Source organism: Hibiscus syriacus, unplaced genomic scaffold (assembly GCF_006381635.1).
Source record: "Hibiscus syriacus cultivar Baekdansim isolate YM2019G1 unplaced genomic scaffold, ASM638163v2 tig00117012_pilon, whole genome shotgun sequence".
NCBI lineage: Eukaryota > Viridiplantae > Streptophyta > Magnoliopsida > Malvales > Malvaceae > Hibiscus > Hibiscus syriacus.
In genome coordinates, this window is record NW_024063524.1 from 1766961 (window position 1) to 1839049 (window position 72089).

Below are 72089 nucleotides of genomic sequence, written 5' to 3' on the forward strand. Positions count from 1 at the left end.
CTTGTTTTTCTATCTATGTTTAAATGTTTGTAAATCACTTGACTTTTGAACATTTTAATAAAATGCTTCATTCTTAGGAAATGAACAATGAGCAAATTTAAATCTTGAAATTCTTTGGATATCTTTTTAATTATAAGATTTTAAATATTTGAGGTTGTAAATCTATGACAAATGATAAGGTTAAACCCTAAAAAACAAATACCCCTTGATCCTAATCTATAAACACATCAGAGTGCATACCCTTCCCTTGAAGGAATCAAGATAACTCTTTCCTCTCATGTACAACCAATCATCTTGGCATTCAGGTATGTGTTAGAAGTGGACCAAATGGGGCAACTAACACATGAAATTGCAAAACTAATTGGCACTTTTGTTAGTGACGTTCAATGATGATCATAATCTTCTTAGATGGAATGGTCAAGTAGGCAAATCTAGTTTAGGTAAGTTGCTTGGAAAATGAACTCTAACGATGAGATTTTTTGACCTTCAACAAACACCGGGACTATAACAAGTTTTCCTCAGCGAGCTTAAGAAATGAAATCCGTATACACAAAATATTATATATATATGTATGTATACAATAAGGCTGAGCTATTCCGCTAAAACAATTACTTATAGAGGAAACTCGAAAGCCCTGACTTTATGAATAGATTTAATTCAAACCATGACATTAATCGGTTACTTGGCAATTCGGTGTTTGCTCTATTTTGGTTGTTAAGTCGAAGACTTTGTGACGACATGAATTCTTCAACTAGCCAAACAAAGGCATTTATAAGATATATGTACAATAAAGCTGAATTCAGTTGGCCAAACAATGGAAAATTAAATCAAATTTACTAACTAAGGATTTTCGATGAATATGGACTAAGGGAGTTGAGGAACACTTGTTATAGTCGACTTCACACGAGCACTCAGAAATCTTATTTTTAGACCGATATTTCTGCACTACCTTGACTAGAGGAGTTTATGAAGCTTGAACAAATGGAAAATTTTAGAGAACTGAAACAAAAGTGTTCTAAAGAGTCTAGCAATTGACCATGCTAGTAGCGACATTTTGTCCGCTTTGGATCAAAATGCCAAACCAAGAAAGAGGGGCATGTTATGATCTTCACGATGGCCAAATTGAGGAAATAAATCTTAGAGTTTAGGTAGTTAACCTCGAAACCAACCTTTTAATCTTGATATTTGCCAAAGATTTACATCTATCAAAGATTAAAAAAGTAGTTGATTATTTTGATATCCAATGAACTCCTGTTTATGATTTGTTTCAATTGTGAAACTTAGAAATTGAAACTTAGAAGGATGCAATATTTTTTCAAAACTCTTTTGATATTTTTCAAAAATTTGAAAATCCAAAGGAAGAAAAACATTTTCAAACAAGATAAGTTCTCCAGAAGTATCTTGGAATTCAACGAATATCTCTCCGAAGCTCAAGATAGAAGCTGGGGCAAGGGAAGTAAATTTTTGGAACAAAATTTGATGGGGCAAGGAAACAACTTGTCTCAGATCGAGGTTTGCAAGAGTACACTCTGGTGAAAAATGAAGACTGTGCAACTATTGAATAAGAGAAGGCATCGCACAACCCGAATGAGATCATGAGAGCTGGGAGTCAGAGAACAATTCCAATAAATGAGTACAGAAGATATTACATCATATCAGTGAATATAAAATAAATGAGAATACCAATCCATTGACCAAAAATAACAACTTGAGAATTTTTTATCCTTTCCTTACTTAGCCATACCTCAATGATAGCATTAACTTTGACACTTGTCAAATAGTTATAATTTATTGAAGGATTAAAAGTGTAATTAATTCTTTGATATCCAATGAACCCTTGTTTTATAATTTGTCTCAATTATGAAACCTAGAATGGGGCAATATTTTCAAATCTTTGATTAAACATTTTTTAAAACCTTTTCGAATTTATATTTACAGACTTTTTTGAAAATACAAGAAGAAGAAAAACATTTTTCAAACAAGACAATCTCTCTGGAGTGGATCTTGGTAGTTGGCATATGACTCTCAGACACAAAGGTCATGTTTAGAATCAGTGCTGAAGTAAAAAACAATGAATGATAGGGCATCTTTGGAGATAAAACATCGAATATTAGAGCATCTTCGGGGATTCAACATTCTGATGCGAACGATTAGATCTTCTGAATGTCTTTCCTCTACCAGCAGGAACAAACAGATTATCAGTATCCTTTTAGTTGTTTCTCTATAAACAAAATTTTGTCTCTCGAGACAGTTTCTTTAAAAAAAAGTCTTTGAGTCTGTTTCTCTGGAAACAAAATTTTGTCTCTATTGAGACAATTTCTTTTGAGAAAAATCTTTGAGTTTGTTTCCTTTGAAACAAAATTTTGTCTCTCGAGACAGTTTATTTTGAAAACACCTATCTTTGAGATTGTTTTCCTTGAAACAAAACAAACCCTCTTTTAAGTTATTTCCTTTAAAATAAAATTTTGTCTCTCTTGAGACAGCTTCTCTTGAAGTATCATCTGTAACACCCCAATTTAGGGGCTAAATTTTAGGAATTATAAAGTATTGGATTTAATTGGTATTTTGAAAGAAAAAGTGGATTAAATTGTAAAATTTCAAAGTTAGCATACCATTTTAAGAAGTGCAGAAAGTTCAGTGGCTAAACTTATAGTTTAACCATTTTTCTTTAGGAGAGAATTATAAACTCTCTCCCCGTGTTGCAGATTGCATTTTTCCAGTTTTCCTCTTCCCCTCAACCCCTCTTTGAACTCCGATCTACTCACCGTTCGACCTCCGATCGACGAACCGAAACCACCATCGTATTCGTTGTCGACCGAGGAACAAAACCCCTCAAACCTTTCATCGCGAATCGTCGCAGTTCATCGTTAATTTCAGTCGGAAGTATCGTTGGTAATAACTCAATTTTAGTTTGTTTTTGGTCGATTCACGACGATCCGATCATCCGTTTACGACACCTCCCGTACCATCGTGTTCCTTGCATCGTTCCGAGTCCACCGGTGTTCTCCGTTTTTCCGTCGTCGCCAGCGCGTGGGGGGGGTTAGATCGTCAAAGTTTCTGACGATTCGGAATCGAGCTCTCCGCCGTTCAAAATTGTGAACCGAGCTTTAAAAGTGCCTCAAAATCGCTTAAAATAATTTTTAAGATTTTTTCCAAGAATTTTCTGACACCGAATTACTGTTTATGCGCCATACGCGCCACCCCCTGAGATTGGACTTCGTCTGGGTGTTAATTTAGTAATTAATTTATGTTTGGGGTGCTATTTGTGTAAAATTTGGGTGTTAGTTAAATAAATATTTACAGAATGTGGCTAATTTGGTAATTAATTTCTGTTAGGGTGATATTTGTGTAAAATGGTCGACTATTGGCCGGCGTTGATTATAGTTGACCAGAACTTTGACCGGCGTTGACCGGGCATTAAACGACATTTGACTTTGACCGAGTATACCTATCCCGACATTTTTCTACGTTCCGAATTCGATTCCGCAGTCCGTTTTTCGAAATTCGGACCGAAGGCCTTGAAATTGCCAGTAAAACCCGTTGACTTTGATTTTGACCAAAAATTTCAAATTTTTGAAAAGTCATATTTTATGTTTTTGACGTCCTGAATCTGAATCTGAAGTCCGTTTTGCCAAACTCGAACCCGGTAAGATGTTTTTGACTGATTTATCACCTGATTCGATCTGTTTTTCGAAATTAAGCTCCGTTTTTTATGTAATTTCTGTTGATATGCATCTAAGAATTATTGGAAGTTGATTTCAAGATCGAGGGCGTTCGATTAGAATTTTTATGGTCGATCAGTATGGCACAGAAATCGAGGTAATACATTATTATATCTTCATGCTTTATGAAACATGTTGGTATTGGTAAATTCATGAATGGAAATGTTTGGTCTCATATGTGTAATTAATGAAGTTCTACACACAATTCGAATATAGTAAAAATTCGGTAAATGAATATGACTCAGATGACTGAGATAAGAAATTGATGGTACGTTAGAATTAAATTATAAGTTATGTGATTAGTGATAAATGTATTATCATGGATTTGTAGCATATAATTAAAGGTTAAATGTGAAAGGTACTTGGATGGAAAATTATGAGAATACTCTGGTAGAAAAAAATTACGAAAATACCCTTATGTTGTAAGATGACAATAATTGTTTCTGGAAGTTGGTTAATAACTCTGAAAAGACATATTGATCTGATAAAATTACAGATGTGCAAAAGAAATCCTAGGTTTGCTTAGAAAATTTGGATAACTGGTTTTTAACCCCAACAAGGTTTATGCAAGACACTAGAAGTTTGTTAAGGAATCATTTCAAGATAAGAGAATGTTCGGGAAAGCAATTGACCATATGATCTCTAAATTATAATTATTTTTGTTAAGAGTTAATACCCAAATTATCTGGTTAAGAAATTACGATTGATAGGTAAAAATAGTCCAAGTTGATTCTGAAGGAGGAAGTAACATGAGAATTTGTTTTTAAACCGATAAATTATTGATTTGATTGTTGAGATCCTATTTTTGTATGGAAAATTCCTGATAATACGTTAGTATCATCTGAAAAGGCATTTAACCTGGAAATCTCTGACTTGAGTAAGTACATGAAGAATAATAATTTATCGATGGTGATATTTTGTCGGAATTGTTCGAAAAGACTAAAATAAATGATAAGTTTGAATTCGATAATAAGATCGGACAGAAGGAAATGATTGTAATACATTGTATATGTAAAATGACCAGAATATCCCTAGAATGCAAATGACCAAGAATTTCACCAAGCTCATGAATGATTGGATACCCTTGAGCTCTGAAATGAATGGAATAAAACTGAGCACCAAAATGACCAAAATACCCTTATGACCTAGAATAAGTAAATGTCTTGGATTAATTAAGAAATCCAAATAAACATGGATGTTGTACTACCAGGGAACGCAGCTTAAGTGATCAACCAACGCTAGTGCTATATCATTACTTGAATGATATAGGTACCATTTGAATGTTTGTTCGTCTTCTCAAATTTGGATCGATGATAATTATGGAAGTACTTGGCTCAACTCAACTCTAGAGCGCATACAATACTAATAAGTAGGTATTCGTGAGACAAATCAACCACAAATACCAGAATGACTTTATTATATGACTAAATTGAACTGAAAGGAAGTACAACATGTATTTGAAATTCAGAAACGTCTGAATTATTCTAGAAAACTTTAAAGTAACCGGGATAGACTTGCTTACTAAACGAACTAAGTAACCTCAATGACTGAGGATTAATTAGGTGATTGGATGAGTTTAGAAACACTGTTGAACTTACATGATGAATTGTCCTTATGGGTTATGAACCATGAATCAAATACGTCCGTATTTTCTGATATCGTTGAAACGTGGAAATGAAATAAAGATCGTTGGAAGATCTATTCATCGATGATTATGGGGATGATCTATGGATCTGTATTATGGTATTAAAGAGTTAATACACTAGAAGGATAATGAATTGACTTGTTGACATGTATCAGTTTGGGAGTTGTGTAACTCAAGTTGTTTGATAACACGATCAATAGTCATAGATTGTAAATGACTTGAATCTTCGATTCTATTTTTTCATCTAAAATCACTTCGGTCATGTTTGAAAACGCAAGTAACGCAGAAGGAAAAGATTCTGAATACCTCATTTGGTTCAATTGGGCTGAAATCCTATGAATTCAAAGTATATTCCTGAATACCCCTGATTGTTTGGGTAATGGAATCACTCGCAATAAATCAGAATTTAGAATTATTATGTATAAAGGTTCCTGAACGTTTTCCTGATGCATATGGAAACTTAGTGGAATTCTAAAGTATTAATCTGAAAAGTCTGTTTAGATCGATTAGTAATCGATTCTCTTTAATAGGACCTCGTTCCTGGAATATGATCAAATTGCATAAGTTTTTTTCTATCCAAACTGATGACTACAAAATGCCTCTGATAAATATTGGGATTTCTCTAGTGTGTTCCTTATATTTTAATAAATTGTTTTATTGTTTTAACATGTGGTACACTGAAATCTATGGTTACTGTTTTATGGATGCACTGACTTAACGGTGATGGCTTATGGATTTGTATCATTGTATAAATTGTATCTTGGAGATACAGATTTGTAAATTACAGCTCTGATCAAGCTGGAAAATTTTTATGGACCTAATGTGACTCTTAGGTAGGCTCTGTGGCCCTGAGATCATTCTCGGGTAGGCCTTGCGGCCCTAAGATGTGTTCTTAGGTAGGCCCCATGACCCCAAAATCTATCTTGGGTAGGCTCTTAGGCCCTAAGATGTTCCCTTATGTTAACTCTTTGTAAGATGGTTTTAAAATACGAGTTTAAAAAGCTCCACTACAATATGGTTTATGGGATTTTACTGAACTATCATTTGATTGGTGTACCTATTATGATTTTATCGTACTGATGGAACACACTAGACATCCTATTCGACCTCATGAAAACATGAATGTGTGAAAGGTTTCTTATGAACTGAGATTCATGACTTCTATTCGTTGAACTACCAGTGGAACTCCAGATTATTTCGAAAACCGGTATACGTTTAACTAAATAAGAAATGATATGGTTTTCTATTTATTGGCATGTCTTGTAGCATCATCTGGTAGTTTTATATTACTGAGCTTTTTGAAGCTCACTTTATTACTTACCATTGCATGTTAAAATAATTGTACCAGTGCATCTATCGAATTCAGTAAGGGAGCTCTTCTGACGTTGTTTGCAGAGTATAGTACATGTGATTAGGGGGCATGTAGATTGTATTTTGTTTTTATATCAGAGTCTGATAAACTAGTTTTATTTCTGAAAAATAATAAATCATTTTATGATTTTACATGTTTTAAGAAAAATTTTAAAGTTTTTTCTATTTCTACGGTGGGTCGCTCCGGTGGCCTTAATGTGACGCTTCATATCGGATCGGGCTATCCGCATCGGTCTGAGGGGGTTACATCATCTTTGGGTCGGTTTATCTTGAAACCATTATCCCTAATGATGGCATGTGATCCTCATCACGTAGGAACCGTGCCATCCCCCGACCAGACCTCCTCGTCACGTAGGAGCCGTGTCATCCCTGATAACCAACCGTCCTCATCGCATAGGAATCGTGTTATCACCCTTTCTAAAGATGGCATGTCGTCCTCATCACGTAAAAAACCATGTCATTCCCCCCGACCAGACCTCCTCATCACGTAGGAGCCATGTCACCCATGATAACCAGCCGTCCTCATCACGTAAGAACCGTGTTATCATCCCTAAAGATGGCCTACCATCTTCATCACGTAGGAACTGTGTCATCCCTGACCATACCTCCTCATCACGTACAAGCCGTGTCACCCTTAGATAACCAACCGTACTCATCGCGTAGGAACCGTGTTATTACCCTTCCTAAAGATGGCCAGAACTCTTCATCACGTATGAGTCGTGTCATCCACCGACCAGATTTCCTCATCACGTAGGAGTTGTGTCACCTTTAGATGACCATACCTCTTCATCACGTATGACCCATGTCGTCCCCAAATCAAACACTATTAAACATCAAATTTCAAACCAAAAAAAGAGAACCGGACAAAAACTGGTTGTTTTTTTTTGTCTTTCCCCTATTCTTATTAACACAAAAATGTACAAAGAGAGGTAGCTGCAGATACCCATTTTTTTGAGTATACCAAAAATATTATTATATTATAAATATTGATTATATTATTATTATTATTGTTATTATTATTTTATTTACATGTGTTACACTTCTTTTGCAGGCTTAATACCCGAAGCCCAATGACCCAACTACAATCAATTCAAGACCAAACCATATTACAACCGAAGCCCACTCAGCAACTCAATTGGAATCCGCCCAGTTCAGACCCGGTTCAAGCCCATATCCGTATCCCATGATCTGACCCGGTCCAGTGTCAACTCCCTAGGGTTTATGAAACCCTAGAGATAGCTACCACCACTGCCAGTCTCTACTGCTGCCGTCGAGCTTTCCCCGACACTCTGACATTGCCATTTCAATTGTCTGTCAACCAAATCAATCAAGCAATAAGAAAATGGAAAAATTATCAGCCACTTGCTAGCAATATTATCCCGAGGAAATCTAGCGGAAATGATGGCCCTAATGAGACATATCATCCAAGCATCCATCAGTCAAAAATGACAGAGGCAAGTAGAAAAAGAGACCATTTTCAGAGAGGAGAACCATTCGGACGGGGGGAGTTTTGGAAAAAAAAAACCGAGAGAAAAAAATCAGAGAGCAAACAAAAAAAACGAAAAACGAAAGTGAAGATAATGCAAAAGGAGAGACTCATACATGACGGTTGCCATTTCTTCATAGCATTCGAAGGTATTAACAACCTAGATCTAGGGGTTTAGGGTTAGTTTTAGGCTAAGTAGGCTCTGGTTTCGGGTTGAGGAGGATGAGGAAGGCATTTTGGAGCTTTTTGGTCTCATCCGACCGCTGTGCGCCGCCATGAGCTCCGCCTTGAGCTTCGCCGACAGTGACCCATTTCTTCGCTGGTGAAGGGGAAGTTGAGATAATTCTCTCTCTCATTCTCTTTTTTTTCTGAAGTGAAGGAAGAAATGAGGGGAGTTGGGGGAATTAGGCTTGGGTTTAGGGTTATATACTAGGCATGAAACGCTGCCATTTTGGCACCCCATTCCCGTGTTTTCAAAGTTTTAAGAGCTAATAGCATGTTTGGTCCTAGCATGTTTGGTCCCTGCATGTTTAACCTTACCCGTGTTTCTCATATTTCTAGGGAAAATTACAGTATAGATCCCTATATATTTGTAATCTTTTGTTCTGATCGTTAAATGAAATTTTAATATTCTGTTTCAGGCTTGTATCTTTCAATAATGATATTTCAGTCACTAGTTGTTTATTTTGTCATATTTGTGTATGTTTCACTTTGGTCATAATGTTTTTAGTTATTTTATTTTAGTCACTAATCTCGTTTGTGGTGTATTTTTGTGGATATTCGAATTTAGACATGATATTTGTAAATATTTCATTTTAGTCACTATTGGCATTTGGTTTAATTTTGGTTCAGCCCTTTATGTTTCTGTTTATTTCATTTTAGTCCTATATATTATTTATGTGTTATTTACATTTCTGGCTTTTGTATTATTTAATTTTTTCGATTTTGGCTCCTATTTATTTGTAATTACTGTTTAGCCCTTCAATTTTTTTCTATTTAAGTTCTTTAACTTTATGTTTTTACTATTTTAGTCCTTTAACTTTCTATTTTAGCTATTTTAGTCCTTTAACTTTTTGTTTTAGCTATTTTAGTCCCTTAAGTTTTTGTTTTTGTTATTTTAGTCCTTTAAATGTCTATTTTTTTAATTTTTTGTCCTTTAAATATCTATATTTACTATTTAGACCTTTATGTTTCATTTTTACTGTTTTAGCCCTTTAAGTTTATGGTTTTTCTATTTAAGTCTTTTAAATCGAATATGATTATTCCTTATTTTGTATATATATATATATATATATATATATATATATATTTCATTTTGTTTTCTAAATATGTAAGTGGGAGATTGTATTATGAAGGAAATCTACGAAGATATATCCTGACTACAAGGGAAGGTGTCTTTTCGAGGATTTTTTTACATAAATATGTATTTTATATTCGATAAATTCTCCTTGTTCCACGTTCATTTATTTTGATTATTTTCAATTCTTTTCACTTTTAGTTTTTTATTTTATTTTATCATTACGAAAATTGCGTAATAACGTTTTTGTGAGGGTAATTTATAGGAAAGTCTCCTAACTGTAAAGGAAGTGCGTTCCCGAAGATTGTTCACACTTTTTAAATAAATTCGAATGAATAAAAGGATCATAATTTAAATACATTTTTAAGTTTGTAATTCCCACTATTTAAACAACATATAATCATTTAGGTACCAAAATTTGGGCGTTATGGGGGTGCTAACCCTTTCCCACACGTAACTGACTTTGGAACTCTTGAAAACGAATCTTTGGTAAAACGCAAACCATTTTTTTATCATTTAAGGTTTCTAACCTACCTAACTTAATGGTTGGTGGCGACTCTAAAATCAAACCATTTTCAAAATTGAATTTTATCGCTTTTTCCCCAAAAACTATATTTTTCAAGTCTAACGGGTCCCTCGGGGAAACGTTATGACTATAAAATTGAACATTGTATTGAGCAATGCATACATGTTAATTATAACAATGTCCAAGTGTTCGTATTGGAAATCATCGAATACAAATGACATATCATAGAAATCTTTAAACTGATAATTAAGAAGATTTGATCTACATTATGCTTACTTATTGGTCACATACTTAGAAATTTGGTTCAACATTAGAGTTTTGACTCATTGTTATTTACAAATTTAGTTCACTGTTAGAATCATTTTTATTTAGAACATTTTGGTTCACCATTACTATACATTTGGCTTAACATTAGAGTCTCAACTTATCGTTTGAAGTATTTTGGATAGAGTCTAGGTATTTTATACGTGTCTGTAAGTGGCAATTGGATTAACAATTGATTAATAAATAAATACTATACATTTGGTTCAACATTAGAGTCTCAACTTATCATTTGAAGTATGCATAACATTTCAATTGATCATGCATCATATGTCATATTGTTCGAATGCATACTCATACATCATTAAGACCACTACTGATATTCATAGTTCATTTTTTTGTTTTGATGTTGTAGGTTTCGAGTGAAAATTAGGGTTATAGAATTGGAATACGTTCGGGTTTATATAATTTTAGCATTGGAATTGTGGTTTTTTTTTTTTTTGTATTCAGGTTGGTTTGTTGTTGTTAACGTGATTGAATAGTAATAATGAACCATTTGGTACTTTTAGTTTGGACTCAAAATAGAAAATCAAGACACAAGTTTGGTATTTGAAGTATATTTATTTATTTTATAGAAGTCGATACTTTAATTAGAAAAACGAAATATCCAAAATTACGATAAATATTTATGATTATAAACATAAATTAACCATGTAACTAGGACATTTCATATAATCATTAGTATAAAAATTAGACATTTAAGATCATACAATAACCATACAATGGATAAAGTTTCGTAAGTACATAATAGATTAACTTGGAAGCAAAAAAAGAATAACCATTTTTTCCCTCTATTTTCTTGAAGGCATTTAGGGTTTTCCCCTTTCTTTTGGGGTTTCATTTCTGACTCGAGAATGGATTGTTTGATTTATGGGGTTTGTTAGGGGAGTCTTTGGGGTGTGGATGAGGATTGACAGTATGTCTGGTGATGGATTAGGTCCTTCGACTGGTCAATCGAAGCTCAATTGGAGGGTTCACTTCAGTTCGATGGAGGAACAAAAGTTGGATTTCTTCCTTCTAGTTTATAATAATGGTTCTATGATGGTGTCCCGTCCAGAGGAGGTCTTCTCTTACTCAGGTATTGCAGAACTCTCTTATCATTTAGTTTATTGATAGGGATCCTAATTTTAGGGCCATGCAGAAGTTGATTAATATTCATTGGGGGAAATTAGGGTTGTGATGGTTAAGCATGAAGGTGGGAGAGTCTTTATTGTTTAGATTAGCTCTAAGGAAGCTAGGGATTGGGTGATTGAACATGGTCTTTGCCATATTCAGAATACCCCTTTGGTGGTTTGTAAGTGGGAACCAAATATGTCTTCCTTGGAGTTTAGCTTGAAAAAGTTTCCTGTCTGGGTTTAGCTATATGGCATGCCATTGGAATTGTATACTCATATATGTATTAGTTATATTACGAGTGCTTTGGGTTTACCCCTTTATATGGATCGAATTACTACTGGTAGGTCTAGGCTTGCTGACGCCAAGTTTTGTGTAGAAGTTGATGTTGCGTAAAAAATTCCTAGCTCTATTTTTGTGGTGTTGCAAGATTGCTCTATTATGACTATAATTGTTAATGTGCCTTGGTTGCCTCAAAAGTGTCGTAGTTGTTACGTTTTTGGGCATTCCGAATAGAGGTGTCCAGTGAATGATGGGGATAAATAAGAGGTTCCCAAGGCTGATATTATGGGTGTAGTGGAGGTGACAGCTGTTGCAGAGGATGTTGAGGTGCCAGCTATGGTCGAAGGCCCAGTTCTTATCTCTAGTGACAAGTTAAGCTCAGTTGGAATTCTAAAGGATTATGGTACGAGTAAGAAGGTGGTGGTTGGTAGAAGGGTTAGTAGTTCTAGTAAGTCAGGTGCAGTTGGTAAGTCTGGTAAGTATTCTGGTTTAAGGAGCTCGTTATATTGGTTTGCAGTCCTGTGTGGGGTTGTTGAATTGGAGGAGGGTGAGATTGGTTTCCCCTCGGGTCTTGAATTTCAGGGGTTGCTGCATCTAGTCCCATGGAGAAGGGCAATCCTTTGAGTGTGGAGGTGAGGCCTGTTGAAGGCAATTCTTCAACAGTTGTAAAGGGTCCTGTTAATGGCTCTGTTGGGGGCTGCTGTTACCTTTGTGAGTGGTTTGGGTTCTCCTAATAAGTAGTGGGTTGTTGTTGTAGTGTTGTTGGGTTGGTTAAAGATCTCAAGTAGGGGAAGAAGCACACGTTGGATAGGAGGAGAGGTAATAAGGGGTTGCCCTGATGTTTCTTTCTCATGTAGATCCTTATTTGAAATGCGAGATGGTTTAATTGCCCTTCCAAATAGAAGTGTATTTCTAGTAGAATCTCTAGTTTACATGTGGATGTTATTTGCCTTGTGGAAACTAGGAAGAAGATTTTTAATAGGGACCAAGTTTTAGGGAAATGGTTTCAAGAGTGGGAGTGTTGTGATAATTATGTTGAGGTTGCCACTGGTAGAATCTGAATTCTTTGGCGTGCTGAGAATGGTTGGGATGTTGTAGCTATCACTGAGCAAATTATTACTTGCAAGTTTAGTATAATGATAGCCTTTGTTATTTTTCTGCGATTTATGGCTTAAATGATGAGGTCAATAGGCATCTTTGATAAACTTAAATGATTTTGATATAACATAATGTATATTTATATATGTTAATTTTTGTAAAATTAACTTTATGTCCCTAAAATTTATCAAATCTTTAAAATGAGTCTTTTAAGTTCAAATTATGTCATAAATATCATTCAAACACTTTAAAATAATTTTCAAGGTTATATCTTTCTCAAAATGTCAAAAATCATCTTTTTTAAATGTGTTTTGACCAGAAGTTTCGAAACTTTCAAAGAAGTTTTGAAACTTTCTAAAACATAAGACTTTTGAGTTTCAAAACTTCACAAGAGTTTTGTAACTTTCATAAAAGTTTCGAAACTTTACTTGAAGTTTTGATACTATGAGTTTCAACGATCATATTTTTTTAAATCATTTTTCGAAGAATTTTGAAACTTTACCCATAGCTTCTAAACTTTATTTGCATGTAGACTTTAATACACAAATTTAACGCTTCAAACGACTCCAGACTCCCTCCATCCACCTCAAACGGCTAGAAATCAATGAGAGCGCATAAAAGGGGTCTTGAAACAACCAAGAAGAAACAAGAAAGCCATTCTGACAATCAAATAGCAATTAGAGCCAAATTTATATTTCATTGTATCTTTTTTTCATTGAACCCTATTTCATTCATTGTCAATTTTATTCTAGTGTTCTTGGGTGCGTGTAGGAGCTTCATTTTGCAAATAATCTTTGTGAAGATTTTCAAAGTTTGCTCATTTGTAATTACTTCTTAGGAAGGGTTGAACATTCAGAACTTTGGGGTATAAGTCGTAATGTTGTGTAGGGTTACACAATGCCCTAAAAGGTTAGAACAAATTAGTGAATTTGTTAAAATTCTTAGTTAGGAAGGTAAGGTAGTGGATTTAGAATTCATTAAGAAAGTTAAACCACTCTAAATCCCTTGTGTCAATTTTTTTATTTCTTGCTTAAGCTTCCAACAAATTTTTATAGCCAATTCACCCCCTCTTGGCCACTTTACTTGATCAATTGACTCAACAGTCTTTTTAGAGCCATTTATTGGATGTTCAAGGATTGATTGACAATGCTCATTGGCTACTTGCTGGGGATTTTAATGTTATTTTAAAGCCTTGGGAGAGTTTGGATTTTTGTGGTGGGAATGATTTGTCCAGAGATATTAGGGACATTTGAGATTGTGTGAGAGGTCTTGAGGTGTCAGATCATTCTTGTGTTGGCCCTTCTTTCACGTGGTCTTATCATCAACTAGATCGTCCGTTGAGTAGGAAACTTGATAGAGTTATGGTGAATTATGGTTGACATATGGTTTTGCCTCATTTATTGATTTTTTTGTGCCTAGGATTTTTTACTATTATCTTATGGTTGTGTAGTTTAGAAAAATGGAAAGGTTTGGTCCTAAACCTTTTTTATTTTTTTAAATTTTTGGATAAATCATCCATTTTTTTATTGGTGAATGACTCTTAGGTTAAAGAGGCTCATGGGAACCCTCTGTCTAGGATGTTCTTTAAACTCAAAAGATTGTTTTGGTGATTTGTATATGCGAGTTTTGGAAAAGAATGTAGAGTTGGAATCGAGGCAGTTGCTTAATTTGGATTGTCAAGTTGTTTCTAAAATTTTGAGTAATGAGTGTGGTTTGTGTAGAGAGTATAAAGCTTTGTTGGATGCTGAGGAGGGGTTCCTAAAGTAAAAGTCTGGGGTTCAATGGTTTAAGGATGTTGATCAGAATCCGAGGGTTTTTCACCTTATCCTTAAGGTAAAATCAGTCGCGATTCGATTAAAGTTTAGTTCAATTAAAATGGTGATAGACTTGAAGGTCGTAAGGGCTGATGAGTTCTTTTCATATTTTAGTAGTATTTTGGGTTTGAATGATAGCCTTGTTGGGATCCCTTCAGCTGGTCTTTTACGTGATATGTTTGGGGATGTACTTACTGCTGATGCTTGCGAGGAGTTAGGCAGGCTGGTTACTAGATAGGAAGTGAAGGCTGCCATGTTCTCAATGAGTGGGGATCGGGCGCCTGTTCCTGATGGGTATAAGGGTCGATTTTTCTAGAAGGCTTAGGATATTGTTGGTGAAGAGGTATTTGAGGCGACCTTTTATTATTTTGGTTCATTAGAGCCGTTGAGGGGGTTAACTCTACTTCCTTTACTTTTGTTCCACAGGTGGTGAATCCTAACAGTGTTAAAGATTTTTGACCTATTTCATGCTGTTAGGTGTTCTATAAGTGTCTTACTAAAGTCATTGTGGCTAGAATGGCTAAATGGTTATCTGATCTTGCTTTTGTAAATCAAATTACTTTTGTTTAAGACATGAATATTTCTTTCAATGTTCTCCTTGCTCAGGAGCTTGTTAAGGGATATGGTTAGAAGGCTTTATCTGCTCGTTGTGCAATTAAAATGGATTTGTAAAAAGCGTTTGACTTCTTGCATAGGGAGTCTCCTTTTTGTATACTTAAAGCTTATGTTTTTTAATAACTCTTAAATGTGGTTTGGAGGGGTTTTTTTGGGTTCTATGGGGTTAGGTAAGGGGATCACTGTCCCTTTATATTTTTGTTCTTATTATGAACATTTTTTCTCGAATGTTGGATGTTGCTGCTAAGGAGGGTGTTTTTCAGTTTCATCCTAAGCATAAACAAATTGGATTAATGCATCTATGTTTCGTTGATGATTTGTTAATTTTTTTCTAAGGAAAATGTTTAGTCTATGGTTGAGATTATGTGTGTTTCGTAAGAATTCTATAAAATTTCTGGTTTGTAGTTGAATCCTCTAAAGATTGAAGTGTTTGTTTCAGGGATGGGTGATGAGGAGTTGCTTGAAGTTCAGGAGGCCACTAGTTTTTCGAATTGGGCATCTCACTGTTTGTTATCTTGGAGTACCTCTGGTTACTTGTAAGCTCACTGAGAAAGATTGTGGTCCTTTAATTAAGAATGTTACTTATAAGGTAAGTGGTTAGTCTGCTCGATTTATGTTCTATGTGGGAAGGTTGCAATTAATTAGGAGTGTGCTTTATAATATTTAAGCCTATTAGTGTAGGCATTTCTTTTTGTCTAAGGCTGATGTTAGGATATTAGCTCAACTCTGTTCACGTTTCTTTTGGAAGAGAAGTGACAAGCAGGCTCGGGAGGCCAAGGTTAGTTAGGAATTGTTTGTAAGCCTAGGGATGAGGGTGGCCTTAGTCTAAGAGAGTTGGACACTTGGAATACTGCTAGTATTGTTCAACATATATATGGCTTTGATGGGTGGAGCGAGCTCTCTTTGCCTACAGTGGGTTGAGGCTTACGTGCTGAAAGGGAGAATGTTTATGGAGCTTCATATTTCTAACGTGTGTAGTTGGTATTGGAAGAAGTTACTGGAATTCGTAGTATGGCCATACAATTTGTGAATTAGGATACGAGGATATGGGGGCAACTGGGGATGTTTAAGGTTAAAGATATTTGGTAGGGGGTTTGACACCAGTGTGCGAAGGTGCCATGGGTGAGTTTTATTTGGTTTCCTTATCTAATTCCTTGGAATGGTATCATTGTGTGGTTTGTGTTGTTGGACAGGTTACCAATAAAAGATAGGCTATTGAATAGGGAATGGAGGTGAATGGAAGCTGTTGTTTTTACTCAGAGTTGGAGTTGAGAGATCATTTATTTTTCGGGTGTGGTTACTTGAAGAAGGTATGAGGTGGTGTCCTTGCCTTGTGTCCATTGTCGAGGCAGGTTGGTACTTAGGTGGCGTTTGATTCGCTGGAATGTTTATGAGGGAATTGGAATCTGTGAATGAATTGGAATCTGTTAGGAATTGGAATTCAATTCCATATTCTGTTTGGTTGGCAGGAAATGGAATTGAAATCCAATTCCATATTTTGTTTGGTTCGCAGACATGTCAGATGAATTTGATTTCAGTAATGTAAAATTATAGAATTACCCTTCTTGTTTTTTTTTGCTTTATTTTAGTTTGTTTTACAACTTACATGTAGTAATATATTATAAAAAATTAAAAAAATATTAAATTTTCATTTTATTGATTGATTATTCATTTCAATAAATTATAAAAATCATACTAATAAACATCATAAGTTAAAATCATCGCAATCAAAATATGTTAATAAGTTATCAAAAGATAGAGCAATATTTCGATACATTCCAATCGGAGTATATTAATTAGTTATAAAAAAATATACCAAAAATTATTTTTATTCAAAATATGAATTAGAAACCCGACCCGACAAGACACAAAATAATAAAAAAATTATTTTTATTCAATAAAAATATTGACTTAATTGAAAAATATTATATATAGAGGGGTATTATTGTAATTATTCTTAAATATATAAGGTAAAATTATATATTTTTATTCGGGTCGGTCCAGTTTTTTTCACCCTAAACCCGACTTGAAAAAAAAATAAAGTTTCACATGATCCGACCCGACCCGAATATATGAATTAGAAATCAGACCCGACCTGACCCGAAATAATAAAAAAATATTTTTATTCAATAAAAACAGTGACTTAATTGAAAAATATATATATATAGAATGGTATTATTATAATTATTCCTAAATATATAAGGTAAAATTATATATATTTTCTGGTCGAGTTTTTTTCACCTTAAACACGAACTCGACCCGAATATCACACTTAAAAAAACTGACTCGACCCGACCAAAATAAAGTTTCACCCGACCCGAATATATGAATTAGAAACCCGACCTGAAATAATAAAAAAAATTATTTAATATATGAATAAGTTACCAAAAGATTGATGAGGGTAGTATGATCAAATTTCAATTCCCTCCAACAAGGGAATTGAATTCCATCCATTCTTGGATGGAATTCACTTTCCCTCATTTGATGGAAAGTTGAAGCCATGAGAGATTTCAATTCCCTTGGAAAACTTGAACCAAACATGGGAAAGTGGTGGAATTGGATTCCAATTCCCCCCAATTCTAAGGGATTCCATCCAACCAAACGCCACCTTAGAGGCTGGAGGCTTTGTGGGCGATTGGGAGGTTGAAAGGTAAGGCTTTGATCTTTGGTTTGCTGAAAATGGCTTAGAGTGCTTCTGTTTACCATATTTAAAGATAAAGGAAAGTGAGAGTTTTGGTAGGAATTGGTAGGAGTGTTGATGCTTTAGTGGAAGTGATAAAGGGAAAAGTTAGAATGAAGTTGATTAGCACTTGTATAAAGAAGGGGATTGAATGATAGATTGTACAGGAATTGGGGGTTGATGGGTAATTTTTTATTTTCAATTTATTCTTTATTTTGCGTTGTATAGGTGTGAGTATTTTTTTTTTGGTTTGGCATATAAGGGCTTGGTTTTGATGTAGTAGATTTTGCTTCTTTTGGGTAGTGAAATTTTAACAATTATCCAAAAAAAATATACAATGAATGGTTAATATTTAACCAAAAAACTCAAACAAAAGATAGATACAAATAAATCTGACTGCATTGACAAACGAATCACAAAAGGGATAAAGCTACTGAAAGACCACCGACAAATCGAAATCAAAATTAAGCAAAGTGAAAAAAATATTCACGAACGAAAACCACGTATCCAAATCCAAATCGACGGTCCAAAGTAGGAAAGATTAGCATGATAATAAAAATGTCATATTGATCAGTTGCGATGATGTCAAATCCAACATTGAGAAAATAATAAACTAAAATAACACCTAAACAACCGAAAATGTATCATAAAGGCATATATAAGCTTACTATAAAGCCAGGAAAAAATTGAGTCATAAAGACTGTGTTATTGAAAACTAAAAAAATGAAAATTAAAGATGTTATATAAGAAATTAAAGAAAAATTAAAAATACCGGTGACATCAACCAACACACTCGTCTATCAACCAAGAATGAAAAAGAGATAAATGAATTTAATATTTTTGAGAGAAAATCGGTTAGGATTTTTTACGTTATTTATTTTTGGCTTAATTATAAAAATAAGAGTCCAAACTATAGCGCTTTTCATGAATGGGTGTCTAAACTATTTTTTGAATCATCACAGTCCTGAAGTTACGAATGTTGCCACTTTATGTGTTAATTTCCTCTGTTAAGTGACACATATCATAAAATGGTAGTTTTAAATTTTTTATTTAAAATTCAAAAATTAAAATTATATTAAAAAACGAATCAGTGTTTTATATCATGTGAACCCTAGGATGAAAATCTCGATCCCATGCGATTTCAGCAACCAATCGTCATCAACTACAATGACATATGACTAGGAGGATGACGTGGACTACATTGGTGGCGACGGTCATGGCTGGAAAGGGCGACAATGACGGGTTAGGGTTAGGATTTAGGATTTTGTTTTTTGTTATTTAAGAGAAATTAGGATTTTTTTATAAATATAATTATATATTTTATATTAAAAAAATTTCATAATTACCAAACTGTGACACATGCCACTTAACAGAGGAAATTAACGTTGTTGACAACTCGGGTACCTAAATTGATAACTGATGCAGGGGGATCCGAGATAGATGATGCTGAGCTGTCAGATTGCACGTTGATGGCGCTGAGATACCATGAGTTGGCAGATCAGCGCAAAGGCGGGAATTGATTGTGACATGTTCCTCATTGGGGTCGTTTTGAGTATGTTTCAGTCTTTAGGTCATAACTTTGGCTACAGGTGTCAGAATCGCGCATAAGACCCCAATCCGGAAAGCTCTTTTCGACGCGCACGCTCTCCACATTGAGTTATGCTCCATGTAGCCTTTTTTTCAACCTCAAATTCTGCCGTTTTCCCCTCCGAATCACTAGATTTAGTTATTTTTTACTATTTATGGTAATATTTCGATTGTTAATTAGGAAGTCAATTTAAATCCGATTTAGACCGGATTTTTGGGAGATTGCTTATTTTATTTCGAATTTCAATTTAGAGTGATTTTCGGGAGATTGCTTATTTTTTTGCTATAACAGTCCGGCTTGTGGACTGTTTTTTGGATAGTTTTTGATTTTATAATATTTTATTAAACCCTAGAGACTTTTTCTCTGGTTTTTGGGGCGAATTTTCTCTTGTGAATCGTCTGTCGGAGCTAGCCTACAGGATAATCACTATTCTGTCTGGCGTCAATAACATTTGTAATGTTAGACACAGATCATTCAAAAAGTAGTTTAGATATATATTCATGAAAAGGGAGCACTTATTTTATATGTAATCCTTTATTTTATTTTTTTTGAAATGCTTTTGTATATGATGTTTATTTTAAACGTGTATACATTGAGTTAGAACTTTTTTTGAATAAGTCAAAATTTGTATTCTTCCGTGTTTCATTGTTTGAACTAGTTTAAAACGGTATTTTTGTGTTAGTGAGACATGTTGGAAGAATGGAAAGGTTAGTAATGTGTTTTTCAGTGGTATTGGTAATCGGAAATTGAATTTTAGGCTAAGTTTTAAGCCTGGATTTTACATGGTACATCAATATTTTGACTTTCAAATGTATGATGATATTGGTATATGTTGTTTTAGAATGGTTGAACTTTGTTGAAAAACGATTGTTTAGACGCAAGCTAGAATATATTTGGATTTGTTTTAGCTCAATAATGAAATATACATTAACTATCACGTAACTTATCATATTAGCACAGTAAATTAACGATCTAATTATCATTTTTGTAAAAATTAACGATTTAAATAAATATTATTTTTGTAAAATTAAATAAAATTATAATAGCAATAATTGTATCAAATATTTAACACTTTTATTTTCAAATTTTAGAAACCATCCCTATCAAATAATGTAATGTATTATCATTCGAACTTTCGTATTAATTTAATAAATAAAATAAACATGGAACTGATTGTCCACAAAATTTAAAATGTGGGGCTGTTTCTAAGGATGAACAAACCGCTTGGCATTCCGTATTCGGCTTGAAATGCGGCTTCTATGCTTAGCCAACATTCCTTTGATAATTCATATACACGATGAAGTTCATTAGTTTAATACAAAAATATAATCATTACATAAATATGTATGCATAATTAAGATACTGCCATTTTCTCTTTTATTTTACGAGAAAATAGATAATCTTTTTAATTTTAATCATTTATTTAGATTCATTTAATTGTTGTATTATCTTATAAAATTAATAAATTTTTTATAACATAAATGAATTTTATTTCTATACAAATATATATATATATATTTAAGATTATTAATTATTTTCTTCTAGGGATGAAATATTACCACATGTACTTTTATCTATTTTTTTAAAAGTATATCATAATAGATCATATGGTAACACTTTAAGTCTTTAACACCATGGATGGATGGATAGAGTTCAACTTTATCAAAAAAATTTTTGTCACTATACATTAATATAAGAAAAAAAATCCCAAAATTTTAAAATTTAGATTAAAACAATCAATAATTTAGTCAGTTGATAAAAAATATTTTCAGAAAATCCAAAATCCAAGAGAAGTTGAATATCATTTTGAACTCTGATAGACAAAAGGAATCAATGTACATGGATTTGGGAATGTCAGAGGGAGTTAAAAATGAGCCACTGAAACATAGTATTATTAAAACACATTAATTAATTTGGCACCATCATCAACCTTAACAAATCCAAAGTTAAAAAAATAAAATCAATTAAAGGGTTCGCATTTTGGAGTGTCCCAAGGAGGAGCGGTGGTGCAGTAGGGGCCAAATTAACGGTCAAGATTTCAAGAGAATGACCGTATCAGTACAAGCTTTGGTTTAGGAAAAGGCCCAACCGGCAAAGCGTCTGAACCGATCAGTGTCCTCTCCGACTTGGAACAAACACAAAGGCAATTGGTTGATCAGATTCATCACCCAGACAAGAATCAAACGTAATAATTCTATTCACAATGGGTTTTCCTTTTGCTCACTTAACTTTCTCTTTCAGTTGTGAAATTTAGAGAAACCGGAAAGAACCAACAGGAAGAAGCAGCAGCTTCAAAGTCCAGCCTCTCAGGTACAGTAAACTTCAGTTCATATAACATGAAAAAAAGTTATTTTTTTGTTTTGTTTGCATATGTAAGCTTAACTACACGTCGTATATCTATTACATTACATCAGGGAAACCAGTAATCGAATCTAACGGTGCTGAACTGCTGATGATCATTGTATAGGAAAGTGAAAGTCTCTTCAAACAGAAAGGTTTTTATATAAAACTGAAAGTGGAAGAAATTAAAGTTAAAGAAAACTTCAAAAAAAGTACCTAAGAACATAGAATTGTCCCGTTCTTACTCCATCTATGGAAGAAAAACGAGGCAAACAAACTAAACAAAAGAGAAAAAAGAGGGAATTTTGACTAGACGAAACGAAGACCATATCACTATCAACGACGTCGTAAAACAAAATCTCCATCAACATCATCATCGCAATAAGTTTCAGCCATTGCTGCATGATCTTGACCGTCAATGGCGTGGGGGATTTCTTTTTTTTTTTCATCTTGTGAAGTCATGAACGAGGTTTGTTGGCATATCGGTGACATTGAGTCTCCAAGAAAGATAGGGATCGCCATCTTCGATGAACTTGATTTCATTGACGGGCGATGAGAAATATTGCATTGAAGACCATGAATTGTTGTTGTTGTAGCCGTGATATTGCTGTTCCGCGATTGAAGCGTTTGCATTTGCTGCTGATGCTCTCCTTTCTTCCTTTTTGAATCGAATTCCACAGGCATTGCAAAGTGACTACAATATCAAACAACAACAAAAATAAATAAAAATCTAGAGTCACTATAATCAAAAGAGCCGTTAAAATTTGCAAACTGAAATACCTTTGGACCTCTGGGACCATTCCTCCAAAGCGGTGTAGAAGTTGTGTCGCAGTTAGCACAACGACGAGCAAGGAGAGAATCATTGCCGGAGCTGCTACCGCCGTCCCCATTGCTTCCACGGCTAGCTTTCGTGGTTTGCTGCGAATAACCATGTGCGTTCTTGTTTTGCAACAAGTCCCAGCAGTTGGACATGCAAGAATTACCGGAACGCCTATCATCATCTTCACAGAGACGAGTGGAAGGGGTTCCCAAGGAGAGAGTGCAATCAACCGAAGAAGACGAATAGGACGTGAAAGAGTTGTACACATCCGTTTCGTCATAAGACTTGTGGTTAGGCATGGAAAAAAGCATCGAGGAGTTGTTTTGGCTATGAAACAAGGCACACGAACACGGTCCCATGATGTTTCCTTGAGAGCTACAGCACCTGTGCATCATTTTTCTCTCCAAGCTCTTTCTTCTCAATGATTTAATCTAATATCCCACCTCAATTTCAGCACTAAATCAATAACGAATCAAATGGGAATTTGGAGAAACAAAGGATTTGAAGACGATGAAGAGAAAAAGAAAAATGAAATTGAAATGAGAACGAAAATGGGGATGGTGAGTTTATAGTTAAAGAGCAATGACAGGGGAGTAGGAGCCAAATAGTAGTAACTGAGACACAAGTGCAATAATAAATAGTGTGTTTGAAAGAATAACTTATAAGAGACAGAGAAGGGGGGGGGGAGACTGAGAAGAGATGTTGTCTGGTAGCTTCGTAAGCTAATAAAATAGAGAAAATAGCAGTCAGCACCTGCAGTCCACGTTGTCGTGAATTGCAAATGGAGAGATGCACATGCGTATATAGCAATCGAGAAAATAAAGATAATAGACAGTGGGGGACCCAGGTTACATGTTACAGCTAGATAAAAAAATAATATTAAAAAACCTATAAAAACATACCTACATGTACATATGTTAACTACAAGTAGTGCTATATTTGGTTCAAAAATAAATACTTCTACTCGAGAAGATAAAGAAAATGAAAAGTCAGCCGGTCAGCTTCAGTCGGTACGAAGAAAATGAACTCCAAATGTAAAATAATTATTTATTTTTAAACATATATTATCTTATAAAATTAATAAAATAAATTCAAAATTTGATTATAAAGAAGAAATGAACAAAGAAAATGATTGTGGGCAATTGGATTGACGTAGATATAACATATTAGATATGGTAATAAGAAATTAAAAAAAAGGGAGGGTGAACAGTGGGTAGTCAAAAGAGCCCATGTGACTAGAGGGAACAGTCTTCCATGGATCTGCCTTCTCCGATCACGAGGCCCCCTGTTACTCTCATACCCAATACATCAAAAACCTCTGTCCGTAACCGTATCTCTGCCCCTCTGCTCTGTCACTGCCACCCTCCCCAAGCTAAATGGAATACTCCCCCCTCTTCTTCTCCCCGCGTCTCTCTCACGCGCCCCCAATCACTAATTTTGTGGATTAGCATTAAATATTCGTAATGTCAGTTGTTTAAATAAAATTCTTCCGCTTCCCGAAAGGTATATTCATTTGGTGGTCAGGTTTCTCAGCAAATGGTCCCCAGCTGCCAACATGTAAAAACACGACAATGTGATCCATCAAATTGTTCTTTTCCAAGTTGGGATTGTAATACGTTTACAAAATAAGGTAAATATGACAAATTGACGATGAACAAACAACCTTGATGGTTTGATTTAACGTACAGAGACATGTTTTGTAATTCCCAAAAATAAACCTTGACTTTTGTTGGTTTATGAATAATTTTGAGGGGCAAGGGGGGTGTTTGTCACGCATTGGTTTTGCCTTTGGGATAAAATGAAGGCAAAAGAAAACAAGTTTTATTCTACGGAGCAATCATCACTGCTAACTCTAACCTGCCCACTCCGTTAGTTCTTTCAGGCAGTCAAATCTTACGTATATTCGTATTTAAATGTTTAATAAAATATAATAAAAGGTATGCATACAGATACAATGCAATCATCAAAGCGACCAACATCTTGGCTTAGTTTACCGAGAGAGAGAAGGAAGTCCTTTGAGTCAAAGATGGCAGATTGGTACTCAAAAAGAGAAAGGTGCAAATAAAAAATATAAAATGAAAAATGACCCCACATAATCATGCTGAATCCCGAACAATAAAACCAAAAAAAACAAAAATTATTCTGAAGAGAATATGATCAAAAGATTAGAAAAACACACAGCGGGAGAGAAAAGAATCAGATCGTCTAGAGATTGGCGAGGGTCTTACGACAAACTGGACGACCCCCGCTTTCCAAAAGATACTCACTCTCTCATATCGCCACTTTGCAAGCCGAGGAAAACCAAAAGAACTTCGATTAGCCCCAAGACAGTTTCATTTCTTTTTATTTTTTTGCTTTTTCTGGGTTGTCGCCATTTCTATTCATTTTTTAACGCCACGCGATCCACGATTAGGCGGGGGCTGATGTTTTCAATCCGACCGTGAAATACACGCGCGGGAAAGAAGAAGTGACCCAAATAAAATTATATAGGCTCAAATAAACTGGAGGAGTGATTGAAGAGAGGATCTGTTTATAATGTACTTTTATGGGGAACTCTGGGATTTGCTTAATCATATCTAATCTCTCTTCCCAAACCCACAGTTTAATGATATAAGGCTTTGGATACGCATTTCTGTTTACATGCTCATTTAATCATGATGTTATGTGGCTCTTTGGGTTTCGTGGGCTCCACTCTGGTTTTAGCTTTCCGACATTTCCAATGAAAATCAAACCATGAGTTAGTAGTAGAAAATGAAGTAGAATATTTTTATTAGATTTTTGTAATGATTAAATGGATATTGTACTGTGTTAATAATATCTAAAATAGATGATATTTTCTTAGACAATGTTTAAAAAAGTTGCTCATTAAGAAATTCTTAAAATGGTTTCTTAGACAAGTGTAGCTATGTCACAGTGTACATATAGACTTTACCTCTGCTTGCCAATTGCCATTCATGCAAATTTGCTAAATATATAATCAGTATTGCAAATATAAAATAAGATTAGAATAAAAACCCAAGTCTTTGGAACAGATAATCAAACATTTAAATTACCGATGTCTTTGGAACAGTAGCGCATAATGTTAACATTCCTCAAAAGCAACGAGAATACAACTGGAATGTCTCTTGGGAGATTGGGATTTCCTCCCCCTTTATGTTTTGTTTTTATTTGTATATGTTTGTTGAAACTTGGTCAAGTGATGTTGTAGACTTGTAGTTGAAGTGATGTTTCTTTTAAAAGTAACAATTAAAATTCAAGTGAATCGAATCAATGAGTGATGGGGAAAGGAAAAGGTAGAAGAAGAACACAATTGACCAACATTTATCAAAAGAGTGTTTGTTCGTAAATAACAAGGGAAAAAGAAAACCTCTTAATAAGCCGTCGTATGAAATATAAGTTGTTGTCAGATTTATGACAGATGGGGGACACTGTATCCCCCATTTGTCTCCTCCATTCTTATGTCTAACAACTATACACTCCTTGCTTCCCTGCGTTCTGAACCCATTACACCATACTTTAAATGTTCCTTTTTTGTAGTAAATTTTAATTTAATTATCATATATAAAATAATACACATATTTTTTTTTACAAAAATTTGTTAATTTTTGTTACCCTTTAATAATATATTTGCTTAAAATACTTTCGATTTTATTCCACTCATGATATAAATGAAATTTAATCAATAAATATAAATTAAATGATAATATATATATATTAATTATAAGTCTTAAGTTCAATTCTTAAAAATTATTTACTTATAGTTATTAATAATTTTTAAGACCATAAAAAATTATGAAAGACAATACATTTATTAAAATAGTATGTGTTAACCAAGCGGCTGATCACTTTTATTTTTATTTAACTAAAATATTGTCACTTTCGTATTTATTTAATTAAGACGTTGTCACCACGAGTTAACTGATGTTAATAGTTAATTGTGATATTTTGATATAATCACACATTTGGTCCTTGTTTAAAATAGACAAGATGATGTAATATTTTGTATCTTAATGTATAAATACATAACTTAAATTTATAATATTTTATATATATTAACTTTAAGAAATATTTTTATATTAATTTAGTAAATATATTTTATTATTAACTTAATTTAAAATTATTTTATCTTTATTTTAATTTAAAAATATTTTTTTGTGAAAACGCTAGACTAGGTGTTACTACTTAATCTTCATGAACCAGATTTGCTATACCAGAAAAGGTGTCGGGATGCAGTGCATCTCCTGGTGTGATAGAGTAGCGAGTTTGGCCAGATTATCAACTGACTGGTTACATGTACGTTGGATGTGTTAATATCTTTCATTTCATTCTTTCTTTTCAAGTTTGTGAATATGTAGCGTGATTGATGGCGCGCCTTGTCGGTTTAAAGTGCTTATCACAAGGCGGACTGCATCCATATTGTCTATTTCTACTTTTAGTTGGGGTGATCCCAAGCTCCTAAGATTTTAGTATTTCGACATACCCCCATAAACCAGCCTCCCTCACTCAACAAACGCCAATGAACTTGTAGAATCCAAACATCCATTTTCCCGTATGGTCTCTTATGATGCCTTCGTGTTGAGAAACATGAGTTTCTAAAAATAGAAGCGAATATTATTGGTTGATTTCCAAAGCATACATACACTGTTATATAGCTCACAACTCAAGCCTTACTGCTAACAAACTCAAGCCTAACTGCTACTAACAACTCTGGTAACAGTTATAACAAACTAACAACTGACCATAACGACCTGCACACATCAGCTTACTTAACATTCCCCCACTTTTCCTTCTCCCTCGAGAAATGACTGGACATTGAGTTTTGCGCGAAAACTTCAAACTGAGTTGTAGATAAAGGCTTGGTCAACCCATCAGCTACTTGATGACTAGCAAGAACATAGTTATCTAACACCTGCTGATCTGTAACTTTTTCACGAATAAAATGAACATCAAGCTCCACATGCTTTGTCTTAGCATGATAGACTGAATTTGCAGTTATGGCCACTGCACTACTATTGTCACACCACACCACATGAGTTTTTGACTGCTTAATCCCCATATCCAAGAGAAGAGCACTCACACAAGTTGTCTTTGGAGTAACATCAGCAACACTTCTGTATCATGCCTCCATGATAGATCTTGAGACAGACTTATACTTTTTAGAACTCCACATAACCAAATTATCACCAACAAAGACACAGTTACTTGAGATAGATCTTCAATCTCTATATTTCCACCCTAATTAGCGTCGGCAAAGGCAAACACATGTAGACTTGCCACAGTTGGGACTATAACTAGACCATGATAAAGCATGCCAGCCAAGTATCGTAAAATCCTTTTAACTACAACAAGATGACCTTGCCTGGGTGCATGCATGTATTGTGCTACCTTGTTAATGATGAACGTAATATCTGGACACGTATGACAGACATAGAGAAGCGCCCCAACAATACTTCGATATTCATAAGCATCAGGAAGCATATTCCTTGCATCCTGTGTAAGCTTCGACGGTGCTAGCATGGGTGTAGATACAGACTCAACATTTTCCATCTTGGTCTTCATTAACAACTCCAAGATAAACTTAAGTTGACTAAGAATTAATGCGTCACCATATCTCTTACCCTCGATGCCAAGAAAGAAACTAAGCTCTCCAAGATCTTTTAAAGCAAACTCATCACCCAACAGTTTTACGACCTCTTCAATTTGCGCATTTGAGTCTCATGTTACCACAATATCATCCATATACACCAACATGTACACATAATGCCTTCTAACACAGCGAACAAATAAAGAAGTATCTGACTTGGACTCCTTAAACCATATTCAAATCAAGCACTGTTTTAGCTTGACATGCTAACTCCTAGGAGCCTGTCTCGAGCCATACAAAGCCTTTTTAAGTTTACATACTAGTTGAGTACCGTCAGGAGCTCTTTGTTCAAACCCAGGTGGCAACTGCATGAACACATCTTCATGCAAATCTCTATGTAAAAACACATTATTCACATCGATCTGACGTAACTACCAGCCCTTTGTTACAACTAAGGCCAAAACCACATTAAGCGTAGCAAACTTCACCACAAGATTAAACGTTTCATTGAAGTCATTACCTGGGACTTGTGAGTATCCTTATGCCACCAGCTGAGCCTTGTATATACTGATAGAACCATTAGAATTCTTCTTCAACTTAAACAACCACTTACACCCAACCACAGTTCATCCTTCAGGCAGCGGAACAAGTGACCATGTATCATTTTTCTATAAGGCTTCAAGTTTAGTATATACAAAATTCTTCCAATGAGAAGATTGAATAGCTTCATGCACGTTGATTGGTTCCATAGTATCATAAGAAATCGAATATACTTTAGGCTTGAAGACACCACACTTACTTCTTGTAAGCATCAGATGTCAATTCGTTTTAGTCTCCTCATTAACTCATTACAGCAAAACAGGATTTTAGCGACGTTTCTTCAGTCATATAGCGGTGTTTTTAAGTGCTGCTAAAAAACTTTGTGGTGCAAAAACAAACACCGCAAAAAGAACATCTGAAACAAACATCGCAAAAGGTAGCGACGTTTGTCGTTCACAAATGCCGCTAAAGGTTATGTTTTTAGCGACATTTTTTTTATAAAAGTTGCTAAAGGTTATGATATCTAGCGGCGTTTTTCCCTAACGCCGCTAAATGTTATGGCATATAGTGGCGTTTGTTCCCAAAAATACCACTAAATGTTATATCATATAGTGGTGTTTGTGAATGTAAAACGCCACTATTGACTATGTATATAGTGACGTTTTTCTATATAAACGCCGCAAAAGATCTAGAACTTTAGTGGCCTTTTTAAAAAACGCCGGTATTGACTATGTATTTAGTATCATTTTTTTATACAAACGCCGCGAATTAAAACTAATTTTGCAAATGTTGTTTTCTACTCTTTTGTTACCCAATTTAACCTGTAGCATTATCCAATAAACTTGACATCCATAACAACAAACTTGAAATCCATAATAATAAATCAAAGTTTACATTAACGTAAAATATTGTAACATCCCAAAAACCAGGTTAGTGACTAAAATGGAAGTTTTTGAAATTTAGTGACTCATTTAAGAAAATTTATAAGTTCAAGGACTTAAGTATGAATATATTAGTATGGGATTAAATAATAATTATGGAAAGAGTGAAGGGCATTATGGTAAATTTAGTTTAAAAGATATTTTTATTCTCTTTATTAAGGGATTTACATGTGAAAAAGGAGATAATTATTCAGAACCTTTCTTCCTTCTTCCTCCCGTTGCTCTAGCTACAAAGGTAAGTTGATTTCAACTGGTTAATTTCTTGAATTTATAGGTTGGGTTGGAGTATTTGGGTGTTATATAAGCTTAAAGAAAGCTTATATAAGCTTAAAACAATAAGATGAGTGAATTAGAAAGGGATTTGTAAAATGAGTTTTAAGATGAATTGTTGATATGGATTGGTTTTTAAAGTTTTGATGAGATTTTTGACTTTTTATAAGAAGGATTAAGTAGTCTAAAGTATAAGAAATGAGTTTAGAACACATTGAAAATTTGGTATGATTCTTGAATTTCATGTAGAGAATAGAATTTTGAAGGTAAAGATGTGTTAAATGGGTATAAGTGGATTTAAGTATGTATATTTGAGTTAAGAATATGAATGAGGTTAAAGTATGAAATGTTTGGGTAAATAAGAGTGAATTTTCGGGCTTAAAAAGTAAAATCTGGGCTATGGGTATCGGTACCTATTGAGTGGGTACCGATACTACATGACAATTTATGAGGAATTGATGCATGGGGTATCGATACCTGTATGAAAAGTATCGATACCATATGGAGGAGGTATCGATACCTATGTGGAGGGTATCGATACCCAGGGAGCTTCGAAGCTAATTTTGGTATCGGTACCTGGGTAGGGTATCAGTGCCCTAACATAGAGGTATCGATACCCTAAGGGTAGTACCGATACTACTTAAGTTTGCAAAGTTGGAATGGAGTTTTATTTGGTTTCCATTAAAATGAATTGTATCAAGTAATTGGAATATCGACATTCATTAAATTTCGTATTCGTGTACATATTGATTGGAAGTAAAATTCTGATAGGTCGTCAGAGTAAGATTCGCAAGAGAGAACAAGAGCTTGGTAGTGTCCATTGAGACCCAAGTGAGTACATGATAATAAGTGTAAGTTTTGCTATGGAATTAAGACTTGTGATAAGTCTAATTCTGATATTAGGTTACATAAGTATGTGAATATAATCATATAGCGATATGATACTTCAATGTATCTGAGTTCATGCATATGTTTAGAGGTAAGTGCAATTATATATGTGATCTGTGTGAATACATGTATGTGTGAATATGCCTTGTATGTATTACATGTATGTGATTTATAGGAATACAAAAGGATAAAACATAAGATAAATGAAAAGATATGGACTATATGTGTTATATGATGTAATGAGTTTTATGAGAAATGACATGAAATACGTGATAATATGTTATAAACACTAGAACTTGTGATATATGATATAAGTTATAGGATACTAAACTAATGAAATATGTGAAAAGGTGGCATGAGCTTTGTAATGAGTATCTATGTGTTTATGTGTTCATAAGAAGATATGAGAATAAGATATAAGCCATGTGACATGTCATATGAGATATATGATAAGAAGATATGAGACTCTATGTGAGTATTACAAGATATATGTGATAAGAATCCATAAGCTTATATGTGTACATGATATGAATATGTGAAAGTGTGATAACATAAATAATAATGCCCATGTTATGTGTTATGAGAGCTAGGGGTATAATTGAGCATGCAAAGAGTCGAGGGTTCTATGTGGTCCTTCGAGACATATGTATTATATGTGGTCCTTTAGGACATATGTGTTATATGTGGTCCTTTGGGACATAGTGGTCATTCGGGACAAATTATACACGCCCCGAGTGGGATTTATACGAGCTGTGGTGACATCATTGTGCACAACCTCTATGTACTCACATATCTTAAGTTCTCAGAAGTATACATGGGCTTTAAAGATAATAAATAACTTGATATTATATTATGTGTGTTCCTTTGTGAAATGGTATATGTGTTATATGATTTGTATAAATGATAAGTTCAGGATCATATGATAATAAGGATGAGGATAATAAAATAAGTACATATGTGTATGTGTTATATGAGATGATATGTGTTTGTTTATGATATGATATTAGTAATGGTTTATACATTGTTGTGATTTAGAGTTTACATTATATGTTTAGTCAAGTATATACTCATATGATAAAAAGGAATTAGTGATAATAAAGTATGTAATGATAAGTATGTAGATAATGATTTATGTATATAGATGATAATTTATGTATGTAGACAAGTATTGGTTACATGATATGTACATGCTTTTATTAATTAGTTATAGTTTACATTATATATTTACATGTCTCACTAAGTCAATGACTTAGCGTGTGAGTGTTTCACACGTAGGTTTCGATGAGCTTATGGATCGATGTGAAGCAAGACAGATCAGTTCTCCTTACCGAAGGTCAGATCATACGTAAAATAAATAATATGTATTTTATTATATAAAATCTAGTTGACATATATTTAAAAGAGTAAATTATATAAGCTCTGATAAGTTTTGTAAACTCTTTAATTTAAATATTGTATAAATTATGTATTTTTAGATTAATAAAAGTTAGCAAATTTATTCTTTTGAAAAAATAAAAGTTTTGAAAAGTCAATGTGATACCTCAGACTCATATTTGGGTCGGGTCGGGTACGGGTTGGGGTGTTACATTTAATGGTATCAGAGCTAAGGTTTAGTCGATTCTAGGCTGAAACCGGTGTGAAAAGTGTTTTAAAATGTGTACATACAAACTCAAAGTGAATTTTTTTATCTGATAGTGTAAGGAATGTGTTGTATTGCTAATAAAATTAGATTATTACGTTATAATAGAAGTGTGATAATGAGAGTTTTGAAAGAAGTGAGAGGTGATAAACCTGATGGTGATAGCAATCACCTGCCCTGGCCAGGCATGATGAAGAGCGGATACCTCAGGAAGTGCCTCGTAAGATCAACGGTGGATTTCAGAAAGTTGAAATCATGTTAGAATAGCGTTAGAGGGTTTCTACTATTTTGAATCGAAAATGTAATCGGGAGTATTTTTGTTATTTCGTTGATAAGATAGAATATGGTGAATAAGTGTAACCATAAGAACATTAAAAGATCAAATGATGTGGTTAGAATTTGTAGAAGAGTTCAAGAATAAGTGCATCAGTGATAAGTTTATAAGATAAATGAAACTAGAGTTATAAATTTGAAACAAAGGAATAGTACTGTGTATAATTAAGGGCGTGGATATGATAAGGGTTTACGTTCTAGATGGAAAGAGTTAGCGTTGGCTAACAAGATTATGTGATGGAAAGTGTATTGGAGTTATATGATTTAAGATATTGTTAGGTTAAGATAACCAAAGATGAAGTGGATTTGGGACTTGGTTGTATATTTTGATTATGTAATGTGATATAACGAAGGAGATGAGGATTCGTATAGTGAAGATAAGGACTGATAGAAAAAGTTTAAGATGAAAAATAGGGATATGTGTACTGTGAATTGAATAAGGATTTTTCAGAGAATAAGATTTGTGCAAGTAGTGTTAACTATCAGAGTTATGAGAATGCGATAAAGATTGATAATCATGGATAAGTATAAGTGATATGAAAAGAGTATGAAAGACTAAAGAAAAGATATGATCTATGTTAAAAGAGATCTTGATTTGTGGAGGTATAAAGGGATAAGGAAATTAAATGAAAAAAGGGAATTAAATGATTAAGTATGACAAAGGTTATATGGAAGTGTAGATGATAAGTTCGATATAGAAGTAAGAAAAGTGTGCAAGGTGATGTGAAAAGATTGTTTGATTTCATAAAGTATATGTTTAATCATATTTGATGAAGATTTAAGGTTGTGTTTCTCGGTCAATTGGACGTTATCATAGAGATAAGAATTTAGTTATACATATTAAGGAAGTTTAAATCTAGTCGAATGATTATATTCTTTTGATCAAGTTGGCTAGGAAAAGCGTGTTATTTTTTAATAATAACAGGAGAAAGATTTGGTTTGGGACAAATCAATTAGGAAAGAACGAAATGAATCAATTGAATCATGATCATGAATGATAAGGATTGGAATTAATGTATATATGATGAGTAACATTATATAGATCTATAAGAACGAATGTAGATGAAGAATTGAGTAAATGAAAAGGTAAGTCTAATAGCGGTAAATAGGAAAGAGAAAGTAAGAGAAACGATTTGAGAATATTAGAGGATATGTATAGGCAGTTTACTTATTGATTTGTGCAGTGAAAATTCGAGGACGAAATTTCTTAAATGAGGGAGATTTGTAACATCCCAAAAACCATGTTAGTGACTAAAATAGAAGTTTTTGAAATTTAATGACCCATTTAAGAAAATTTATAAGTTCAAGGACTTAAGTATGAATATATAGTATGAGATTAAATAATAATTATGGAAAGAGTCGACGGCATTATGATAAATTCAGTTTAAAAGATATTTTTATCCCTTTTAATAAGAGATTTACAAGTGAAAAGGGGGAGAATTATCGAGAACCTTTCTTTCTTTTTCCTTCTTCCTTCTTCCTCCCGTTGCTCTAGCTACAAAGGTAATTTCTTGAATTTAATTGGGTTGGAGTATTTTATATAAGCTTAAGGAATCTTATATAAGCTTAAAACAATAAGATTAGTGAATTAGAAAGGGATTTGTAAAATGAGTTTTAAGATGAATTCTTGATATGGTGGTTTTTAGAGTTTTGATTGACATAAGAAGGATTAAAAGTCTAAAGTATTAGAAATGAGTTTAGAACACATTGAAAATTTGGTATGATTCTTGAATTTCATGTAGAGGATAGAATTTTGAAGGTAAAGATGTGTTAAATGAGTATAAGTGGATTTAAGTATGTATATTTGAGTTAAGAATATAAATGGGTTAAAGTATGAAATGTTTGGGTGAATAAGAGTGAATTTTTGGGCTTAAAAAGGAAAATTTGGGCTACGGGTATCGTACCTGTTGAGTGGGTACCGATACTACAAGGCAATTTATGAGGAATTGATGCATGGGGTATCGATACCTGTATGAACAATATCGATATCATATGAAGGAGGTATCGATACCTATGTGGAGGGTATCGATACCCGGGAACTTCAAAGCTAATTTTGGTATCGGTACCTGAGTAGGGTATCAGTACCCTAGCATAGAGGTATCGGTACCCTAAGGGTAGTACCGATACTACTTAAGTTTGAAAAGTTGGAATTAGAGTTTTATTTGGTTTGCATTAAAATGAATCATATCAAGTAATTCGAATATCGACATTCATTAAATTTCGTATTCGTGTAGATATCGATCGGAAGTAAAATTCTGATAGGTCGTCAGAGTAAAATTCGCAAGAGAGAACAAGAGCTTGGTAGTGTCCATTGAAACCCAGGTGAGTACTTGATAATAAGTGTAAGTTATGCTATGGAATTAAGACTTGTGATAAGTCTAATTATGATATTAGGTTACATACGTATGTGAATATAAGTATATAGGGATATGATACTTCAATGTATCTGAGTTCATGCATATGTTTAGAGGTAAGTGAAATTATATATGTGATCTGTGTGAATACGTGTATGTGTGAATATGCCTTGTATGTATTACATGTATGTGATTTATAGGAATACAGAAGGATAAAACATAAGATAAATGAAAAGATATGAACCATATGATATGAACTATATGTGCTACATGATGTAATGAGTTTTATGAGAAATGACATGAACTACGTGATAATATGTTATATAAACACTAGAACTTGTGATATATGATATAAGTTATGGGATATTAAACTAATGAAATATGTGAAAAGGTGGCATGAGCTTTGTAATGAGTATCTATGTGTTTATGTGTTCATGAGAATATATGAGAACAAGATATAAGCCATGTGATATGAGATATATGATAAGAAGATATGAGACTCCATGTGAGTATTACAAGATATATATGATAAGAAGCCATGAGCTTATATGTGTACATGATATGAATATGTGAAAGTGTGATAACATAAACAATAATGCTCATATTATGTGTTATGAGAGCTAGAGGTATAGTTGGCATGCCCAGAGTCGAGGGTTCTACGTGGTCCTTCGGGACATATGTGTTATATGTGGTCCTTCGGGACAAATTCAACGCGCCTCTAGTGGGATTTATATTAGCTGTGGTGACAGCATTGTGCACAACCTCTATGGACTCACATACCTTAAGTTCTCAGAAGTATACATGGGCTTTAAAGATAATAAATAACTTGCTATGATATTATGTGTGTTCCTTTGTGAAATGGTATCTGTGTTATATGATATGTATAAATGATAAGTTCAAGACCATATGATAATAAGGATGAGGATAATAAAATAAGTACATATGTGTATGTGTTATATGAGATGTGTTTGTGTATGATATGATATTAGTAATGGTTTATGCATTGTTATGATTTAGAGTTTACATTATATGTTTATGTCAAGTATATACTCATATGATGAAAATGAATTAGTGTTAATAAAGTAAGTAATGATAAGTATATAGATGATGATTTATGTATGTAGACAAGTATTGGTTACATGATATGTACATGCTTTTATTAATTAGTTATAGTTTACATTATATATTTACATGTCTCACTAAGTCAATGACTTAGCGTGTGAGTGTTTCACACGTAGGTTTCGATGAGTTTATGGATCGATGTGAAGCAAGATAGATCAGTTCTCCTTACCAAAGGTCATATTAGACGTAAAATGAATAATATGTATTTTATTATATAAAATCTAGTTGGCATGTATTTAAAAGAGTAAATTGTATAAGCTCTGATAAGTTTTGTAAACTCTTTAATTTGAATATTTGTGTAAATTATATTTTTGGATTAAAAGTTAGCAAATTCATTCTTTTGGAAAAGTAAAAGTTTTGAAAAGTCAATGTGACACCTCGAACTCGTATTCGGGTGGTACGGGTTGAGGTCTTACAAATATAATGTAGCTCACATTGTTAATTTATAATATTATAGAGAATTTTCAGCATCGGAATTATTAGTTCTCAACTCCAATAAAGCTTCTTCTTCAAATCTCTCTTGTCCTTCAAGTAATACAATAAGATACTTGTACATGTTACTTTGAATCATATGCTTAACGCTCTACATCTCGTCTGGAGAGAACCCATTTCCATATAAAAACTTTGCCTGTTCAATGGATTAAAAGAAAATGTATTAAAAAAATCATTATGGCATAAGAAAGGTTGACACACACAGAAAGAACATACCATAACAAATATAAAGGAAATATCAGATGGATGGGTAGACGACAAACGACAAACGACAATAAGTATTTTACCAAATCATAAGAAGAAAGCTAGGCTAATATAATGGAATTATAAACGAATGAACGGTCTAGAAGCAGGGGAAATGAAAGTAACATGCATGCAGTAAAAACATTTCAAAACGAAAACCATGTCTGCTTGAAGATGGTGCTGGTACCAGATCCTTCCAACCCAACAACAGCAACTTCTGTACCCTTCCCTACCCAGATACTCAGGCACTGTCCTCTCTGAAAAGGTAGTTGGTTCTTCTTGTAGCACATGAGGATTTGCAGGTGGTACAGGCAGCGAAAACAATGAACAACAGAAACGAGTAAAAGCCTGCCTACCAAAAATCAAACTCTACTGAATAAAAAAATCAATTCAACCATTGACTGATTCTAGAACTTATATTTAATGTAAAGATTACAAGAGAACCTTTTCCCATATCTTTCCCTTGATGCTATTTTGACCTTCTTCCTCATAAGATCCATCTTCGTATACCCAGAAATGAGTATCCCTGGGGCATTGCACCTTTGCCACCTAAAATAAAATTAAAGTAAAAATCGAACCAAAATCTTTATACAAAGTAGCGTGTCTGCTGAAAAGAGAAGAACCAACTGCACCCATCAGAATGAGGAGTCATCCTTTAAAGACTAGAGAAATAATGCACTAAAGAAATGCAATGCTGTCGTTCACCCTATATAAGACAATAATCACAGGCTTGCCTAGTTCAAGTTCAGTCCTTTAGTTAAGGTACAAGTTTCTGTAAAGAAGCAGAAAGAAGAAGCAAAAGCATGTTGCAGTTTATAACAGTCAAGTTGTTGCGACCTTAAGGTTTTGCTCTTAATAGCAAAACTGCCTTAAATTTCTAACGACCAGAAAAGGGATGTTTAGACACATCTTTCTCAAGACTAACAAAAAATGTAAAACACTACATAGCATTAATTAGTCAGAGAACATCCATTACAGCAGAGAGCTAAGGCGTGAACAACAATATTCACTCTGCCCAAATTTGCATGTCACTAAGTATATGCATCATTATATGTAGAACACATGGAATTGAGTATGGTTAGTAATATTCTCATATTTAAGGGATAGTGAAATCGGAATTTCTAGTTCGAACCAAGATTAAACTCCATAAATCTTTACAAAACATTCCAGAATCCTTATCATACCAGTACCTGCCAGGCTTCAACTTCTGCAAGCAAGGGTAGAAGAATATCTCAAAGTAATTATATCATTAACTCAAACAGGTTCATTAAGAACCATACAAAAGTCACAGTAGAATTCAAAAGACAACTTCCCCATCTTGATCACTTCAGATCACATAAAATAAATGCAGATCTGGTAGGTTTTAGCAACTGAGAAAAAAGTGGAGATATTCTTACATTGGTCAAAGTATGCTATCTTGAACAACTAAAAAAAAACAAAAGGAACGTAACAATTACCAGCAGCACTAAAATGCATACGAGAAAGACTTTCTATGAACACATTTAGACAAAACCTGAACTGAAAAAACTAGCTTTCTTCAAAACCTCGATGAACTAGGGTTTCAAAAGAATCAACCGCACTTACTAATAAAGACATGCTCTGTTTCCTTCTATCAAAACATAAGAATCTATCAAGCAGATAGTAACATAAAACAAACAAAAAAACCATAAAAAGGAAGTAAAATTTATAATCTTTAGAAAAAGGAGAAACCCTAGCAATAACAAGAAACAAAAACACTGAAACAGCCGGTCGATTTCCTCCAAAGTTTAAACTGAACATATCAAAGCCACGTGAAATTAAATAAACTAAGAACCGAATTAGGGTCATGAAATGATTTAAAAAGAGTGCAAGAGAAGGAAAGAAAGAAACCTAAGTTTTCTAGAGTAAAAAATAAACATAGAGAAAGTTCGAGCAAGAGAACGAACTAATCGTGCCACCTCGGCCGCCGAGGGAGATATTGTTGAATAGATGTCCGTCGATCATAGCGGCCATCCCTCTTCCTCTCTTCCCTCTCCCTCCACCACCTCCACTTCCAATAACTTTCGAAGGGAATAAAACAATATGTGAAGTGGGAAAAATGAAAAAAGGGTTAAAAGAGTGTGGCATTTAAAAACTATAAACATGCGGCGTCTGTAAACACAAATGCCACTAAAGTATGAGTCTATAGCGACATTTGTATAAAAAATTCCACTAAAGCATGAGTCTATAGCGGCGTTTGTATAAAAACGCCACTAAAGTACGAGTCTTTGGTGGCATTTGTATAAAAGTGCCACTAAAGTACGATTCTTTAGCGGCGTTTGTCAAAAATGCCACTAAAGTATGAGTATTTAGCAGCGTTTGTTCTAAAAATGCCGCTAAAAATATCGTTATAAACCCATTTTGATGTAGTGACTCCTGCATCAGAAAATCCATCACCATTCGTATTCAACACCTCAGTGAAGGGCTCCACATCATTACCAACATCAACAACATCATTAAAAGTAGCCTCCAAAGTCGAGCTTGAGGACTCACACTCAGGTACTTCAGACACACTTCCATGTGCCAGCTTATCACTGACATTATTATTAACCGGCTTAACAGACATAGCAGCATTGCCAGAACAACTGCCAACTTGCAACTTGTTAACATCAGCAACAATCTCAATGCAGCTCGATTTCGGAACATAACCCATAGAAGTTGTACGAGAGGCATTACCACATGTAAACGAGAAGATTGCCTCATCAAATACCACATGCTTAGATATATAAACTTTCCCATCAATAGCTAAACACATATAACCTTTATGTTGTGGACTATATCCTAAGAAAGTACATGGCTGAGACTGAAATTCCAACTTGTGTTTTTGAAATACCCGCAAATATGGAAATTACTTGCACCCAAAAATCTCATCAACTCATACTTAGGTTTCTTTCCCCACAACTTCTCTAGAGGAGACATCCCATCCAAGACCTTTGTTGGCAACCGATTGATGAGATATACAAAAGTAACAATAGCATAATACCAAAACCGTAGAGGCATTGTAGCCTGAACCAACAACACCAAAGCAAGCTCAATAATGTGTCTATGCTTTCTCTCAACCACACCGTTTTGCTTAAATGTATCTAGATAAGCTACCCGATGAGATATACCTTCCTTAGCTACAATATAATAAAGGCTTCGATATTCATCACCCCAGTCACTCTGCACAGCTTTGATGGCTACACCAAATTGAGTCAACACCATCTGCTGAAATATTTTAACAGTCACTGCTTGAGACCTATCTGTCAAGAAATACACCCACGAATGCCGAGAATACGCATAAACAAATACAAATAATAGCGATAGCCGTTAGACATAACATGAGTTGGTCCCCAAATATCAATAAAATCAAGCTGAAAAGGTACCGCATAAACAATATGTGAATCAGAAAAGGGCAATTTATGATTTTTTTCCAATGCAACAAGCTTCACACATATTATTCATATCCTTAGAAATCTTTACATTAATCGTTTTACAAACAGTAGTCACAGTGAAATACGTGTCATGACCTAATATTCGATGCCAAAGATCGAACACATCTACAACAAAAACTGAATTAGCAGAAGCATTTCTACAAACATATGGCATATATTCCCTTGAGAAGATATACAAGCCTCATTCAACACGTCCATGCAACAACACTTCCTTTGTAGTAACATCACGAACACATCACCCTTGAGCATGAAATTAAAGCACACACCATTTTACCTAGCAAGCTTGAACACTGAGAGAAGATTATGTGTTATTCTAGGCACATGAAGCATATCATTTAGTAGCAAAGACCCAGTTGGTGTCACTAAGGTAGCATCACCAATCATATCGACATGCAAAGAAACACCATCACCAACCGTGAGCTTACCTGGACCACCATGCTCCACCCTATGGGTAATACTACCAGAATTTGGAGTCATATGATGTGTAGTTCCAGAATCCACAACCCATTGATCCTGAGTATAACCAGAGGACAAGTAGACATGAGAAGAGCTATCTGCCGCAAACTGACTTCGAGAACTACTCAAGCAATACTCACAACCAAGTTTGTCATAAGAAAATTATTAGCATTGGCTTAGTCTCCTACATACTGAGAACGACTAGAATTAGTAGAAAGAATGTGAAAATCCTCATCATAACGATGTTAACACTGTCAATAAGGTAACCAGGTTTCCCACACAGTTGACACTGCATACACAGTCGACCTCATCCTTGAGCACCTCTTCCACTAGCCTACCTCCAAAATATGAGGATGATGAGATCGTTGATTGTGTGAGTAAGAATTAGATCCAGATTTAGTAGAACCACACCACAGGCAATATGAGCACTCGTCAGCACTATCTCCTCATGAGCAGCAAACCAGACCAACTGAGTTTCAGCATCATTAAGGATTGTACACAACTTATCTAAAGAAATAGATTATCCACTGGTAGTTATAACAACCATGAAATGTTGATACTCCCGAGGCAGCCCTTTCAATATACTCGCAACTTGACCAACTGGGGGAATAGAACTACCAAAATATGCCAAGGCATCACAAATTTCTTTAACTCGAGACAAATACACTCGCATGTTATCTTCTCCTTTCTTGAGAGATTGCAGTTTACAAAGAAGGTTCATAACAACAGTTGATGATCTGGCGGCAAAAAATTGTATAATATATTCCATACCGCAGAAGCAATCTCCACTCCAACAAACTGAGAGAGCAAGTGTGCGCTAATAGTTGACAACAACCAAGACGCCAATGCACTATCTGAGCAACCAAATCCTCATTTAGAACCTTTGTACCATCTGCAGCAACTAACTCAGGCGGAGGCTTCATTGCACCAATAAGTAACCGCTCAAGTCGATGATTGCAAACTATGAGAAGCACTTGTTGTTTCCACAACAAAAAATTCATCTCATCAAGTACAACATTAATCTTTTTGTTTTTAAACATTTTAACTTTGCGCGAAATAGACTCAACTTCACCAGCAGTCGGAGGAGATGACATGATCAAAAAAACGATAATACACCAACGGAAGAAAGATCACCAGGACTTTTGGAGATTGATACCATGTTGAGAAACAAGAGTTTCTGAAAATAGAAGAGAATATTATTGGTTGAGCATACATACACTGTTATATAGCTCGCAACTCAAGCCATACTGCTAACAAACTCAAGCCTAATTGTTACTAACAACTCTGGTAACAGTTATAACAAACTAACAGCCGACCATAACGACCTGCACACATTAGCTTACTTAACACTTCGCATTTGGAGTTGTCATTAGATCGATCTCTACTAGTGTCTGAGTTAATTTTGTGTAATCCTACGAGTGGTTTTTCTGACAGATCAGTTCATTCCTTTGGTCCACCATGGTTTTTATTGTAATTTCCTTCTTTTATTTCTTTAGAGTCACGGATGGGTTGGAGCAGAGACTTTGAAATTTTTGAATTCTCTCAAACACTGAGCATGTTTCTTCAATGGCCGAGTTAAAAACTATGACATTTATGGAGAGCCATAGATTCCACAATATAGAACCGAATAGGATTGTCCGATCTTGAGTATGTATCGCATATCAATCTTGGTTAGATAGATTCGCTGAAATCCATGCTCAGAAATTCATGGTCATAAACTCATTTAGTTTTTCAGTCCTCATGAGTTTCGCTCACACCCCCATCGCTTGGGGCACCATCGTAGTACGTGGTTTATGTCTTTAGAGGTATTTGCGTAAATGGGGCACTTATCGTATATGGCGATATGTCTCCATACCCATTCTGTATTGGTCATAATCCTAATTTTGCAGGTTAACTACATGAACATCTTTATTCTCTATAAACCTTTGAAGCAGTGGTTAGCTTTCGATAAAGTCTCTTCATTTCTAATATGTGGGCCATGACGAATTACATAAACTGATTTAAGGGTGAATTGGAGATCTTATCTCCCTTGTCATCCTATAGAATCCATCGTAGGTGGGGCCACAGGACCCTTGATTATTGCCACTCGTAGTAATATATTAATACGGAGAAAATACTAAAATTTGTTCCACAACCAATTACCCGTATTATTCACCATCTTCACTACTGTTTCACTTCGCATGTTAGGTATTGTGTTTGCTTGGACATACGAAATAAGGGGGTCTATTACTTCGATTCATTGGTCTCGTCAAAAGTCGACTGAATTCCCACTAACCACGTTTCAAATTAGATTTTTCCTTTACATCTTTTCAAACCATACATATTGCCTTCTAAAGCCTAGAGCAGTTGCTATTTTTTATTGCTTCTGGGATCATGTCTTGGCGTTTGTACTTTGCTCAAAGAAATTGAAACCATAATGTGTCTTTTTTGGCCACAAGATTGAACGTCATTTTCATGAAGCTTCGTTCTGGGTGAGCAACTTTCTAAACCTGAGGCCTCCCTATGAGGAGGGTGTACACGTTTGATTCCAACTCAACAAATGAATACCCTTTTTCATCCATCGAGTTGCTCTAAATAAAATTCTTCGTTAGACATTCCAGGTCCGTTCATGAATTTTTCAGGAGAAATGTTGTTTGTATTGTGTAATTTGGGATTGCTGATAGTACTGTTTTTGTAAGTGTTATTCTCCCTGTCAATGTTATATTCTTCGCAGTCCACTCATTCAATATGTATTGTACCGTTTTAACTAAGTAATCGTATAAAGCTGAGATAGTACGGCTATGTAGAATCGGGACTCCCAGGTATTTACCTATATCTGATACTTCAAAGAATTCGAAAGCTTCATTTAGTTGTAACCGAATGTTGCGTGGGACGTTCTTCGAGTAGTAAATGGTGGTATTTGTTAGACTGACTTTGTGTCCCTATGTCTCACAGAACTGTTTCAGTGTGCTTTGGATATTTGAGACTTGTTTCATTGATGCTTCAGCAAATAGTATCATGTCGTCCACGAAGAAAAGGTGGGAAACACCTGGGTTATGTTTTGTCATTTTAAACAACTTCAAATGGTCCTGGTTAATTTTGAGTTGGATGGTTTGGGCTAATTTCTCCGTGTAGAGAATAAAGAGATACACCTTGTCAAATTCCTCCGAAAGGTTGGAAAGAATCAGTTGTTGACCCATTCTATAGAATCTAAGGCGGTGTTTGTTTTTGCAGAGGTAAAAGGTATGCATTTTGCGGACCACATCTGCAGGCATCTGCAGCAGAAGATGTAGACTAAAAGTTCTGCAGTCTGCAAGAAGAAGACTTTTTGTTTTTAAACGTCTGCAGACTGCTAAAAAATATATATAATATATACTCCATATAATAATCATCAATTAGTATTTTTATATTTAAACAAAATATATTATTTGTTATTTATTTATTTATTTATTCTGTATAAAAGGACTTTCGTACTTTACCATAATTAAATGATAAGAATCAGATTTTTCAATAGTGTGAATATTTTTTTATTAAAACATTTATTTTGTCTTTTAATGTTAATAATTGTATGTCTCCGTGATTTTCTAAGTTTTTATATAAAAATAAAGTTTACTAAGTTTAATTGTAAAATATTTTTACTAAGTTTAATATATATTTTCAAATAAAGTATATTAGATATCGTTGAGTTACATACAAATGATCATTTTCGTCAATAAAGTTTAAAAAATTATAAAATACTTATTAAATTTATTAAAATATTATAAAATTATTAATAAATTTATCTAAATACTATAAAATAATTATTATATTATCGAACTTTTATAATTTATTACAACATTATAGTGACTATTTTGTAATAATTCATTAAATTTAATGACATTTTATAATTTTTAAAAAATTAATAGCAAAAATGGTTCTTTGAAGTGGTTAGAAGAGCTTTGAAGATAAAAATCCACGTCTGCGCCAAGACGAGGACGCGCACACGTTAGAAGAGCTTATGTCTTCTAAAAGACAAACAGTCTGCGAAGCCCAATGTCTGCGCGTGGTCTGCGCGGCACAGACATAAGAGCTTTGAAGATCTTAAACAGTGAAAACAAACACCACCTAAGTTATAACTATAGAGACATTGCATAATGATATTATGGATTGGATCAAGGATACCTACGTCTGTCAGTGTGTCTGTCAGCGTGTCGTCTATGAATTCTCATTCTAGCTTGTCATAAGCTTTCTCTAAATTAGTCTTAATAACCATTCAATCTTTCCTACATGTTTTCCACTTCATTGAATGAATGACATCTTAAGTATTGACAATATTGTTCGTGACTTCTCTTCTCGGTATGAAGCTTGTTTGATTCTCGAAGACCAAAGTAGAGGTTTGAGTCGATTGACAATGATTTTGGTTAATGCTTTGTAGTTTACTTTATATAAGGTAATTAGACTGAATTGGCTGATCATTTCTTATGACGAAGTTTTTGTCAGTAAATCAAGGAGGGTTTTGTTCAAGTTTGGTGGGATTACTCCATTTTTAAAGATCTGATGAATACATGTGTATATTGATACCCCCATTGTGTCCTAGTTGCGTTGATAAAACACAGCTTGTAACCCATCAACCCTTGGTGCTTTAAATATGCCCATGTCGAAAGAAGTTGATTGTATTTTTTATCGGATATTGGTGCGATTAGGGTCTTACGTCATTCTTGTGTCAACGATCGAAAGTTTCCTATTGTTTTGTAAATGTGGCTATTAATGTTTATTGAGGAAAAATCATATAGAATTCTCGGGCTATGGTTGATAATTCATTTTGATTCGTGAACCAATTACCATTGGTTAGTTTTAGTGCTGCAATAGTGTTTGATCTTTTGTGAGTCAAGGTCGAAGCATGGTAAAACTTTGTGTGTTTGTTGCCTTGCAGAGCCCATTGCTTGCACAATTTTTTCCTCCACATAATCTCTGTTTATTCTAATACGATAAGCAATTCCGATTGAAGTTGAGCTTCCAAATCTTCTGAAATATCGAGTGATTTTGTTATGATGCCTTCTTGATTCCCGTTAGAGGGCTAGTATGTTCTTTTTCCTCTTGTCTATGTGACCAAACACCTTAACGTTCCATTTTTTCCAATGTCATTTTGAGGGTTTGAGTACTGGCTGTGACTGAGTTATTATCTTTTCAGTTGGCTATAAGAATTTCTTTGAATTGTGGATGATCCTTGCATGTGGCAAGGAATTTAAATGGTCTGTTTTGATTACTTTTTTTATGATTAGAAATCTTGAGAAGAATGAGTCCATGGTCTGAGCCGATACGATTTAAGTATGTGACTTGTGATTTTGGAAACTTATTGATCTAACTAGAATCCATATCGATCAGCCTTGCTCTATGTATAAATTCAGCGAATAGCATACTACCTCCTTGTGACTAAGTTGCTCTCCCTTTTCTTTCTTCTGGTTCAACTATTGCATTAAAATCTTCACCTATGATCCAAGGGATGTCATTGCTTATACCAGTAAAGAGGACAGGGGATGGAGTGGAGTGAGCGAAGTACCAAATTTTTTATTATAAATAGAGATGTAACCTAAACCTATAAGACATTGAATAAAACTTCTAACGCCGCCTAGGCACCGATGACGTAAACACATTGCCGAACCTCATTAAAATTATTGTGTTCTTGTGTTCTTTTTGTTTTCTTTTTCCTATTCTTCAACAGCTTGGATCTAGTTTTGTTAGTGGATCCCATAATCGCTTTCTTTTCGAACCTTGGTGCTTACATATACTGCCGTGAATTGTGCCCAAGATTTTGTTTCAGTAGTTCGAAATCTTACATTAATGAACTGGTTCGAGATATGAAGAATTTCTATCTCAAATGAATTTTGCCAAAATAACCATATACCACCACTAAATCTGTGAGCTTCCACACGATAAGAATTTGTAGATATGAATTTGGAGATTACATTATCTGCGTGGTTGCCACAAACTCTAGGTTCAAATAAAGCTACGACATCTAGATGATTTTCTCGCCTTAACGAGTTGAAAATTCTTCAAAAAGTCGGACTAGTTGCGCCTTGGCAGTTCCAAAAGATGAACGAAATTATAAATGATAAAGTAACGATGAGTTGGAAAACTTACTGCTCGGTTTCCTGTTCGATACCATAACGGTCTGTGTCTTCAGGTAAAACGATCGTAGGATCGTCTTGTTCAGCCATTCTTTCAAGAGGGTGTTCTAAATTGGCTTTATGGTTTACTTTCATTGCTACGTTTTTGTTTAAATGATTCACATGTGTTGCATTATTGTCCAGTTCGTGTAACAACCCGAATATTTACAAAATAATATTAATTGAAATTGGAGGTAAATTGTAAAAATGGGTGAAATTAAGTGATTAAATTAAAATTTATGGAAACTTGTATGCCATTTTCGAAGTAAAGGAAATTCAGGGACCAAGCTTTGAATTTCCCCTAAAACTGTCGGTAGGCTTGATGATTTAAGCGTGATTTCTGATTTACAATCAGAAATCACAAAAGTTATTCCTTCAATTTTCTTCCTCTCACACCTCCACTTTCAAGTCCGATCCAAACGCCGTCCGAATTTCGATCGTTGTTTTGAAACCACCGTTGTGTTCATCATCGAGCGAGGAACAAACCTTCAAATTAATTGAAGCGAAACGCGGCCAAACGTCGGGAATTTCCAGTCAAAGTAGCGATGGTTTTGTTAGCTCTATCGCCGAGAAAATCTTAAATTCACCGCTGATCGTTGCTCCATTTACGACACCTCCCGCACCATCGTGTTCCTTGTGCCGTTCCGAGTTCACCGGTGTCAACCTTGTCTACCGTAGACAGCGGCGCGTGAGGAGGTGGTGCAGTCAAAGATTCGGCCGATTTGAAATCGAGCTCTCCGCCGTTCAAAAATTTGAACTGATCATTGTAAGTATCTCGAAATCGCTCAAAATAATTTTTAGAAATTTTTCCGGGATTTTTAGGGCCCCGGAGGACGCCTCACGCGCCGCCGCAGGGCGAGTGGCTACTGGAAACCGGTTTGACCGGTTTCAACCGGTTCGAAACGGTTTGACCGGTCTGAACCGGTTTGACCGGTCTGACCCGACCCGACCGGTGACCCGACCCGACCGTTGACCCGACCCGACCGTTGACCGTTGACTTTCTTTGACCAAAACTTAAAATGGCTTTGACCGAGCATTAAACGACCGTTAATCTTTTCCGAGTATACGTATCCTGATAGTTTTGACGTGCCAAATCCGTTTCCGCTGTCCGTTTCATCAAATTCGAACCCGAAGGACTCCAAATCGACGGTCAAAGTAGTTGACTTTGACTTTGACCAAGAATCTGAATTTTCAAAAAGTCATACTTTATATTTTTCGACGTCCTGATTCCGATTCCGCAATTTGTTTGGCTAAATTCAGACTCGAAATACCCCAAATTGATAGTCAAACCCGAAAAATGCTTATATACTTAAGAAGTCTAGTTTTGAACAATTAAATAGGATTTGGGACTGATAGATTATTATTGTTTGAAGGTACAAGACTCTCCGGATCGTTCGACAACTCGACCCAGCTCTTCTAGATCAGTTAAACCACGTGTGCTATTATTCACGCGTTCGAAAACGGTAGCAGAGCGTGGTAAAACCAGCAATCAGTAGATTTGTTATTTGAACCTATTGTCGAGGTGTGTTCCCTAATTATTACTGAACTGTTTTATTGGTTTTAATATGAGGCACACTGAGTTCATTTGGTTATTGTTTTATGGATGCACCAATTTAATGTGACAATTTATGGAATATGGCTGCTATCTAATTTTTGTTTTGAAATGGTATATGATTACCATGTTTTTGGATTTATGGAATTTATGTCACGGTGCAATTGAATTTTGGAATTGAATTACGATGGAATAGCTCTGATCAAGCTAAATGGGCCTAATGTGACTCTTGAGGGCCCCAAAATGTTTCATTAGGTCGACTTTCCTTTGCTGTGTGCTTTGGGTAAGCTATATGGACTTATTGACTTGGGCTTAAGGATACAAGCTTCAGAGCCTATCCTTAAGTCGGCTTTCTTTTTGCTATGTGCATAAAGTAAGCTATATGGAAAATAATTTTGAGAACTACTGATGGTGTACCAGAAAAGGGTTTAAACTATGATTTTCAAAAGTTAAACTCTTTTACGAATTTGTGAGATTACTGGACTATGATTTGTACCTATTGACATTTTATGGAAATGTTGGGACACACTGAGCCTAGCTCACTTTTTGAAAATGTTTTCCCCCTTTCAGATACTGTTGGTTAGATACCTCGGTTCGAGCACTTGGAGGATCAACATATCTCTTGAAGTGAATCAGATTGTAATGTTTTATCTTGCAAGTTGACTTTATTTTGGTGACATGGACCTTATTTTAAATATCAGATTTTATAATGATGACTCTTTTGCTAGTACTGCTCGGTTTATTGTGATTTTAATTTGAAGACATGTTTTAAATTAAATTATTATTTATTGGTACTATATTTACGAGTTGGATTTTGATAGTATAATTTGTTTATAATTTCATGTTATTTATAATGTGATTTTATATTGATAGAATAACGATTTCGGAAAATGTCTTTAATAATCATAATGTGATCCACTAGACTTAGTCGAAACGCATAGGCCGGGTCTAGGGGGTTACATTTATTGGTATCAGAGCTTTTGGTTTTTAACCCTCGGACTGTGTATGAGTCCACATTGAAAATACGATTTTGAAATATTTTACAAAACGAGTTACTAAGGCCATGTCACAAAGTTATTAAGATTTTAACTATGTTTGAGACTCCAAGTTCTTATCTAACCCTAAGTTTTATCTTCTGTAGTAAACTTGAGATCCATCAAAATGAGTGCTAGACGTGGTCGACGAACTAGCCGTGGACGAGGTCGAGTGGCTAGATTCGCAGATCCGATCGATGAGATACGGGTAGATCCCCCACCTCCGATAGGTGATCATGCTCCTACGACCCCAACGGATCTGCCTCCTTCCACTAGTATTGGCATGACTACACCGATAATAGGAGCGACAGATATTGAGTCAGAGTCTACCGGAGTTGCTTTGGATGAGAATTTTGGTAGACAATTTCTGCAGTTAATACAGGGAGCAGTCAGAGCTACTGGTGTTGTATCTGAGGTTCCTATTTCGCTTGATTGCCAATGGAGTTAGAACTTTTGGGGGACAGATAGGTGGAGCTCCTACTGAAGCTGAGGATTGGCTCCAGGATACAGAGAGATGCATGGATCAGTTGGGTTTGGACTCAACTAAGAGATATCAGGGTGTTGTGGCGATGTTAGATGGCAATGCCTACACTTGGTGGGAGTCAGTGACCAGTAGTGTTCCTACCGATCGTTTGACCTGGAATTTCTTTAAGGATCGCTTTCGGAGCCGTTTTCTGGGAGAGCGCTACTTAGCTCAGAGACGACAACAGTTTCAAGACCTGGTTCAGGGAGATCGATGTCGTAAATTTGCCCTTGGACTCAGATACGAGCTGCGTAGGCAAGTTGTAACCCATCAGGATGAGATATTTGATGTGCTGGTGGGCAGAGCCAAAGATGCGGAAGAGGTGGAGGTTTTAGCTTCTGGTAGAGGACTCGTACTTCAGCCCCTCAGAGAAGCAATACACGTTTCAGGCCTGCAGCATCCTCACCTTTAGCTGTCAGTCGAGACGGTTCCTCGTCATATTATAATGGGCCCCTTTGTGAGTATTGTGGTAAACAGCACTCAGGAGAGTGTCGTAAGAAGATGGGTCTTTGCTATCAGTGTGGATCTAGTGGTCATTATCGGAGGGATTGTCCTCAGTTAGTTTCGTTTGAGCATACCACTACCCAAACTCCTATGCGTTCGTAGACTACAGTATAGACCCCAATTAGAGATCGTATTCAAGGAAAGACTCGAGGATCAGCATCCAGGACAGACAGTAGAGCCCGACCTCAGCAAAATAGAGGGCCAACAGTTTCTGAGGCTAGACAGCCAGCTTTAGTTTATGCAATTAGACGTCGTGATGACAGAGATGAGCCTGAGGTTATTGCAGGTACATTTACTATTTATTCTACCCCATACTTTGCATTATTGGAGAATGGCTCCACTCACTCCTATGTATCGAGCTCAATATCTCGAAACCTTCAGATTCCGATCGTGAACACTAAAAATACAATTACAGTTACAAGACCAGTAGGACAAGCAGTATTAGTGAATAAAGTATTTCGGCGTTGTCCTCTCGAGGTTCAGGGAGAAATTTTTCTCGCTGATCTTATGGAACTTCCTTTAGGGGAGTTCGATCTAATTCTTGGAATGGATTGGTTGAATAAACACAAGGTAAAGTTGGATTGCGAATACAAGCGGGCTACTCTGAAGACTTCAGATGGTCGGACTGTTGTGTTAATTGGTGAATGGCGTGGTTATCTCTCCAATATAGTTTCAGCGATGGAAATTGATCATATGATTCGAAAAGGGATATGAGACCTTCATTGCTTGTATTTTGAACACCAAAGGTGCATTGTCCACGATCGAGGAGATTCGTACAGTTAGCGAGTTTCCTGATGTTTTTCCGGAGGAGTTGCCTGGGTTACCTCCTGATAGAGAGGTAGAGTTCGAGATTGAGACTTATCCGGGATCTTCACCTATTTCTATGGCACCTTATCGTATGGCTCCAAAGGAACTTAAGGAGTTGAAAGTCCAATTGCAAGAATTATTCGATCGAGGATTTATCCGACATAGTACTTCACCATGGGGAGCTCCAGTTCTATTCGTGAAAAAGAAGGATGGGTCGCTAAGATTATGTATTGACTATCAGAAATTGAACAAGATGACGGTCAAGAATAAATACCCATTACCCATGATTGATGACTTATTTGATCAATTGCGAGGAGCTACTGTATTCTCTAAGATTGATCTTCGTTCGGGGTATTATCAATTGAAAGTTAAAGGATCTGATGTTGCAAAAACGGCCATTCGCACTAGATATGGTCATTATGAATTTTTAGTGATGTCTTTTGGTTTGACGAACGCTCCTGCAGTTTTTATGGATTTGATGAATCGGTTGTTCCGACCATATTTGGATCAATTTGTGGTGGTCTTCATTGACGATATTCTGATCTATTCTCGTACTGAGGCAGAGCATGACAGCATTTGAAGATCGTTCTGCGGACTTTGAGAGAGCATCGTCTATATGCCAAACTAAGCAAGTGTGAGTTTTGGCTTCAAGAAGTGTCATTTCTGGGGCATATTATTTCTGTGCGAGGTGTTCAGGTTGATCCCACAAGATAGAGGCTATTATGAATTGGAAACGACCTAAGAACGTATCTGAAATCCGCAGTTTCTTGGGCTTGGCTGGTTATTATCGACGTTTTGTTGAGGGCTTCTCGATCATTGCTTCTCCTTTGACAAAGTTGTTAAGGAAGAATGTGTTGTTTGACTGGGGCGAGGCACAACAGGAGAGCTTTGAGAAATTAAAGGCGGTTTTGACTCAAGCACCGGTGTTGATTCAACCAAAGTCCGGGAAGGATTTTACAGTGTATAGTGATGCTTCACATTCAGGACTTGGTTGTGTTTTAATATAGGAAAGTAAGGTGGTGGCTTATGCATCCCGTCAGCTGCGGCCGCATGAGAGTAACTATCCTACTCACGATTTAGAGTTGGTAGCAGTAATTTTTGCCTTGAAGATTTGGAGACACTATCTTTATGGAGAGAAGTGTTACATTTTCACAGATCATAAGAGCTTAAAGTATCTTCTGACCCAGAAGGAACTTAATTTGAGACAGCGTCGCTGGTTAGAGCTTCTAAAGGATTATGATTGCGTGATTGATTACCACCCTGGTAAAGCTAACATTGTAGCAGATGCTTTGAGTCAAAAGACGGTATCGGAGTTGAGGTCTTTAATGGCCAAGATGAATTTATATGACGATGGCACTTTGTTAGCAGAATTGCAAGTTAAGCCGACCTTGGTTGATGAGATCAAAGCTAAGCAGCCCCTTGATAGCTCCTTGCTTTCCATCTTTGAGCAAGTAGAGAAGGGGACAACCTCAGATTACGCAATTGATCAGGATGAAGTTTTATGCTTTAAAGGTAGATATTGTGTGCCTGATGATGCTGAGTTGAGGCAGACTATCCTTACTGAGGCTCATAGTAGTCCATATGCTATGCACCCCAGAGGAGATAAGATGTACCAGAATTTGAGAGAGAGGTATTATTGGATTGGTATGAAGAAAGACATATCTGACTTTGTGGCTAGGTGTTTGACTTGTCAGCAAGTTAAGGCAGAACATCAACATCCATCAGGTTTGTTACAGCCTATCAAGATTCCTGAATGGAAATGGGAGCGTATTACTATGGATTTGTTACTGGCTTGCCTATTCCTTTGAAAAAAATTCAGTTTGGGTGATTGTTGACAAACTTACAAAGTCAGCTCACTTCATTCCTGTGCGAGTAAATTATACTTTGGATAAGCTGGCAAGATTGTATATTTCAGAGATTGTCAGATTGCATGGTGTTCCATTGTCTATTATTTCTGATCGAGATCAGAGATTTACTTCGAGATTTTGGAAGGCGTTACATACGGCTTTGGGAACAAGATTGGATTATAGTACATCCTTTCATCCACAAACTGATGGTCAATCTGAGAGAGTAATTCAGATTCTGGAGGATATGTTGCGGGGTTGCGTAATCGATTTTCATGGTAGTTGGGAGAACTTTTTGCCGTTGGCTGAATTTGCTTACAATAACAGTTATCATACCAGCATTCGTATGGCACCCTATGAAGCGCTCTATGGGCGTAAATGTCGCACTCCGATCTGTTGGACTGAGTTGCGTGATAGGAAAACGTTGGGACCTGAGTTAGTGCGAGAGACGGAGGACACAGTTAAATTAATCCCTGACCGTCTGAAAGAGGCATTTGATAGGCAGAAATCTTATGCAGATTAAAGAAGGAAGGATATACAGTTTGAAGTGGGAGATCGGGTCTTTTTGAAAGTTTCACCCTGGAAGAAAGTATTGAGATTCGGGCGTAAGGGTAAATTGAGTCCAAGATTTATTGGACCATTTCGTATCTTGAAGAGGGTAGGACATGTTGCATATCAGCTTGAGTTGCCTTCTGAGCTAAGTCGTATTCATGATGTCTTTCATGTATCAATCCTGAGGAGATACCATCCAGATCCAGGTCACATTATTCAGGTTGAAGAAGTAGAGCTGAGACCTGATTTGTCATATGAAGAGGAGCCCATTCAGATCTTAGAGAGAGATGAACGAGTTCTTCGGAATAGACGAATTCCAATGGTCAAAGTTCAGTGGAGTAATCGAGGCCCCTCAGAAGCTACTTGGGAGACATTGGAGTCAATGGAGGCTCAGTTTCCTCAACTATTTTCATAAGGTAAATTTCGAGGACGAAATTTCTTGTAGAGGGGGAGAATTGTAACAACCCGAATATTTATAAAATAATATTAATTGAAATTGGAGGTAAATTGTGAAAATGGGTGAAATTAAGTGACTAAATTAAAATTTATGAAAACTTGTATGCCATTTTCGAAGTAAAGGAAATTCAGGGACCAAGCCTTGAATTTCCCCTAAAACTGTCGGTAGGCTTGATGATTTAAGCGTGATTTCTGATTTACAATCATAAATCACAAAAGTTATTCCTTCAATTTTCTTCCTCTCACACCTCCACTTTCAAGTCCGATCCAAACGCCGTCCAAATTCCTATCGTTGTTTTGAAACCACCGTTGTGTTCATCATCGAGCGAGGAACAAACCCTTCAAATTAATTGAAGCGAAACGCGGCCAAACGTCGGGAATTTCCAGTCAAAGTAGCGACGGTTTTGTTAGCTCTATCGTCGAGAAAATCTTAAATTCACCGCTGATCGTTGCTCCGTTTACGACACCTCTCGCACCACAGTGTTCCTTGTGCCGTTCCGAGTTCACCGGTGTCAACCTTGTCCACCGTAGACGGCGGCGCGTGAGGAGGTGGTGCAGTCAAAGATTCGGCCGATTTGAAATCGAGCTCTCCGCCGTTCAAAAATTTGAACCGATCGTTGTAAGTATCTCGAAATCGCTCAAACTAATTTTTAGAAATTTTTCCGGGATTTTTAGGGCCCCGGAGGACGCCTCACGCGCCACACGCGCCGCCGCAGGGCGAGTGGCTGTTGGAAACCGATTTAACCGGTTTTCAACCGGTTCTGACCGGTTTCAACCGGTTTGAACCGGTTTGACCGGTCTGAACCGGTTTGACCGATCTGACCCGACCCGACCGTTGACCCGACCCGACCGTTGACCGTTGACTTTCTTTGACCAAAACTTAAAATGGATTTGACCGAGCATTAAACGACCGTTAATCTTTTCCGAGTATACCTATCCTGATAGTTTTCGACGTGCCAAATCCGTTTCTGCTGTCCGTTTCGTCAAATTCGAACCAGAAGGACTCCAAATCGATGCTCAAAGTAGTTGACTTTGACTTTGACCAAGAATCTGAATTTTCAAAAAGTCATACTTTATGTTTTTCGACGTCTTGATTCCGATTCCGCAATTCGTTTGGCCAAATTCAGACTCAAAATACCCCAAATTGATAGTCAAACCCGAAAAAATGCTTATATACTTAAGAAGTCTAGTTTTGAACAATTAAATAGGATTTGGGACTGATAGATTATTATTGTTTGAAGGTACAAGAGACTCTCCGGATCGTTCGACAACTCGACCCAGCTCTTCTAGATCAGTTAAACCACGTGTGCCATTATTCACGCATTCGAAAACGGTAGCAGAGCGTGGTGAAACCAACAATCAGTAGATTTGCTATTTGAACCTATTGTTGAGGTGTCTTCCCTAGTTATTACTGAACTGTTTTATTGGTTTTAATATGAGGTACACTGAGTTCATTTGGTTATTTTTTTATGGATGCACCAATTTAATGTGACAATTTATGGAATATGGCTGCTATCTAATTTTTGTTTTGAAATGGTATATGATTACCATGTTTTTGGATTTATGGAATTTATGTCACGGTGCAATTGAATTTTGGAATTGAATTACGATGGAATAGCTCTGATCAAGCTAAATGGACCTAATGTAACTCTTGAGGGCCCCAAAATATTTCATTAGGTCGGCTTTCCTTTGCTGTGTGCTTTGGGTAAGCTATATGGACTTATTGACTTGGGCTTAAGGATACAAGCTTCAGAGCCTATCCTTAAGTTGGCTTTCTTTTTGCTATGTGCATAAAGTAAGCTATATGGAAATAATTTTGAGAACTACTGATGGTGTACCAGAAAAGGGTTTAAACTATGATTTTCAAAAGTTAAACTCTTTTACGAATTTGTGAGATTACTGGACTATGATTTGTACATATTGACATTTTATGGAAATGTTGGGACACACTGAGCCTAGCTCACTTTTTGAAAATGTTTTCCCCCTTTCAGATACTCTTGGTTAGATACCTCGGTTCGAGCACTTGGAGGATCAACATATCTCTTGAAGTGAATCAGATTGTAATGTTTTATCTTGCAAGTTGACTTTATTTTGGTGACATGGACCTTATTTTAAATATCGGATTTTATAATGATGACTCTTTTGCTAGTACTTCTCGGTTTATTGTGATTTTGAATTTGAAGACATGTTTTAAATTAAATTATTATTTATTGGTACTATATTTACGAGTTGGATTTTGATAGTATAATTTGTTTATAATTTCATGTTATTTATAATGTGATTTTATATTGATAGAATAACGATTTCGGAAAATGTCTTTAATAATCATAATGTGATCCACTAGACTTAGTCGAAACGCATAGGCCGGGTCTAGGGGTTACAGTTCGCATGAGAGGTTCTTGGCCCAATCCGTCATGGTTGTTTGTAAGGGGGATTTATTATTCGATGGTCTTCTTAGCTTGAGGCTTTTCTTTTTGATTTCCTCTAAAGTTTTACGGCTAACTCCTCTAGAATTTATAAGCTTGGTGTTGCGTGCTTTTATAGCTTCAAATCCTTGTTCTACAGTAACGACAGCCTCATGGTTCTGCTTTTTTCGATTCACATTGTGCTTAATAACCTCTGCATCATTGCCATTCACTTGGGGAATCACATCCACTTTCAATGGTGTTTTACCGACTATTACAGTCTTCTTGGATTTCCTCTCTGAATTCGATTCCATTTAGGCAGTATTCTTGTTTATTTTAGACTATTACCGATGTTCGTCCCACTGATTAACCGTTTGGATTTCATTAAGGGTAGCCCCGTTGTTTGTATCTTTTTATATCTCCTCACTAAAATTTTTTGGTTCTTCAACTTCTACAGCTACGTATCGAGATCCCTTTGATTGTCCTCTTGAATTATCATACTCCATACCTGACGTTTTCAAGGTCGTTCTTCTTCAATGTTTGGTTTCTACCATCCATGGGCCATAGAGATCCTATTCTTATGCGGTTAGGGTAATTGCTTGTTCACTTTGTTCCATTTGCACCACATGCGATGCGAAACATATTTGATTAAGGCCCTCGTATTCTAGTTTTTGGACAAAGTTTTCAATGCCGATGCATGATTTCAAAGGTTTGTTCAAATTTACCAACGCCGTTAATCTTGCGAACTTTCCTTTCTCCCCTGCTTGAGTGTTATAGTCGACCTTCACTACTTGCCCCACAGCTCATGCAATTCGTCAGAATAGTGCTTTGCAATAGTATCGATATGGTAATCCTGTGAGAAAAATCCATACGATAGCATGCGATGGGTGTTTTTCTGTCATAGAGAATGACCTACTCCATGGTTAGACTGTCAGGTAGTTCTCGTATATGGTTCGTGGCTCTTCGATTAGCACGTCCGCATAGTATTTCATCTTTAAATTCCACTAAGTAGTAATTATTTTCAAGATCGATCAGGTTCAGTTCATTGCAGGGACGTCACAAAGCGTATATTCTATCAAGAAGTATTTTGTACCCAATTGTTCGGCCTAGAAGGCTAACGATTACTGTGTTCTCATATTTCTATCTATTCGATCAAGGACTCTACCCAAAAACTTAAACATGGGGAACGCCTCAGTTTCATCAACGATGCAGTCTTCCTCCAAAACCACCACCTCTTCTTAGTCGAAACCATGGCCAAAGCTTTCTCTTGAATCTGATAGCTGGTTCTTGGCTGCCATAGATGCATAAGACGGTTTTCTATTAAACTTAGAAAAATCTTGATCTCCTGTTTTAGCTTTTTGGTTGTCTTTTTCTCTAATATCATCTGCCGTGATTGGTATGTCTGTTTAGATAGGATTATCATAAACTATAATCGCCTCTATTCTTGCCTTCTTTGACACATGTTGGTCTTCAATCAAGATTGGAGATCCTGCTCTCTCTAGTATTGGTGGAAGCCCTATGCATGGAGATTGCTTAGGTGGTTGACCACCTGGGCTGCGTATGAATCAATTTTGTTGATCATACCTTCTTTAGGGTTTTCTCTCGTAGCCTCGAATGTTAATGGGTTTTTAGTCAAGGAAAATAGAGGTTTAGGGTTGGAGTTTCTATATATATATATATATATTATTCTTACCTAAACTTTTAAAAACATATTTTGTTATTATTTTAACATTTCAAAGTATGTATTTTATCTTAGTTTATTAAATATATTATATTATTATTTTAAATTATTAAATATATTTTATTCTTATCTGAACTTTAAAATGTTTTTATATAAAATATATTTTTAAATTAAAACAAAAATATTTTTTTAAATTAAGTTAATAAAAAATATTTAATAAGTTAATGTAAAAATATTTTTTAAGTTAATATAAAAAATATTATGAATTTAAGTTAAATATTTATATACTAAGATATAAAATATATACATCATGTTGTCTATTTTAGGGCGATTTTCTAAAAAAAAACACCTTTTCGTTATATATTTACATGTCAGACACCATTTCAGATATATTTCCCGATCTAACACCCTTTGCAGAAAGGCGTGGCCAATGCACCGCGCCTTACGCTAATGTGGCGCCACGTAGGGTAAGGCGCAACCCATGCACCACGCATTACGCTGATGTGGCGCCACGCAGGGTAAGGCGCGATGCATGGGTCGCACCTTATGCCACGTAGGGTAAGGTGCGGTGCATGGGCCGCGCCTTTCTGCCAACTGACACGCGTCAAAATGGCGCGGTTCATGGTCGCGCCTTCGGTTTTAATTCGGCCCCAACCGACCGTTCACCCCCTATCCCACCCTATAAATACCCCCTTCTCAATTATTTTCACCACACCAAATCCTCTCAAATTCTCTCAATGCTCGTTCAAGTTTATTTATAAGGTATATTTTATTCTATTTAATATTTTGTTAGTATTTTATTTAATTATATAATTATTTAAATTTTTTAGTATTTTATTTAATTAATTTATTTTTTTTCAGTTATAAAATGGAAGGTGATCTGCTTATTTTGGATGGAAATCATATATCGAGACATTTTGCTGATACAATAATATTTTTAAATTTTAATTTAATTTAAATTATTAGTAATAATTTATTTATTTAATATTTTTTATTTTATAAATTAATTTTTGTAATTATTAATATTTTAGGAGAGCGATCGTATATTAGATCCTTTTATCCGCAACCTTATGTTAGCGATACTAACCCGTGTCTGGTCGTATTTTGTCGAGGCTGGATTCGGTTACATAGCTAGATATGAAGGCCATTGTAGGATAGAACCAAACCTGATTTCTGCATTAGTCGAGCGGTGGAGACCGGAGACACGCACATTCTATCTTCTGTGTGGAGAGTGCACGATTACGCTGGAGGATGTTTTTATGCACTTGGGGTTTTCGGTGGATGAAGATGTGCTTTCAGGGATGGCGCACAATAAATGGAATTCTTTGTGCCAGAAATATCTAGGAGGTGTCCAGCAAAATTTTAACGGTGGTCGGATTCCGTTAAATTGGTTGGATGCAAATTTCCAGAATTTGAGTGAGGATGCCTCAGAGGATCAAGTTAAAAAGTATGCACAGGCATGCATACTACAGCTGATAGGAGGGTTGCTGATGCTGGACAAATCGTGCAACCAAGTTCACTGTATGTGGTTGCGCCATCTTGGCGATTTTCATCTGGTTTGATCATTGAGTTGGGGCTCGGTAGTTTTGGCATTCCTATATAAGGAGATGTGTCGAGCTACTAACTACATGAAACATGCTATCGACAGATGTCTCCTTCTACTGCAGTCTTGGGCATGGTATCGCTTGCCTTTTTTATGTCATGTTGTGAAGAACCCGTTCGTATATTAATCATTTTATCTAGTGTATAATAAAAATTATTTCCTTGAATGGGTGGTCTATTGACAGGAAAAATCATCGGGATCTACCTAATGAATTAGAAATAATCAGGCTACAAATTGATCAAAAGGCTGGCACAGAGGTATGTATTTTAATGTTTGAAAATCTATTTTGTATTATAGTTATATAATTAGATTATTATTTTGATAAGAATTATATATATTTGTTTTTGTTTGAATGGGCTTCTTATTGTAATGATCATATGAGGATCAACATCCCACCTGAGTTAAGGGGCCCATTAGATGTTTGGATGGCGGTGGTCCCACTGATCTGTTATGCGATTGTCGAGTGGCACCCCACTGATCACGTGCTCCGACAATTTGGTTTTGTACAACCAATTTCGGAAGCACCTCAAAATATCGACCAGTTGCATAACATAGATTGACGTAGTAAGACAAATATAGATTGGCTGGTGAAGCATTATGAATGGGTCATGATATGAGAGGATCGACATCGACGCATTCTCCCATAGAGAACCCATTTATGTTGACCATTTGACGATTGCAGATGGTTATTATGAGTGGTTCAACAGTAACAGAAAACTGTTTCTGCTTTCCAAGGATGCACGAGGACGGAGTATTCATCGACGTCGATAGAGACGTGCACCATCACAACCCTATCTTCCCTCGACTCATGGACGAAGAGCAGGTACTTCTGGTTCGTCGTCAGCTGCACCACCGGAACCTTCACAACAACCACCTTCTGTAACGTCGTATACCCCGCAGCCATATTAGACGTCGTCATCACTTTTCCCATACCAGATGATGTCGCTACCATCGTCACAGAGTTATATGACCCCCTCTTAGAGGATATTATGGTTCTATGTTTGTAGATCCAACTTGGGGTTCATATACTAGTTATTTGGCGGGTGCAGCCTCACCATCGATGGAGACACCTCCTATACAGTTTTCTCACTCATTGATGTGTGTGTTTTCTGAGTTTTCCCAGTTTTCTATGAGCGGTGGGATAGTCAGTCATACACCTCTAGGGTCCTTATTATATGGAGGTGCTACATCGTCATCATTTCTTCATTAACAAAATGTATATTCTCCTGACGACGACGACAACGACGATGATGATGATGGTGATGATGACTGTGAGGAGTCAGAACCAGTTATGCGAAGAAATCCTCCTCGAGACAGACAGCCAACGCCCTGCGGAACACATTCACACCGCAGACATCGATAGTTTTTGATATTTTATTATATTTGTATTTACTTGTTTATTGGACTTTCTTTATTGTAATTTTTTATTGTTTACCATTTAATACTTAATTTATTTTTTAAATTTTGTTTATTACTTAATTCAATCGAATGGTGATGATCATTTAGTGTTTTTAATTGTTTTTACAATAATAGTAGTAGTAAATTTATGTATAAAAAACAATTGTCTTTTAAAAGTTTATTGTATTTAAAATTATATTCAAATACCAAATTGCTATTAGTTTGATAAAATTTAATAATTGTGTTCGATAACTTTATTAAGTTTGTCACTTATTATCTCTTTTATTTTAATCACATATAACGCCAACGTCGAATCCCGTTGTACCAATAAAAATGTGTCATATCTTTGAATGATTCTTCTTTATCAATGTTGATGGATAATTTGCGCTTTGAATGATTATTCTTTATCGTTTTCTTGTATTGTTTTTTTAATTAATCAATGGTTATCAAATTTCATTAACTTTAAGTAAATGTGAATTAAATTACAAGAACTACTATTTGATAAACAACAACTACATCAGTTCCTTATCAATGGTTACTTGATGATAAAAGAAGTGGACATGTTTTTCTAGTGTGTCCTGAGTTTCTACAATGCCCACATCTTCTTTCTTGTTTAGATGTTTCTCGAATATCCATATCACAATGAATTCGTGTGGATTTTGGCCGATCATGATCCTCAATTAAGTCGAATCTGGTACAATCGGAACCCAATTCTTAACCTCATTAAGGTCTTTGTCCTTACCTATGGGGGAATTCAAATTCGTATACCTTAAACACTTCTGATAGTAGGTATACGGGATCCAAAAAATGGTTATAGTCTTGACGGGTATACGAGCAAGCTGCTATCACATGAGAGCATGGATACTTCAGAGCTTAAAAAACCCCACAGTCGCACCATCTGTCTCGTATAGTTACTCTTAACGAGTTAGCTTCAATCCCTTGAAGAGGTCGCGACATCTTTGTGACACGAAACAATTCATGCGTTCTAAAAAAGCTTGTTACAAACATTCCATTTGATGCAACAATTTTTTTTTGTTGATCTATAACTAATCTAGGGTGATAGACATGACTGTCTTGCATCGATATTTTAGCTTTTCCCCCGAGCTTCGCAAAAAGTGCCTCCAAACGAAAATATATCGTATTTACCAAAGCCGCTACAGGTAAGTGACGTGCCCCCTTTAAGGTCGAATTGATTACCTCAGCCAAGTTGGTCGTCATGTGTCCATATCGATATCCACCATCATATGCATTTGTCCACATTTCTTTATTGATGAGGCTGATGTAATCGTATCCTTCCTCATTCTTCGCCCGCAAATCTTGAAGCATGGATTCAAATGTTTGAGGTAGTAGTTCATAACCTGAGTAGAAAATCTAGAACTTACTAACTTTGTTTCTTTAAAACATGAAAATGATTGAAAGAAAGAAAAAAACTACAGCATTTTCACTTACCCATGCGCACAAGTAATTGGCGCTCATCTTTTTTCTTGAACCTTCCATAGTAGTTCACATCAATGTGTCGGATACAGTACGTATGTTAGACAAAGGGTGGTTGTCACATTAGACCCAAAGACTCCATTGTTGCTTTGATCCCAGCCCGTGATCTAAAATGACACAGATTTTTCCCTCGTGATAACATGTGAACATAAGTTTCGGAGGAAAAAAGCCAAAGAATCTGTATTTTCTCTTTCAACAAGGGTAAAAGCAACTGGAAGAATATTGCGATTACCATCTTGGACAACTGCTAATAGTAAAACTTGCTTGTATTTTCCATACAAGAAAGTCTTGTCGATCTGGACCACATGTGTTTACAGTATTTCACGGCATTAATACACTGTGGGTAAGTCCAAAAAACACGGTAGAATTAACATCAATCACAAAGAACTCAATCATTATGATATGCATGGTAAGTTTTGAAGTCCACAATTGTCCTCGGATTCAACCTCCGCACCACTGTAAACTAACTTGAAAGTTTGGTGTAAGATGCATCTCATTCGCCGTGAAGTTTTTTAATCGCAATCTGTTTTGCCAACCATGCTTTTTTGTATGAGACAGAATACCCATATTGCGATTGTATAGATGAAATCAACACAACAATAGCTATATGGGAGCTTGCTTTTACCATGGGCATAATGGCTTGGCAGATCACTTCAGAGTCCAAGTTGGGATGATCTTGGTTGATCCCTCCAGCACAATACGTGTGAAGACCGTTGTATACCGTTAGTTCTCATCTATTATTTTTCCTCTTCCTCTTCAATACATGAACCATCCATTTGCATTTGTTTTCACGTCGGACACAGTGACAGACATACTTTTTTGGCATAGAACAGTCGACTCTGGACTAAACAGAATTACGGATATCGTAATTTTTTTATAGCCATCATTGCTTCTTCTTTGCTTGAAAACTCCATGCCTAAATATAACTCACCATTAATTATTGATGAGTTAAATCCATAGTCACCGAGATTAGGCATATCCGCAAATTCTAGCTCGTACATTGCACCATAGTCAGCTTCATACATGTGTGTTGGAGGTTCAATTTGTGCCACATTTGTGGGAACTTCATCTACATCATCATCATCGGAGTTGAACTATGGTGATTCTAGGTGAATGAATAATCCAGTCTTAGCACCATCCGCACCTGGCTCACGAAGCGGTTCTCCTGGTGGAGATGAGGGTTCCTCAATGCTCTCCACAGTTAGGTCAAAGAACCTACTACTTACATGCCTTCCTCTTGATCTAGAAGGCATTTCGATATTGAGATCGAAAAAGCTTGCAGTAGAATGCCTCCCTTGGAGCTTGAATTCATCGGGTCAAATGGAAACTGCACAGATTATTGTGTCGAGGGCATCTCCATATTTAGGTTAAAGAAATTGGCAGATGAATGCCTTCCCCTTAAACTGGACGCGATGTTGCCATACAGATTGTTGATGGACCCACCTCGGTACAAATCGGAAGGAGTTGTTGATGAATGTCTCCCCATTGAAGTTAATGGGATGGCTCCATTGAAGTGGATTTCCCATTATGGCACCATGATGTGGATTTCCCATTATGGCATTAAAATCATTACACATTACTGTAGTTGGGATGTCAGCTTGTTCAACCAGCCCATAGTGGGAGCTTAATGCAGACTCCGAACATCACACACTTCAACAAACTTTGTATACATCTCCATATTGGTATCTGAATAATGATTTTGAGAATCAACCATCATTTCAACATCATGATTGTTCGATAGTTCGAACGCTGTATAAGTTAACGAAAACAATGATGTTGGAAATCTGTACTGAAGTGACGACATTCTTCTAGTACTTCCAACATGAACCTTCCTTGAAATCTTCGTTATCAGCTCCTCAAGAGTTATGTTTCTCTTGAAGGATATTTTAACATAATGATTTGATACGAAAATAACGTCGGTTTCATCTTATCGAATTTCTCCATCATAATAAACAATAGCTTAAATTCACGTCATTCTTAGAGTTTGAAAGGGAGACAATCTTATATATGCAAAAAAATTGAAAAAAGCCTAATTAAATAAATAATATATGAATTAAAATATAACGCAATAAAATTTTTACACATAAACGTAAATAATTTAAATAATATAATTTTATATTATTACCGTATCGGCAAAAATATTTCGACGTATGCTCCCACTTTCTAATTTTATAACCACAAAAATTAATTGAAAATAATTAGTACAATATTTTTTCAAGTAATCATATATAATTATAAAAAATATTTATATATTAAACAAATTACCTTACAACAAAAGATCGAACGAACTTTTGAATAAAAGATAAGAGGATTTTCGGGTGATATTTACGGGTTGAAAGGTTTGTTGTGTGATTTTTCGGGTTGAGAGGATTGTTGTGAATGTTTACGGGTTGAGAGTGTATTTATAGCCAAAGAGAAAAGTTTAAAAGCCGAGAAATACGGATATAATTATACAAGGCGCGACCCATGCACCACGCCATTCTGACACGTGTCAGTTGGCAGAAAGGCGCGACTCATGCACCGCGCCTTACCCTACGTGGCATAAGGCGTGACTCATGCACCGCACCTTACCCTGCGTGGCGCCACATCAACGTGCACCGTGTCTTTCTGCAAAGGGTTTTAGATCGAGAAATATATCTGAAAGGGTGTCTGAAACGTAAATAAATAACGAAAATGTGATTTTTGGGAAAAAATCGCCCTATTTTAGACCAAGCATTGGTCTTGGTTCAATGATTGGGTACATGCTTGGTTTTCCAAGTGACCCAAGTTTAAATTCCTTTGACCCCAATTTACTTTGCTTTGTTTTCTTTCAACAAGAGAGCAACACCGGTCACCCTCTGATTTTGGAAAATAATATATTAAATTAAAATAAAGTTATTCCTCCAACCAAATGGTAGTACATAACATCATTGAATTGGAGGATTAATTTTTTGTGGAAAAAGATTAATTTTAATTTATTAAAAGTAAGACTAAATTGAGAGAACATGTGAATAACATGGACCAAATGTATGATTATACAAAAATATTTAACAACAATTAACTCGTGGTGACCATATTTTAATTTAATAAAACAAAATTGAATATATATATTGTTTTTTGAAATCATGGAGAAAAAGTGAACAAAAAACACAAGTACAAGTGATAAATCTCGTAGTTAACTCAAATAATATTTATTATCTAAATTAGAGTATTTATATAATCTTTGAATTAAATTTAAACTCTATTAATCAATTATATCGGTTCAGTCGAACTCTTAACACATAGTAGATATTGATTAGAGAATGATCTACTTACGGTTTCATCATTGCGATGCATAATACCTGACATTTTTTATAAAGAGTTAAAATAGATTTAAAAAAGTACATAATTATTAAAAAAAAATTAAATTTCTGGTTTTTTGAACTATTTGAAAAAATAAAATTTAATTTATATATTAATATGAAAAATAAATAAAGGAAAACAAGAAGAAGAAAAAAGGAGCGAGATGAATGCCTCATAAGTGGGATAGGAATCAAGGCTTAGATCTAGTCTTCCGTGGACTATTTTGGATGCATGCCCTTTACGTAAACTGGTTTCCCGTCTTCCATTTCTTCTTCTTCTTTTTCACTTTGACCTTTTTTCCCCGGAGCCAAACAGATTATTTTCGAAACCCAAACATTTTATATTTTAATACTTGAAGCTTACGAAACGGGCACTTTCCTTCCACCAGTTTCCTTTTCCTTTTCCTCCTTTATTTGTAAAAAAACCGAATCATAATGTTGAATAAACAGTAGGTTTTGGATCCTTTGCAGTAAACTCCATTAATAGGTAAGGTACCCTATCGATCCCCATTTTTCAACAAATTTGTTGACTGGTCTTTTCCAATATCTTATCTGTTGCATCTTTATTCCCTCGCCCTGCTTCAAACAAATAAAAGTTTATGATCACATGGCTCTTGCCAGAAAGCCTCTGCATTTTTAAGTCGATTATATTACATTTTCCACCTTCGTCTTTTGTCCTGTTGATTTTGGGCAATGTACGAAGCGTGATAATTTAACGTCAGAAATTCTTTGAGAAATTTGTTTAAAGAAAAAGCAGATTGACAATTGATAATATTGTCAAATTCCAGTTTCAGTTCAGTGCAAAGCTGAAACTTTGTGTTCTGATCTCTGCTGGAAATTACATGAATTTGGACATGTAAATCCATATCTTAGGTTAAAATCAGATTCCATTACACGTTCTTAATTGGTTTTAAGTTTTGGGTACTGTTGTTGAAGATCTTAGCCCCAAATGAAATGATCTTCGAATCCGGAAACCCAGAATTTCGGCATCTTTGAGAACCCTTTACTTCTTCCTATTTTTGGTTTAGTTCTGCTTATAGTCCCTGTATTCTTTGAACTTTTGAAATTTAATCCCTCTGCTTCTAGTCCTAGGAATTTAATATTTGGTTCGATTATTTGTTAATTTGAATTTGCACTATTTTAACAATGAGAGGTCTAATTTTAAAAGTAATGTTCAATTAGTGATACATAACCCAAATTAACAAAAAATGATTAGAAGTTCAATCAATCATATGTTAAACCTTGAAAATAGAATGATAAAGTTGAAAAGGTTAAAAAAGTAGAGAAACTAAGGGGAGAATTAGACATTTATTTATCAAGCAAGGGTGAAAAAAAATCAATCAAGAAGAAGAATAAGGTTATAATTAGAGGTGGGTATATGAGTTCAGGCCCGCGGGCTACCCGTTTAACCCGTATTCTGTGCGGGTTTTGGACATAATAAATTGAAGCTCGTTTAAATTGCAGATTTTTTAGCCCGAATCGTTAAACCCGCGAGTTTAATGGGTATAACTGCGGATAGCCCGCGAAGCCCGCTTAATTTAAAATTTATAAAATTTTAAAGAGAATAAACTTAAAGAATTTTATAGAAAAAGAAAATAAATTACCTATAAATATGATGTTACTTATAACCATTGTAGTTCTTAAATTTATTAGGACATTTGTCATAATTCTACCGTTACTTAATATTTGTTTTCATTTACAATGTATCAAATTATTCTTCATTTTAAAAAATAAAAGTTAGAAGATTTATATAGTATTTTAGTATTATAAAATTTACATCATTATCACTTTGATATTTAAAGATTTTTTAATTTAATTTTGACATTTATTTTTTTCGTGAAGTATGTTATCCATTTCGTTCTTTAATTATAAAAAGTCACTTGATATTCTAATAATATATTATATGACACGTAATATTTGGATTAAAAATAAGAAAGAAAAGTAAAAGAAAAAAATTGAAAACATACTTTTCAACTTTTAAAGGTTTTTACAAAAGAAAAATTGTTAGATTTGTATAATGTTTTACTTTGTTGAATTTTTCTGTTTGAATTTCTGCTTGCAGACACTTCAATGTCTTCATATTATAGCCTTGAGTAATCATGTTTTATAAAAGTATAATGTGATTATTGTTTGATTTGTTTTTCAATTTGGTGATATAAGTGAATATTGTTTTTTTTTTAATTTGAGTTTAAGTAATTATATCGTTATATATATATATATATATATATATATATATTAATGATTAAAAAATTAAAAAAATATTATTTTATAATCATTTCATGCTATTTAAAATAAAATTTAAATAGTATTTATTATTTTGACGGTGCTACCTTTCTTTTCAAGTTACTGGATTATTTTTAAAGGCGTACAAAGTTAGAACATTATTTTTTATTGCATTTAAAGCATTTAAAATTATTTTTATTTAACGGGCCGCGGGTTAAACGGACGGGTCACGGACCTTAAAATTCAAAACCACTTATGATTGTAAATTTTTTAAACCGCTCCGTTTAAACCCGCACCGTCAAAATCCGTGGACTAAACTGTGGGTAGCCGTATACTCACCGCTAGTTATAATTAGGGGAGAGCGGGGGAATCAGTCGGTGTCCTTTCATTTGGTGTGCTACAGTGTTGTTGAGGCTTAAACAAAAACAAAACTTGTCAAATTGGAAGTTCACTTCCCTGTTGGCTGCTTTTTCCCAGTGGTAGTCAGTCAGGCACGTTATAGAGAACATATTCATTTAACAATCATTACAAACAGTGAGTTTCATGAGATTCCAGATATGTGTTGGGCCTTTTATTGGAAAGGCTTATACAATGAATACCCTAAATAACCACAAATTTATAGGGCCAGATCACTGTACCAGTGAACAACATAGCATCACCTGCTTTTCTTGGTTTCGGGTTTGAGACCCATACACATGCCCTTTTCCACTATGCTATCGGATCGATTTTAACTTTAATATGTGGGAATAAAGTATGGCATTATTTATGATTTAATCACGTAAAATATGAAACCCAGACAATAAAATTTATGGGCCATCATCAAGTGTGACCCGTCGTAAAATACACTTTAAGGATTACTTCGTCATTATCTGACTCTTGATTTAGGTTTAGAATACTTAAAATTGTATGACCTTTTAACATTCAGTTCGATCAGGGATTCTGTCACATCTATGGTTTTAGATAACATTTTGACACCTCTTCTTTGCAACTCGATCTTAATCCAACGTTGCAATCCATCATGACACATATTTAGAACTTGTAACAGAGCTCGTTGAATTGACTCGTATATTTTAGATATTTTTATCATGCTTAAGATGTCTAAGCTCTGATCTAACTCGGATCTATGATATTTTTTATAGTGAATTTGGAGTTCGTCACGTCGAGGTGACGAGTTCCCCTCAAAATAATTATTTAATGGTCCCATGTACGTTAGCTTCATGTGGGTCAATATTTTATTATTTTCACAAGAACTCGTTACCTCGAAGTGACTAGTCCAGTTAGAATTTTTTTTATTTTTACTAAATAATTTGAATTTTTTTTAAAAAATCTCCCAAACTCGTAGTGTTGAGGTGACAAGTTTGCTTTGATTGTTTTTTTTTTTAAAGTAGTTGTTTTTAGTCGTTGCACAACGAGTAGCTACAACGGGCAATTTGCAACGGGCACTATCGAACTTGTCACCTCGAGGTAATAACTCTATAAAAAGACTATAATTTAAGTGTTTTTACTTAAGTTATTGAATGTCTAAAAACAATTTTCATAGCATTTAGAAGTATTTAGGTCATATAGTTGCATGTGGTGAAAAAGTTTTGCTGCAACATAAATTTATTAATAAAATTGATGCTACTGAAGGGAAAGGTCTTGCGGCTGTGGTGTTGTGCAAGTAAAGAAAGTAGTCGGGGAGAAAATATTCAATGAAACTGTCCAAGGATCATGTGAATGCACTGCCCTGCTGATATTTTTGGGACCACCTTCCAGCTTACCTCATATTCACGCATAGGGTATGATTCCTAGGGTATAAAGGGAATTTTTAGGTCCAAAACCCTAGAAAATTCTCCACTATAAATACCTAAGGATATCTTACATTTTAGAAGACTTTTGGGGAGTGACTTAAGCAAGGAGGCAACAACTTACCATTTCTTCATCTTCTTCTTTTTTCCCCTCCTTTTTTATGGTGTCCTCCATAGCCGAGCTTCAAAGGGGTACCGGCTAAGACCTTGAGAGAGGCTAGTTCGCTAAATATGTTCAAGGCGGTGGTCTTAAGCTTCACAACAACAACTCATTTGGGAGTTTTCTTCTCCTTGTGCTTTTATTTCTTCATTTTAAATGGGTTTGTAATTAAGGATGACGATGGATAAACTTAGCCCCGCCATGAACTAATTTATTTGGCCTTGGGTTTGCTTGGAATGATCTTTATTTTGTGTTAATGAATGTTTGAGGTATTTTATGTTTAAATGTTGTTTTGCTCATTTTTTTTATATTATAAATGCTTAGTCTTGTAAAAGCTTTTGAGCGATAGTCATTTTCTAAGTATAAATGCCTAATATCGAGAGAGTTAGGCTAGATCTACATGAGCAAGGGAACTAAACCGATATGGTTAGGTTATAATCCACTTTAGAGATAAGTAAAGGGTTTCATTCGACTAAAAGGGATATGACATATTTGATAAGCTTGATTGTGTGAGGCTGTCAAGTCTATTTCATTCTCCGAAGTTCAATTTTAATTCTTGCTACAACATTAATTTTCTATTACTTCAACATTTCACTTAAATTTCTATCACATCAATATTTTACTATTCACCTCATCACTTCTCTAAAACTTTCATCACATCTATACTTTTTAACATGTTCATACCATTTTTACCATAACCAAACTTTATTCATTTGTCTATACCATCATATATATGCATATATATACTTAGTGACACCCTTTGTAACATCCGCAATACCGGGTTAGTGACTAAATTGAAAAGTTTCAGAATTTGGTGACTAACGTAGAAGAATGAAATAATTTAATGATTATTGGAAATATATGATGAAGGTTATTTAGTAATTATTAAAGGAAATTAAGGGTAAAATGGTCATTTGACCAGAAAGATTTTTATCTTTCTTTTAAGGTGATAAAAATGTGGAAAGGTTGAGAAGAAAAGAAAGATCTGGAGCTGCGTCATCTCCTTCCTCCTCTCTTCCCGTAAGCTCCATGGCAAAGGTAAGTTTAATTTCAGTTGGTTAATTCTTGAGTTTTAAGCTTAGTTTTGATTCTTTGGGTATTAAATAAGCTTAAGGAAAGCTTATATGGGATTTAAACAATAAGATAAAAGAATTAAGAAGGAATTTGTAATATGAGTTTTAAGATGAAATTTTGATATGGTATGGTTGTTGAAGTTTTATGGATGAATTTGACTTGTCATCAATCTAATTAAGAAGTATGAAGTGTTAGAATTGGAATTAGAACACATTGAAAATTTAGTGTGATTCTTGAATGCCATGTAAATGATGGAATTTTGGGTTTAAAGAAGTGATTATGGAATAGAAATGAGTTTAAATAGGTGTATGGAAGTTAGGAATGTTAAATGAAGTAAAATATAAAGGTGTAAGCTGAAATGAAGTGAATTTCGAGCTCAAAAATGTGATTTCTGGGCAAGGGGAATCGGTACCCATTCAAGGGGAACCGATACCCCCTCAAGCGAACCAGAATTTATAGAATGTCAAGGGGGAACCGATACCCCCACAGGAGGGAACCGATTCCCCCTAAAGGAA

The 72089-nt window shown here is 35.2% G+C and overlaps 2 protein-coding genes and 1 long non-coding RNA gene across 3 annotated transcripts; 2 read left to right on the forward strand and 1 right to left on the reverse strand.

The window, feature by feature from the left end:
- Positions 1-11167: 11167 nt before the first annotated feature.
- On the forward strand, positions 11168-16709 carry LOC120195430. Its single transcript, XM_039197459.1, has 2 exons — positions 11168-11446; positions 15730-16709. The coding sequence occupies exons 1-2, from the start codon at positions 11239-11241 to the stop codon at positions 15828-15830; spliced, it is 309 nt and encodes a 102-aa protein (XP_039053390.1). The 5' UTR covers positions 11168-11238; the 3' UTR covers positions 15831-16709.
- A 5326-nt stretch (positions 16710-22035) lies between these two features.
- Positions 22036-23113, reverse strand: LOC120195440 (GATA transcription factor 18-like). Its single transcript, XM_039197472.1, has 2 exons — positions 22679-23113; positions 22036-22592 (listed from the first exon to the last, which is right to left on the reverse strand). Exons 1-2 carry the CDS (start codon positions 23111-23113, stop codon positions 22344-22346), a joined length of 684 nt encoding a protein of 227 aa, XP_039053403.1. The 3' UTR covers positions 22036-22343.
- A 15241-nt stretch (positions 23114-38354) lies between these two features.
- On the forward strand, positions 38355-57514 carry LOC120195448. The gene is made up of 3 exons (XR_005523053.1): positions 38355-38484; positions 45503-45508; positions 57503-57514. It is a non-coding gene; the product is annotated as an uncharacterized LOC120195448 (long non-coding RNA).
- The last annotated feature ends 14575 nt before the right edge of the window (positions 57515-72089 follow it).

Bases quoted from the DNA above. Each gene is read 5' to 3' on its own strand.
- LOC120195430 (XM_039197459.1), top strand. From the start codon at position 11,239: ATGGGGTTTGTTAGGGGAGTCTTTGGGGTGTGGATGAGGATTGACAGT. The intron at 11,447-15,729 runs GTATTGCAGAAC...TGTTTGTTTCAG, and splicing joins GGAGGTCTTCTCTTACTCAG to GGATGGGTGATGAGGAGTTG.
- LOC120195440 (XM_039197472.1), bottom strand. From the start codon at position 23,113: ATGATGCACAGGTGCTGTAGCTCTCAAGGAAACATCATGGGACCGTGT. The intron at 22,593-22,678 runs GTATTTCAGTTT...TTGATATTGTAG, and splicing joins ATGGTCCCAGAGGTCCAAAG to TCACTTTGCAATGCCTGTGG.